Raw genomic sequence first — 72,089 nt, 5'->3', positions numbered from 1 at the left:
GACTTTCGGTGGGGTGGCGGGCAAGGATCCCCGTTCCCATCTGGACTCTTGCATAATGAAGATTGAAGGGCTGGAGCACTTGGTTTCCCCGTGTTATAATTTTCTCCCGATGGAACTAGATTTATCATCTGGTTGTTTCCTTTTTTTACTGCTCCCAGAACATCTTTGAGTATTGCAGGGAGTGTGGCCAGTTTCTCGATAATACGCCCACAGTCGCAACTGGACAATGGGCTTGTAAGGCCTTTGTCAGTTAGAGCCTGTTTTGCCAGGGCAGTATCCGGGGATTGTTTGCTTGTCAAGAGAGTTATGATTGTGTCCGTTTTAGAACTGATTTGGGCAATGTGGTCTGCAATGACGTTTATCAAGTCTATTTGGACCTCCATCTTATCGAATTGGTAGTTGAGAGCCTTTATAGCTTGGTCCAAAGTGCTAATCAGAGTGTTCCCCCAGGACCCGGAAGGCACTTCACTTAATCTGCTCCTCCCGTTGGGAGGTCGAACTTGTCGAAGAAATTGATATAGGAGACTGTATTGATTTTTTTTGGTAGATGCTGCGAGTTCCCGAGGTGTCGTCGATTAAGATTCTATGAGTCATGCTAGAGGCAACCACATTTTGGGGCATAGACGCCACTGGATTTAGATTTCGTTCCTCGGCCAGTTGGTCGTAGACCAAATTTAGATCTAGATTCAGCTTTTGCGACTGATGGCTTGGGGCCGAGACCAGTGTCGCATTGACCAAATTAGGAAGATTAAATCCAGTTGAGTGGTCAATCTGGTCATCTTGCCTTGTAGGCCTCTGGATTGGTTGTGTTTTTAAACGTCCATCCCCGTGATTGGTTTTGGCCTTGTTGTGATCAAGAGCATGATTGTTATCGCCCATTATCGATTTATTATTGAAATCATTGAATAAGATTTCTAAAGAGTCCTGACCAGGAGAAATGGGCGAGGGCAGAACAGGTTTTTTACCCAGGCTTGTTTGATTTGCTTTTGGAGAGCTACAATTATGAATCATTGCCTGTACGAGAATTTTGGGTTCCTGGGTGGCTGGAGTTTGTCTTCTTGGCCGGTTGGATGGGACTTGGTAGGTTCCTGAATTCCCTCGTTGTTGCCAACATTGCCGATACAGAGTCTTTTAAATAGAAAAATTTGTTGATCTTTTTCTGGTTTCCTCGTAACCGGCTGGGGCTGACCGGGGGCGAGGGCGGACGTACTGTCTCGCTTGTCCCCTCTCCGTCGCACATCCCCTCCTGAAGAACGACTAGGGGCGAAGTTGCTTGAGCTTGTTTTGATGCGTCTGACTTCTTGATCTTTTTGCTGCGTGATGCTTTGTTTGTTGTAGCCTGTCGTTTGGTACCTGAATGCATGTTTGTCCTCCACAGTAATATGTTGGAATTGGAGCTGTAGAAAAAGCTGAAAGGCCTGCTGGTTAAGGCAAGGATGGGCCGAGGTGGGGCACTGAGGGGGGCAGTTGGTTCGGACAAGCGGTGCACTCCGGGGGTGCCTTGAGCCAAAACCGACCTAGTCAGCTTGGCCTGGGCTGCCCCCCCGGGCTCTTACTTAGCGGCTGCCTCTAACGGCAACCGCGCTCGTGCTTTGACCCTACCCTGCCCTTCACTTCCACTCGCTTGCCTCTCAGCCTCTCGAAGGCAGGCCAAGAAAGGTTCGAGAAAAGGTCCAAGAGGGGGAGGGTTTCCCGGATGGGGACAGCGGGGCGTTGCTAATGCTGGCCCTGGCCCTAGAACACAGCAAAGCAGCCAACTGTAGCGAACAACGAGCTGCCAGGTGAAGCGCAATAGCCAACTTACTGGGCTGCCTCCTGCGAACCACCGGACACCAAACACCAAACGGTGGGCTCCTCGCCCCTTGAACTCACCGACCACACCTCTCCTTCCTCCTCGGTGGCTCTGAGGTTATGCAGGGGCAAGGTCCAAGGTCTTGGCTTCTCGGCCTCCCGTCTGCGCGGCTCAAGAAGAGCTGAAAATCAAAGTGCGGGGGGGGGGGCTTGTGCCTGGGGCTGAGGCTGAATACCCCCCAGAAAACCCAAAAGAAGCCTCTCACTGCAGCTCCCACCGAGGCTCCTGCTCGCTCGGCGTCTGTGTCTGTCTGCTCTGCTCTGCTTCGATAGAGCCGCGCACACGCTCGCCACCTGGCGGCCTCTACTGGAATGGCCGGGCAATCTTGGGGAAGTCTCCTCTGTTGTGCTTTGTGCATGTGCGTGTACCTGCGCCGTGCTCTTCTCTATTTTGTACCTTGAAGAAGCAACTAGAATACGCAATTCCTTATACCAGCAAATTTTGGAGATCAGCACATTTAATTTGCAGATTTACTGCCTCGTGCACGCCCTTCAGGCTTTGGACGTCTCTCCCTGCCTCTCCGCTCACTGCTTACAGCTGGTACAATAAGTCACTGGCCCGGGGGTGGGGCCGGAGGTCACGGTGCTGGGTACGGGACACTGCATCCGTTTTTCCCCAGTTTGCTCACAGCAGCTTCCAGGAGCCAGCTAACGCGGCCGGGGGGGTGTCCTCAGGCCGAGTTGCAGAACTTTTATTCCAATTTCCGTGTCTTTAATTTTACTCAGGCAACCCGATTTCACGAGCCGGCAGGAGTTAAGAAACGAGTCAGGCTCTCAGGATGCGTTCGCGTTCACGTCTCTCTGAAACCTATACATTAATTGTGCAAAGGGAAAGCTTCTGGTTAAAGGCCTTTGGATATCAAAGTCTCATGTTTTTATTTTCAGCACCAAATGTCTGTGTGTCATGTATAAAAATGCATTTTTGTGTTTGAATCCCAAGACAGATTTGTCATCAGTAGTGCAAAATGTTATAGTAAATGTTCACTTTCTCACACAAGCAGGTGGAAGGCCACTGGGTAACTTAATTGCCAACAAGTGAGGCGGGCAGGCTCTGAAGTACACTGGCCAACTGATAGGCAGCATACTACTTAAACCTCCTGTACACAGGACTGTGATTTACCAGTGCATTGCAGGTAAATACCTAACAGTGCATGCTTATAAATACAGATGTACTGAGAGCAATCACCTTGTTAGTAGGTGCAAAAATGTATATGCATGGCTGCCCAACAGTCACAATGCAAAAGGAAGCCACAGGCGAGGGTTTGCCATGACATTTATGTCCCGTCCTTAGAAAAAAGGACAAGGCAAACTGCAGATGCAGTTACTTTTATTATCAGGACTGCCATCTGCAGGAGAGCACAAGGATTCCAGATGCCCAGAAATAACAACTGGTGGTGGCCACCTGCAAACACTAGCACACATTCCCCACTGCGTAACCAGGATGTTTTACACAGAGGATTTTTGAGAAGCATCAAATAAAATTTGACAGTGTAGCTTGAGTTCCAAAGCTACTAAGAAGCCCCAGATGATCAGCATCCCCTTTATTCACTGTTAACCATAAACAATTTTGTGGTACATGAGCTCCTACCCACTGTCCTCTTCCCTTGCTCAAAGGGTAGATGAACTCTGGTTGAGCTACACACAACATGGTCCACCTTCCTCAGCCACTCAGTTATTTAAATATTAAAAAAGATACCTGATGTCTTCCACGAGCTGCAACTTCCCTCTTGACCTTCCCCATTATAAACAAGCATATGCAATGCAATAGGTCTTGCATATGTTTGAGCAATTGGCATTGTAAATTACAATGTCTTTTATTTGTTTGTTTTGAAACCTTGCAAGTGGTGCGTATACACGCACTTTCTACTTATCATACTTGCTTGCGAGAAGTAAGACTTCAGTAAAAATAAGTAGAAAGTGTGTGTTTACAACCGCTTGCAGGGGGTTTCAAAACACATCGATAAAAGACATTGTCATTTACAATGCCAATAGAGCTCAAACTCTCGCAAATGCGAGATCTATTGTGCTGCAAATTATAGTTTGATTTACTGTCACCCTACACTTAAGAGGTTTTTATGTTTTAGTAATGAACTAATATGTTTCCACATTGTTAACAACACTTAGCGAGTAATCATCCTATGGACGAAGTTCGCAGAAGAATTATTACCTTCTCAGAATTGAGCTCCCGAGAAGGACTCCCTCCACCAGACCTTTCCTCATCCCTGAAGGGCCGGAGGCCTCCGGTTCCTTCAAGCAGCTGCCGAGGAGAAAAAGATAAAAGGAGTGCCTGACAATGGTGGTTAGATAAAAAGGAGTACCAGGCGTGCCTGATAATTATAGTTACGTTACACGTCGTATTGTTGTGTTTTACTTAGACACTCTGATGTCAGCACTTACTCTCTACTTCTTTAACTTTCAGTGACCTTGAGAGGGCTGTCCTACTCCTTGGGGCTCCTGCCCTTACATTAGCCTAGTGCCACCCACCGCCGTTGGCAGAGGATGCGATGCCATCCTCCGGGGCGGCCCGGGTACTCCCGGGAGGACCCGGACACCGGAGTATGAGTGCACCCTCACGAATGAGGGGGTCGGTCTCTTCTCAGCGGGGACTGGGTCAGACCTACAAGACCCTCACACCCCCTGGCCCTGGCAGTGAATGGCGAAGGGGGTAATCGGCTCTTCCAGGGATACCATTCGTCCCTCTTCCACCCACAAATGTTGCCCAAAATTTTTTATTTTGCTTTAACGATACCGCTTTTAGAGATGCAAGTGTGGGACACAGATAAATGTGTCCTCCGTGGATTGATGTCATCGGAAATGAGGCCGTTCTGTGGAATCAGATTATATCGAAGCAGCGTGAAGCGCTGAAGAAGACATGCACGCTACATATAAAAACTCAACACAGCCAGCCCCTGGGCGCCTTTACACGGAAATGAAATGCACAGGCCCCCGGCTTTGGAGCTCGCGGTGCAAACCAGGCTCTTAAATGGTGAAAATGAATGCAGAATGAACAAGAACCCAGGAGAGTGTGCGGCGCCTACCCCTTAGCAGAAAGTGAGGGCTTTTGATGTCAGTAGAGCATGTTACATCTCCTTTGCCATGGGATCCTCAAGTGCAGCAGTCCTACAAGAAAGCAGCATTTCTGCTACCCAGTGTATAGATATTTCATGTATAACAAGGCCTTCACGTGTTAAGCGAATAATTGAGCTTTGTGATAACCGGGATGGATGCTGAAAGATTAAACGTGTTTATCTGCTAGCGTGACACCGAGCAAATGTTTAACAGATCGCCAAATATAAAAGGAAAATGTTCACTTTGAAGCTGCAGTGCTAGGCATGCAGTTGGCTTCACACTGCTGATGAGATCCACTAGAGGGTGGCAACTTTGTGTGGGAAACCCCTTCAGCCCCATTCTGTGTATTTGTAAAGTGATCAACACGGGCGGAGCTTCGAATGGACGCCGTCCTCTCTGAGAAGGGGAGAAGGGCGCATGCCGGCATGTCTAGCTCCCAGTGTGTCAGTCACGTCATCACTCACACTCAGTTAGGTATGCGTATCTCAGTTCGATTTTCTGAGGAGGGGTGTGCCCCATTCATTATACGATTAGACCAAAAACACACACAAAAAAAACAAGCGCACGTGCCTCGCGCTAAAAGTGGGAGGGTTGAGGGGAGTGTGGCCAGGAGCACACAAAGCATTTCCCTTGCGGGAGCGAGCCAGGGGCATCATGTGTTTGCAAGTTAATTACAAGCATATGGTGTTAAAGCTCGCTCCCGCAAGGGAATCGCCAAACGTACACACTTTGCCATTGAAAGCAATGCATTGAAAGCAATGCAACGTGTGCACGTTTTTGGGACAGAAAGTGAATCAATGGCTAAAGGTCTTTTTCCTATGCAGGGCATGCACCCTGCGTAGGCGAGACCTAAAAAGGACCTGTGTCCTGTCAGTCATCAAGCACCTTCAAGATTAGCCCTTCCTCCTACTACCAAATGTTTAAACACCTGGTAAATAACCACTCAGCTTCACCACATTCAGTGCTGCCCTTCCCTGCCCCACCCAAATGCAACAACAAAAAAATACCTGATGGTGTGCCACCAAGCCCCATCTCCCTCAACATTAAATGCCTACCCAAACAAAAAATATAAACAAAATAACGGGTATCTTGCCCATCACCCCTAATACCCTCCCTGCATTTTCTCTGACTTCTGCCTCAAAAAACACGCTGCCATCCTTAGACTGCCTCTGCAAGTGACAGTCATGAGTGCATCCTGTAATTTCCTGATATTGTGGGTTTGCGCAAACCTGTGCTGATAAAGTAGTTTTTGGTGGTGTAAGACCAATGGAGTTGCCAGTGCAGTTTGTGATGGGCCCTAGTGCAAAGAAGTAAATGGGCCCCCTACCTGCTATTTGCTTTGTAAAATACAGAAGTAATCAGGGTTGAGTGGGCCTCTCAGGACTCTGGTCCCCGATGTCACTGCAACAGGTGCACAAACAGATGAAATGCCATGTGGAAGATTACCAGCAACATTCGCCTGTCTTCCGATGAATTATTAAAACCTATAGGAAGCAGCAGATTACTGTACATTAACTCACAGGCCTAAGGCTTGTTGTTCCACTGAACTCATGTCAAACCAGGGGGAAAAAAATGAATCTCATTTGTATCACTTATGTGTCATTAGAGCATTAGAACATTGGGTTTCTAAACCTGCTTTCTTGCTAATGGCGTCCTTAGGAAACCACACATAACAGAACACTTAATAACAGATAAAACTAAGCCAGTGGCAGGATTAGTCATTAAACTTGTACAGCATTCAGATGTGAGAGATAGCCAGAGTAAGGGTGAGAGAGTTAACACTAAGATTGTGATTTGAAGACGTAGGTTTTCAAAACTTAATCATGCAGAATCCAGTCTTCCCTAATGTTTCTGGGAAACAAATTCCAAAATCTAGCAGTAGAGCAGGAAAGGGTGTCAAGTTTCTATACATAAATAAACTCTCTGTCTCAAAGTTCCTTATAGAATGCTAACATCCAACCACAGTCTGGTGAGAGTTTAACTTTAGCATAATTGTGTGAAGTTCCGAATGAAAAGGCATTAAAGGGCTGTTTAGAGTATTTCAAATTATGTATTCAAATAACAAAGAAACACAATGCTAATTCCCATTCTTTATTTTACTATTTAACTGAACAAACTGGTGACCATTCAGAACAGCCATTTAATTTTGATCAGAGCCAAGAAATTGACTTTGGCGGATGAGTATTACATCACAAGTGATGGATATCTCATCCGTTTTATTACATAAGGGCTAAAGTACACCCTGCTGTACATTATACGGATATTGCAAGTCACTGAAGAGTTCCTTTATAAGATTATGTAACCACAAGGTGACTTGCAATATCCTTATCCTGTACGGAGGAGGTTCTTTATCACGTATAATACATGGTCACACCATCACCTTTCCCACAAACCACTTAAACCCTTGGTTCGTAGTTCTCTCATATGAAAATAAAAGAGAATCTAGTGCAAAATTAAACACATCAAAAACCTGTTAGCTATTTATAGCAAAAAGATAATAGAAATAGTTCAACTTAATTTTATTTGTTTTAAAAGGCTGAAGTATCTCGGAATGTGTTGAAACATGCAGAAAATGCAAACTTTTTTAATTATAATCTAAAGAGAGCAAACAATAAACATGTTCTTTCTGCTTTTTCAGTGCAAGCTGTAACAATAGAGCAGACACATGAAAATCAATGTTTCATTGTTGTTGCTTTAAACAGCTGCTCCTTGACTTGAGCTGCCTTTCACCTGGCTGCTGGCAGTAAGAATTGTGACATCAGAACTTGACTGTAATAACCTAATATAGTTGACTTCCTACATCTTTTCTTTATAATCAGCAATTGGGTGTGTCACAAGTTGCAGATTATAGGGAAATTGGAGATGGACTTTTATAAAGGGATTGTAGATATCCGGTATGTATTATATGTGCATTTGTCCTAGTTCACTTGTAATGCTGCAGAGGGGATACCTGTCACATTTGTGATGGAAGTATCCTTCCACCAAACTCTAATTCAGGCATTTAGTCTTATCCTAATAAATAATTATGACCCATCTCATCCTTTGAGAATATTGAGTTAATCAAAAATAGATGTTTTATTTTGATTCAAGTAACCCTTTGGAGGATGATGTCCAGGGAAGAGCTCCCAGTTTCTGCTCCGCTGCTTGGCGCTTCTGACATGTACAGCACAGATTCTCATTTTAATTGTAGAAAATTATCAGAATTTATTTAGTTTACTAGGAACTCAATATATTGTTCCATTAAAAATCTCTTTGAAAAGAAAAAGCAGATTTATTTATACTCATCACTTTGGCTTGTTCTGAACTCAAAAAGGAACATTTTATGCAAATTTGAATGACAGTTGTATGGGGCGTTTGAACTTAGGTGTTCCATAGCATATCTCAAAATGTATTCCGCATTGTTTGGAAAAGAATACCAAGGTCAATCAAATGACCACACTTTGATTCGAAGTGGAAAGATTATGGGCATCATTAGGATGCCATCCTCACTGCAAATGGGACCGCCCGCTATAAGGGCGGGGGTACCGTGGGGGCAATTAGGATGCACCCGCCACAGTGGCGGGCGCATCCAGTATTTTTAACATTGCGGCGGGCGGTGCTGAAAATGCATGTACCAAAGGTACCCCCCAGAGTCCATGGGGGCCCGCAAAGGGCCCCCCAAGCAGACTCCGCATGCCTTTACTAATATGGCTGGGTATTGAACCCTTTTCCGCCCGGTCGACATGTCCGCCGTGGACCCCCCAGCCTTATAATATGGCGGGGGGGCTTTTCTACAGGGATGGCAGGGGCAATCCGCCGGCCATCCTAATGGGGCCCTTAGTTTTCTAAATGCTTATATTTTTTCTTCTAATCTTAAAAATAAGTTTCTACTCTGTTTTTCTCATAGACATTTAACACTGATAAGTGAAGTGATCGTGGCCTTAAAAATCCAATGGTACTTAACACTCTACACGTTGGTCCCCATTTAAACAATTAACCCCACTTGGGTCACATTCCTTGTTAGTTGTCATTTCGTATAATTGTGCATGGTTTATATGTTTTATGGCTACACGTGCAAATCATAATTGTGGTGAATATTTTTTTGACTATTCCTTCAGCATCTCTGTCTCCGTAAAAAAAACGTAACCCCGTTTTGAACCTTTAAAATATTGTTTATGTTTATGTAAATGTACGCACACCTTAAATAAATCATAAACTATTACACCAACATTGATTGTAGGGCTCAAAGGAAATCCTCCTGCAGTGCTTTAAAATTCAGGGAACGCCTGGACTGACAGATCAGGCTGGACTTTTCCCATTGGAGCAGGGTCAAAACTGATTTGCATATGGCTAAGTCCAAACTGAGGTGGCATGGGGATCGAAAAACAATGGATTGGGGTGTTACCCGAGCATTTACCAGTGGTCGAGATGAATTACATACATGCCAATTGACCCCATTCAGGCAGGATACTACTGATTTTTCAAGCCAAAAATGGCTTTATTTTAGCTGTCTCCCGCCTGAAATTGCATTCTCTACAATAGAAGTCAATGGGGAATGTTCATTCTCCTGATTTTTTATTTCAAATCTCCCACCCCCCTGTCCTAAAATGTTGGCATGTATGTAATTCAAGCATTCCATCCATCACTTTATTTTTTGATCCACTTAACATTGTTGTCATCTAACATCCCTTCGTAGTATGAAAATTTCAAATTTAGGATTAGCAATAACAATGTCAAAGTAATTTGCAAGTTATTTTAGGGAATAACCACTTCTGTTTCCATATTTTTTTCCAATACTTTTTTTGGAGAATTTTTTAGGTTTAAGTTTAATTCATTTAGACTATAGGTAATGAAAAAAAAATCTCTGAGTCATGCTCCATCAATGTGTATTACAATATAGTCAGTGTAGTGCACATATTGAACCATTTATACCTAATCGAAAACAAGTATTCGAGAACCTAATGTTATTGACTGTGGTGTAACAATAACCCCAGCAATCCTCATGGTGTAGGGTCTCCTCCGGCACTGTGCGTGTGCCGCGGCTGAGTGCTCCTGAGTGGGTCCAGAGTGATGAGCAACCTCTTCCAAGTGCCAAACATCACAGGTTAGCCCAACACATTTGAAGGCATCACTGTATTAAAAAAATTCACGTATATTGAGCACTTCGCAATGTGTCAAGGTGCTTTGAAGTCAATGAAGCAACTGCTCAGCCAGCGCACGTCTATTTACCGATTTTAATGTGCCCTAGGCAGTACAGGCCAGGCCCAGAAAAGAGGGGACTATGGTTGCAATCACTGGCATAACGAAAATTGAGGGGGCCTACATGCACAGTACGAAGAGGGGCCCCTCCAGGCTCAATCAGGAGCTCTCTGGCCAGAGTGCAGTACCGAGGGGGCACCCTGGAGCTTGGGGCACCCCCGAAACCGCAGGCACTGCGCGGGCCTGTGTTACGCCCCTGGTTGCAATGGAAAACGCCTTTGGGCCCGAATTTCTACCAGGTTATTTCTAGCACTCGTTTGGCTACATCTCGTCCGGCCACCCGGGCCCAGTGCAGCTGTGATTGAATTTACGCCCACTTTACAATATGTAATGGGTGGTACCTTGAGAGCCCAGAAATGCAACTGCAGGGTCATTTCCACATCCAGCAGTGGCATAACACAGGCCCTCACAGCCCCAGCGGTGCACGGGGGCCCTGAGCTGCAGGGGGACCCCTCAGCACAGTACTCTGTGGAGAAGTGTGGCTCGATGGTTAGAGCGGCAGACCCTGATGCAGAGGTCTAGCCCGGTACCAGGGTTCAATTCCCCGCCTCGGCGGGTCTTGGGCTCAAAATTCCACGGACCTGATAATTCTCGCCTCGTGCCTATTGCAATCATGGAGTCCCACTCTGCAACTCTGGGCAATAGCTTGCTTAATCTCCACAATGGCCCCCACAACGCTAAGGATTCCTGGCCCCCAGGAGTGGACAACTAACATGGAAAGCCAGGATGGGTTCCACAGCGGTGTTCGTACAAGCGCCTTGAGACCCTTGTGGGTGATTAGTGTGCTATACAAGTATCAATTTACAATTTACATTTACTCTGGCCTGAAAGCTCCAGATTAAATCCAGAATGGGGGCCCGTCCATGTACCTTGCAGGGGGGCCCTTTCAAGTCTCGTTATGCACCCCAAGTAACCATGTGTACAAGATTCATGGACGGCCCTCTCATCAGCATGTTGAGAGCCAGCTTTTATGACAGAAGGTAAGCGTGCACCTGGGGTCAGCCCCCAGAGCTCTGCTCAGCCCTTTTGTCCATGGTCAGGTGCTCTTTGAGAGCGGGGCGCACAGTAGCAGCCTGGCCTGCACACTCATACAGTAGACAAAAACTAGTCAGCCCAGCACGCAGCCCCCAGAACATGTACAGAGTCGAGCTCTCCTGAAATTCGGCAGCAGAACAGACACTATAAAATGTCAAGTAAGTCAATGCCTGAAACTAAATTGTCTTGTGCGCAGACAGAATTAATGGATGTCAGACTTCACTGATATCTCGATCAGGCACATCAGAGCAGGTGTAGGGCATTTTTTTATTAAATGAGAAAGGTCTCGCATAGATGTGGATTATTGGCCTAGGTGCCATTCTAGCGGGTTATTGGTTTCATTCACCTCTAGTGGCGTTCTTTTACCCACAAACTGGAAACATTTCTTTGAAAGTGGTAGTTTGATGTGAAAATGAAGGTGCATTGCATGTGGTTGAATTATACCGATCTAATTTCTCATTAAGCAGCCTAGCTGTTGTCTGATTCCAACTTGAAAACCTACATGCAAATAAAATTGGTACTAATAGAAAGAACAATAGTTTTCGCAGTAATTTTTGAGAAATTTGCAAAAGAAACACTTCTGAGCTTCTCACCCCCATCCAAAACAGCAGCCCCCAACAATATTACACAACATTTTTAATTGAACATGTTTTATTTTCACATGTGAAACGTTCCAGAAAAGGCAATTGGCAAATATTCATGGGATGGCCCAAAAAATGTGTTCAGTGAAACGTTAAAGGTCCTTTAATATCTGCACACAAAAGAGACTATCACCCTATAAAAAACTGGAAAAGGCTGTCAGATGAAGCAGATCAGCCAGCCATCGCAGAACAACTGTCAGTGTTTTTGGGCAAACAGATTCTGCAAAATGTATCTATAAACTCCAAAGACTGGGGAGGGCCGAGAGTGTCGATGAGGGACTGTGCTTGCACTCTGTAGATATTTTTGATCAAATGCAAAGGACACAGGCCCGAATGTCGGCGGGGTTGTCAGCCAATCGTCCTTATCAGGGACTGATCTATAACCATGACGTATGTTAGATACATCCCACAAAGTACTGATGGCAGAGAGGTACACCACAAAATACACTCATTTAATAACCCATGTCACAAACACACAACAAACGATTTAGGGCTATCTAGTTTTGAGGGAAACTCCTAGTTGTTTCCTGAAACTTTTATTTTATTTATTGCATATGAGTGTGAGTCATAGAGAGCACCTGTGAAAAGGACAGGAATTCAGCGATATCTGGGCTGGAAGGTGAAGCATTCCAGTTGTAAATCACTGAAGACACAGGAAGGCTGATCAAATGCAGTTTAATCCAGGAGAAAGATCCCATACACCACAAGCCAGTTAGGAAGTTCAACTCACACTAAACATTCTTAAGACATGGAACCATCTGAGTATAGAACTATGTTACATAGATAATATTCCAACACATTAACATTACTAAATGAAAGCATTATTTCATTATTCATGAAATACTTCACATCCCCCTTCTTTACCAAATTACAATGTAAGGAAAGAAAGAAAAACAAATAACTAATTAGATCAAATCTGCATAGCGTGAAGGCGGTTTGATACTCCTAGATGAGCGATGTACATTCAAGAAGAAATTATCATCTTTATTAGTTGGTAAGCGAGTACCAGCTAAGACTTTTTCATCCTCGTTTTTGACTATTACAACTCTATTCAAATTCCAAATCCGATGATCTTGTGTCTAAATAGCATTGTTAAACACTTTGATGACTTTTATTGGTTTCATGAATTTGGATAAGGAACCACCCAACACTCCAGGACGCTTTATCATTACCCAATCACCAATCTTAACATTTGTCTTCTTGGCCCCCTTTTTAAAATCAAAATACTTTTTCCTTTGCTTGGCTTTTTCCTCATCATTCTTTTGAGCAACACTTCCATCACATGAACGTTCTTTCCCTTTGCACAACTCATACCCATTGACCCAAGAAGGTTCAACCATATTATTGGGTACTCTGCCCCTAAACAGAAGGAAAGGTGTTTTACCAGTGGTGGAATGTGGAGACAGCCTATATTCCTCCACTTTTTTCTGAACTTCTTTTCTCCAGTCCAAAGATTGAGATTTAGCCAACATTATAGATTCCTTAACCACACTATTAAATCTCTCAATCATGCCGTTGTCTTCGGGATGATATAAGGATGAAGTTTTATGGACAATCCCTTTAGAAGTCAAAAAATCCTCCATTTCTTTTGAAATTAATTGAACTCCATTATCACTCAACAAAGTTTCAGGAAAACCTTTTTCAGCAAATACCTTTTCCAAACATGTGATTATGCAACTGGTATCAATCCCAGATAAAAAAAAATCATTGCCCACCTTGAATACATATCAATAATTGTTAAAGCATAAGTACCTGGCCCCTTACCATGAATTGGTCCTATTATGTCTAGTGCAATGTCTTGCCAGGGCCTACAAGGACGCTTCCTTAACACCATGGGTTGTTCATGAGTGCATTTGGATTTGTCACTAAGCAAACATGGAACACAATCTCTAATAACCCTCTCAACCATCTTGTCCATGCCTGGCCACCAATAGGACATGTACAATCGTTCTTTGCACTTTGAAATGCCTGTATGAGAAGTGTGAACCAAATCAATAAGTTCCTTTCTAAGACTGAACGGAGGAGCTAATTTTGTTCCACGGAACAATAAACCCTTATCTATAGATAGTTCATTCCTCAAAATCCAAAAAGGTTTGGTATCTAAAGAACCACATTTGTTACTAGTCCATCCTTTTCGAATTAACAACATTACTTCACTTAAAGTGGAATCACGGCTAACTTCTTCACACCATTTTTCCTCCGAGATGATATCATGATCCACTAAACAAACCCATTCATCATCATCATCTACGTTTTCTTCACAAGATGAATCAGAAGAAACAAGGCGTTACAACACATCTGCAACTCCATTATTAATACCAGGTAAATACTTCAACTCCTAGCTATACTCCTGTAAGCTTATGATCCATTTAGATATCCTACTTGAAATAGAATCTAAACCCTTTTTATTAAAAATTTCAACCAGCGGTTTATGATCAGAATGGACCTCAAATTCAACTCCCCATAGAATTATTTTTAGTTTCAAAAGTGTTTTTATTGAAATTCGTAACAGGCATATAATAAGACAGTTCTTGTGAGAGAAGTAAACTCAGAGCGTACAGTGCGGGCGGGACAGACAAGCATGTCTTCCCTTGTGTATCAGATGGAGCAAGGAAGGTACGCCCAAGTAGCGATGCAATGTCACGCATGGAAGAACAAAAGATCGACATAAGGAAGAAAACACGAACCAAACCCCCCCCCCCCCCTCCCCCACAAAAACCCCCCTCCCCCCGCCCCGACCAGTGTGCCCACGAAGGTCAGTGACACCTGCATGGAGTCGCGGGAGCAAGACGAGGCCATAATTAGTAGAGTCACCGGGAGTCACCGGTGGTGTCAGTGAGACGTAAAATCCTAAGATACCTGGGGCAGGTGATTTCATTGAACTCCTTGGATAAGAGGGTCAGCAAGGGGAGCCATGTCTTGCGAAAGGCGTCTGTGGAGCTGGTGAGAGTGGCATGGATACGCTCCATCCCAAGGGTGAACCACAGTTTGTGGAGCCATCCCGTGTGCGTAGGTTTGGTTGTAGTGCCCCATAGTGACAAGATGTGCTGTGTGGCTGCCTGCATAGCAACGCCCATCTGCCGGCCGCGTAGTGATTTGAGGGGAAACATTAAAGCATTGGGCAGACCCAACACGGTGTATGCTGGGAATCTCGGGACTTCAGTCTCGAAAGTGGAGTCTATGTCATCTAGGACCTGTTTCCAAAAATCTCCCAGCTCGGGGCACCCCCAGAGGATGTGAGTCAAGGTACCACGTTCCCCGCACCCTCTCCAGCAAAGGTCGCTGCGCCCCGGGTTTCCCTGGTGTAATCGGACCGGGGTAAGGTGCCAATATATGGCGAGTTTGACTGCAGTTTCCCTTGCTTTGGTGTTTCGTGTAGTGTGTGAGGCTCTATGGTAGATGTATCCCCATTCTTTGGATGACAAGGTCCTCCCAAGTTCAGCCTCCCAGCGCCTTTGACCAGGTGATTTAGCCTGAGAGGGTGAAGGGGCAAGCATTTTATAGAGTTCGGAGACGAGGCGCTTATCTGTGGACTTAGTAAGCAGCCACCTCTCGAAGTCCGTCATGGGGCGTCCCACCAGGGCAATGACGTTCGGGTCTGTGAGCCAGTGTCGGAGCTGGAGGTATTGGAAGAAGTGGGGGTGTTCTATCCCGTATCCTTGTTTAATGTCGTCGAAAGAAAGGAATCCGTTCATGTCAAAAAGATGTCCCGCAGCTCGGCACGCCGAGCCCCGCCATTGAGAAAATGCACCTGGGCCCTCACCTGGGGGGAAGTCAGGGTTGTCCAGAAGGGGAGTGAAAGGGGAAGGGAAAGTAGTCAGTCCGCATTTGAGCGCTACCCGGTTCCACACCTGCAGGGTCGTGCGAGTGATCGGGGACCGTGACATATAACTGGGCCTGTGGCGTTTGGCCAGGAATGGAATCCGCCACAGCGGCGTCTGAGCCATAGCTCTATCTTGGAAAAGCCATCTCTTTTCTGATTCAGGCCTGTACCACTCCACCAGGTATCGGAGTTGGGATGCCTGGAAGTACCGCGTCAAGTCCGGGATTCCGAGACCGCCCTCATCCATGCTCTTGTATGCGAGCGATTTGTGAAGTCGGGCTCTCCTCCCCTCCCAAATAAAGCCAGACAGTAATTCTTGTAAGGTTTTCAACGTGCCCGCAGGAGGCACAATGGGAATCGTTTGAAATAAATATAAAATCCGCGGCAGGACTGACATTTTTATAGCCGCCACTCTCCCCAGCAGAGAAAGAGGTTGTTTGGACCATCTAGCCAGGTCTGAGCGGATCCGGGTGACAAGAGCTGCGTAATTAGTGGAGACCGTGAGGTCAGTTGAGGGAGTCAGGGTGATGCCTAGGTATGGTACCCGGTCGACCACCAGTAGGCCGCTGAGGTGACCCAATGTCGGGGCCTGTGGGCGCGCATGTTTACCTAGAGGCAAGATGAGGGATTTTGCGATATTAATGCGGAAGCCTGAAACAGCCCCAAACGAGTCAAGTTCCTCCATGAAGGCAGGCACCGAAGTAGCAGGGCTATGTACAGTGGCTATGACATCGTCCGCGTATAAACTGATAGGATGGGGTTCGCGCCCGAAGTCGATGCCCTCCACCCTCGGATTGTCGCGGACTCTCTGTGCTAGAGGCTCGATATACATCGCGAATAGGAGGGGGGAGAGGGGGCACCCCTGCCTGGTACCCCGTTGGATCTCGAACGGGGGCGAGCGCAGGCTCCCCAGGCGAACCGTGGCCTGTGGATGATGATAGCAGCCCGCTATGCGCGAGCAAAAACGGTCACTGAGACCGAACCGTCGGAGTACAAGTTGCATATAATCCCAGTTCACGCGATCGAACGCTTTCTCCGCGTCGATGGCCAGAAGCGCAGAGTCCGAAGCTCGAGAATGCGTTTTGTCAATAAGGTGGAGCACCCGTTTGGTATTGTCTGCACACTGGCGGCCTGGAACAAAGCCAGATTGGTCCGGTTCCAAAAGACCAGGAAGGCACGGACCAAGGCGGGCAGCGAGGATGCCCGTAAAAAGTTTCAGGTCCAGGTTCAGTAACGAGATTGGGCGGAACGCAGAGCAGTGCGTGGGTTCCTTCCCGGGTTTAGGAAGCACTACCACTTCAGCGGCTAGCATGTCCGGAGGTATGGAAGCCGCCCCTTCGAAAGAGTTGAAGAGGCGAGCGAGCACCGGGGCCAAACGTCGATTGAAGAGCTTATAGAAGCCCGCCGAGAAGCCGTCCGGGCCCGGGGATTTAAGGGGGCGCAGTCGAGAGATGGCAGCTAAGATTTCTTCCTGGCTTATGGGGGCATCAAGAGCTTCCGCGGTGGACTCAGGGATCTTTGTGATAGCCACAGTATTGAGGTACGCTTCAATATCCCCGGGCGAGACATCCTCCCCCCCGTACAGGGAAGCGTAGTAGGAACGAAATGCCTCAGCCACTTGGGCATCGTCTGTGAGCACTTCACCATTGGTGCCAACCAAAGAGGTGAGTTTAGCCCGTTGGGTCTTAGCCCGTAGAGCACTGGCCAGTAGTCGCCCAGTTTTGTTCCCTCCAACATAATAAGTATGCCGTAGGCGAAGAGCCGCAAACTCCGCCCTGTCCGTGTCCAGACTGGCAAGTTGGGCCCGAGCAGCTTTCAGCTGTTTCCACACCCGAGGGGCACATGTGCGGCTATGCACCCGTTCCAGCTCCGCCACCCGCGCCGTAAGTTCCTCCCTCTTGCTTTTGCGGTCTTTAGCCTCCGCAGCCGAGATAGCTATGAGCTCGCCCCGCACGACCGATTTCAGAGCCCCCCAAAGAGCTGTCGCTGAGATGCCCGGTGTGTCGTTGGTAGATAGGTAAGTGTCTATGCATTCCCCAATACGTTTGGTGACATCAGGGCGCTGTAGCAAGGGTTCGCGGAGGCGCCATGGGCCTCGAGGGCGTCGAGGTGCTCGGAGAGCGAGGGAAAGTTCCACCGCGTCATGGTCACTGAGGGCTGCGGGTGTGATGGCAATGTCCTCAATGGTCGTAAGGAGATCTGAAGAACCCAGGAAATGATCGAGTCTGGCGTAGGTGTGGTGCACATGCGAGTAGAACGTGAATCGTGAGGCCGTCGGATGACGTGTCCTCCAGAGGTCTACCAAGCCCCTTTCGGATAGCCAAGCATGCCCGGCAGGTGACAGGGCCCCAACATCCCCATAGCGGTGGCCAGATCGATCGGCATGTGTATCCATAACAATGTTAAAGTCCCCACCCAGGAGTAGGGGTGTGTGTGGTGTCTGGAGGGCTTCGGAAATGGCGCCTTTTAAGAAGGCCTCTTGACCTGTGTTTGGAGCGTAAAGGGTGCCGATCGTGAGCGTTGTGTCACCCACGGTGAGAGTGTATGCAAGGAGGCGGCCTTTGATTTCCCCCACCTTATTACCCACCCTCCCCCTAAATGAGCTAGAGATTAGGATCGCAACCCCAGCATTCTTTGTTGGGAGGGAGGAAAAGAATTGTTGCGGGAAGGCTCGCGAGCGCATTCTGTGCCAGTCCTTTTGGAGGAGACGCGTCTCTTGTAGCAGGCAAATAGTGGCTTCAGAGTTTTCCAAGTAAGAGAGAACAGCTCTCCTCTTGATCGGGTTGTTGAGCCCCTTCACATTAAGCGTTATAATCTTAAGGGAGTTGTCTGTCATCGCGCAGTGGGTGTGTGATGCAGCGCTGAGGGGGCCATAGGCACGTCAAGGGAGCACATGGCAGTTCTCGGTGAGTAGTGTATGGTATGGTCCCTGTTTGTGGCTAGGTATAAGCCGAACGTGTGGGCGAAGACTCCAAGTCGGCACATGCACCCTGGTGAGGGGCCTCTACGCGCGAAAGCTGAAGTAACGAGGCACACTGGTCCCCACCCCGGATCCCTCCCTAACCCAACATCCCTCCCAGAAACAGCCGGCAGCCACCAAAGTATGCAACTCAGCACAGGCAAATAAGGACAGTAGTAGGCCGCGGCATAATAACAAAACCCCAAACCCAGTTCCCCCAAACCCAACAAAAGGAAAAATTGTAGTCCCAATCCTGTCAAGGCACACAGGATCGTGGTTAAGAACAATGAAGGGGTCATCTCCGATGGCAGCTTCACCGGGCTCCCCGCCCGAACCGCCAGCCGTCAGGGCTGAGCAGGTGCGATACACAGTCTCCAAAGCAAGAGGTAGTATCACTCTGGGGGAGAAGTCTCTCTGATCACCTCCGCCACCGCAGTCTCACGCTCCCGGGAGATGGCAGAGGCATCGGGCCTGAAGCGCCGAGGAGGGGATCGTCTGTGGCTTACAGTCTGCCAGCCCCCTCTGGAGGAGCCCTGCGAGCTCTTGAAAACCGGTTCATCATCCACGTGGTCAAGACCCAGGAGACCACAAGCATCCTTAAGAGATCGGAGCTGCTGTAGCCGTCCGTTCCATTTGAATATGATTCGAAAGGGGTGCCCCCAAGAATATGAGATTTCTTTACCCCGCAGGAAGTCCGTGACCGGCTTGAAGTCCTTCCTTTTCTGTAGAGTCGTGGCGGAAAGATCTTGGTACAGGGCAATGGGATGGCCGCGAAACTGGACGGGCTGAGCTCTCCGGGCTTCCCGGAGGATCCTCTCTTTGAGCGGGAAGTCTGGAAGGAAGGCCAATATGTCCGGCGGTGGGGCTGGGGCTCTGCGTGGCAGTCCTACGCGATGCGCCCTGTCAATGCGGATGTGGAAATCTTCTGCCTCCCCCAGAATGCTCCTGAAGAGGGCTTGCAGGTACGCAGTGACATCAGCCCCCTCGTCTTTCTGAGGGACCCCCCGGACCCGTACGTTGTTGCGACGGGAGCGGTTTTCCAAGTCCTCGGCGTGGGCCTGGAGATCCAGTTGCTGGTCAGTGAGCCGCAGGACCTCTTGCTGGAGGTGTTCAATTTCGGCACTTCTAGCTTGGTCCGCCTCTTCAACTGCGACCACCCGTTCGCCTAGGTCTTCTACGTCGCGTCGGAGCTCCTTAACTTCTCCTGCAACCTCCTGTTTCAGGGACTTAAAGTCTTCGCGGAGGGAGTTGAATAATGTCTCCAGAAAAGATTTGGTGATAGGCACCTGGTCATCCACAGCCGCAAGTGGCGCCTTCCCCGTCACTGGGGATGGAGGGTCTTTGCTAGGTCTGGGTTGCGATTTAGCTAACAGTTCCGGGAGAGTTTGCGACCCCTTCCTACTGCGGTGCCCTGCCATGGCGCGGGGGCGCGAGGGCCCGATGGGCAATCGTGTAGGTAGGGACAATGCAGTGATGAATGGGGAGGCAAATGTGAGAGCGCTTTGGCAGTCCCCCGGCTGGCGTGTGGGCAAAGGCTGGTGCTAGGGCTCAGTCCCCCTTCGACTAGGGGGGCAAAGGGAAGGCGCCCGTCTAGGTCTGCAGGCACCCAGTTCTGTGTGGAGCCCAGGCGCAAGGAGTTCTGCTGCACCCCGATGCTAGGGAGGCTCTCCCCGAGTTGGTCCAGAACAGGCAGTAGGAGCACACACAGTTATCCCCACACCGGAGGCTCGATCGTGCCCCCCGAGTTCTCCCCGCTCCCCCTCTCGCTCTTCTCACCTGTAGAGCCGGGCGCGCATGAGAGTCACCGTGTACCAGGCCGGTCCGGCGTCAGGAAGGCTGCCCAGTGATGCAGGAGGGCCACAGGATCAAGTCCGGGCTGTCGGGGACCACCAGCAGACGTGGGGGGTCGGTGCTGGAGCACGCCGCATGCAGGACCTTTCCGGCGGGTCGGGCCGGCCCCTCCGAAGTGAGCTCGGGCCGGACGAGTGATAGGCCCAAGCCGGGGCCTCGATTTCTTCTCCGCCGGTCCAGGTCCCCCGGCAGCTACCGAGGCTTTGGGCGGCGACTGCTACTCTCCCCAGAGGGTATGGCGGCAAGGGGGGGGCTCGCAGCATGCCCCGCAGTGCGGGAGGGGACCCGACTTGCCACCGAGTGCGCCGGATGGCTGCTGGAGAGGGCGCCGATGGTCCAGGTCTAGGCCCGAAGCCGGGGCCTCGCGTGGCAGCGCAGCCGGTCCGGAGTGTCCCGGTTCCGGGCAGAGCGCCGGAGATGCTGGCGGTGTCCGGGAGCCCTCGTGGGGGTGTCGGCAGCTGCGGGAGGCAACCGGGCGTTCGCCGGTGTGTTGAGACACCCCCCCGGGGGTGGGCCACAGTCCGCCCGGAGGCGCCAAGGGGACCCTCACTTGCCGGCGCGGCCGCTGTTGCTGGGCGCCAAACGGAGTCCTCGGCGATTCCGCCCCCGCCGCCCCTAGGAATCGCAAAGCCGTGGCGGGGGCACTAAAGCAGGCAATTTCTCCTCGCCCCCAAGTGCAGATATGGGGGAGACTGCAGCAATAAACGGCGGAATGGCGGGATCGGGCAGGGAGCTCCGGAGACCTGCGTCCGATCACGCCGCCATCTTAGACACGCCTATCCATAGAATTATTTTTAATTTTTTATCGCCCAAGTTACAGCTAGGGATTCTCTTTCCACGGGGGTTAAGGTATTCAAGATTAGGGGGTGAATGTTCAATTGATATTCCCAATTAGCACAAATATCACACCCAACCAGGCCACAGGCCAGTGCAATTAGGTTCTGCAAAAGGGACTGGGAGTAGTTGTAATCATGAAGCAGCAGCAGGTGCTGTGTGGCCCTGGGGCAAAAGCCTGTGATGGGAGCACTGTACCCCAATTATTGCTAGATTTTCATCCCATTTTGTTGAATGTTTGTTGGAATATAGCGTGTCACAACGCATGCTATTACATTGTATACTTTCACAACGGGGTCGTTACAACGACTGCATTGTTAGTACGTGATACCTTTACATCGCAAGTCATTAGAACGACTTGCTGTAGGGGGGGCGCTGGACTTAGGAATAGTATTATTTACTTTTCTTCCTCCAGTTTGCTCAGCAGTATGGAAAGTGGTGGAATTAATTTCCAATACCTTAGCGCCCCCTACAGAAAGTCGTTCTATGACTTACGATGTAAAGGTATCACGTACTAACAACGCGGTCGTTGTAACAACCGCGTTGTAATAGCACTGTGATGTAATGACAGTGTTGTAAACGTTGTTTCCAGTTTGTGGTCATTAAGGCATCAAGAAATTAAAGAGAACGGACCAGGCATAGAAATCACCCATAAGATAGAATCTGTAGTCCCCCATGGAGTGCTTCTGATTTTTTCTGTCTCTCTGTCTCCCCCAATCAACTTTGTAGAGGCAAGAGGTGATAGTTTATTACTTTGTTCATGTGACAAAAGCACTGACTCTCTTGTGAGTTGAATGAAGACCAGCAGCAAATCAGCAGCAAACCAGGTAAGATGAAGAAAGGCTTTATTGGTAAACACTCCCTCGGCCAGCCAATCTCCAACTGACAATTTTGGAACACCATTACTCCCAGTGGAATGTGGAACACAAGGGTGGACAGTGTTCAACATCCCTCTCAAAGAGTGTAATAGCAAAGTGCAGATAGAACAGACTCGCACAACAAAGCACAGGGTCTCAACGGCAGACACACTGGGCTCGAGGATACAGACTTGCTGGAGGAGATAGGGATGGAAGCGATAAGGAGCCCTGATATGAATGACGGTGGATGACTTCCACTATATGGTGGGAATGCAGTTATAGCGATACCCTTATATATTTGACTGCATTGCCACTAAAAAGTCTTCATTATAAACACAACCGGTTTGATTGTAAATAAAAACGTTAGTAGGTGGATACAAAAAAGGAAGCAATGGCTTAAAAGCCAAAGTTTCTGGTCGTATCATCGCTTAGCTGTTACAATCTCAGCCTTGCAGTGTTTTCTCTACTGCAGCTACATATGGCTGAACTTAGCATATGGTGACACCAGTGTTTGTTACAGACAGCACTGCCATGGCAAAATCACAGTGTAGTTAGCCTGCTATTTGGGTTATTTTTTTATATTTTTATAAGTTACCCTGGGACACGTAAAGCACTCACCATGCTATGTCCCTTTTTCAGGAAATGAGCACATGCCTACCTACACTCAGTTTCACTCCACTCTTTCGAGGTTGCTCAGGACATTCAAAAATTAACATTATTACACAAGCACAGCTACTTTGACTTGCGATAAAATATCTCTCAACTTGTCACACATAAGACCATGATATGTCACACATAAGCACACTCGAGCCATTGAAATGTCAAACATAAGCACACTGGAAACTTGGCAGCTGTGTATGGGAAGCCCCCTCTATGTACTTTCTAGGAGGGCCCCCTCAAGTTTCGTTACACCACTGGTTATAGAAATGAATGCCCTAAGCTTGAAAAAAACTGTTAGTCAGGCAAAAACACCAACAGTTTTACGTGAATTGACTGAGACACCATGTTTACAAAAGGGCTTGGGTGGGTGAAAATAATGTGCACATTGTGCACTAATGAATGGATGGCAGTGGGTACGTCTCTACATACATCTGAATTTACTTGCTCAGAGAAAAGGGCCCATGTATGTGAAGGTGCTTAAGGTAGGAAAATAGTGTGCACAGCCTGCCCAGCTAAATTTGTTGAAGTTTGTATAATATCAGCTGGACCAACGCTAGGCATGGGCAGCATAGACTGCTGCCCAGGGGTCGTAGTCAGCCCATTCACATGGGCTTCACAAGTGTTCCATCCCTCCTAGGTCTCGCACCTATGGTGAAGCACTGCAAGGCCCAGGGAAGGGACACCTCCCTCCTGGGCCTTGCAGCCATGTATAGCGCTGTGAGGAATAGGATAAGAGGCTTTCCTCCCTTGTGCTTCATAGCACTGGACTATGGCTGCTAAATACCATGAAGGGGCCCATTCTCCCTTAGGCCTTGCAGCTCTACATGTAGCTGTGAGTCCCATCTGCATTTGCCAGGTTTGTCCAGTAATTGAGTATGCTTTCCACTGCCCACTCAAATGCCCATTACCCCAATTTTTGGTGCCTGGCAGTTTTAACCATCTGAACAGAAAAGCAACTCTCACTCTTTCAGACACTGATGAACTGTGAACAAGATGCTTGTCAGTGGCAGGCAGTAGCACAGGAGGGGCCATGCACTACGCAGAGTCAGGAGCACCTTCCGTTATTCAGATGCAAATATCTTTAAATGAGTAAATGAAACCCATTTTTATGCAGTTTTATATAGCACAACTAGACCCAAATTAAGCAGGTGCAGTGGCACCAGGCTCTGGGGTATTAGGAGCCCAATGTTCCTATATGATGACTTTACTGTTCTGTGCAGTCAGTGGGCGAAGGTGATGGACTGCTTTTACTTTGCACCATAGCACCATTGCTGTGCTACTTCCTGCCCTTTCATGGGCCTCACAACCATGTTGCAGAGCTGTGAGAACTGCGAGAGGCCCTGCCTCCCCTGGGCCTCACATCCATTGTTGGAAACTCAGGGGGGAGGCACCCACCTATTATCTTAGCAGCACTGTGACATAGATAGTTAGGCCCATGAGTTCTCTCTCCGTGTGTCGTTAACAATAGTGCAGCAGGTGCAGTGGCACCCGGGCCCAAGGATGTAAGGGACCCAATGCCCCCAAATTAGGGCTGTGTTGTACTGCCTGGTATCATTTTCTTTCATGAGGGCCCATGGCAACATTACTATGCTTCCGGTATCTTCTCCCATGCACCAAACAGCCATGATCCAGAGCTGCGAAGCTCACACAAGGCCCACTTTTCCCTAGGCCTCACAACCATGGTCTAGTGCTGAGAGGCCCAAGGGAGGTATTCTGCTGCCCTGGGCTTTGCAGCAGAGATTCGCAGATTCCATGCCCAGGGCAAGAGGTGCCCTTTGAAGGACATATCTATCAATAGTGTATGAAGGGAAATAGTACCATGGTCTTGTGAGGTTATGTGTCCAATGCACACAAATTATGGCAGTATTTTGCTGTCCAGTCAGTGATCAGAGTGTACTGTGGAGGAGAAATGTACCTTGCTTGCACCAGGGCCCATGGCAGCATTGCTACACAACTGATCCTGCTCTCCAGGATCCACTTAATTCATTCATTAAACTTTATTCGGTGTGTAGAAACAACCATAAAAGTATACATAAAATACAGTACATCGTAAGTAGTTCATGACATGAAAACTCATAAAATGTCATTAAAAAGATAGTACAATTACATCAAATCATCAAGAATTCAGCGCTCCATGGGAACAATTATGCTTTTACGTATATTAAGTGCATTTATAATAAAAAAGAGCCACTTTAAAACGGAGCCTATCATCGCTGAGCTCGGACAAAAATTTACTGCAGCAAAATGTGATCCACTGCCATATGCAAGCAAAAGTGGTTTACGGTAGTACATTCTAAAACCAGTATAAAATCTGCAAAACAACATAAAGTGCACAGTGCTCTGTTTACTTCGTCCATCTCATGGGCACGGAAACGTGTCTGAGGGACAGGATGTTGATGTAATCAATAAGAAGATGGATTCTTCAAGATAGATTATTTAAGTTACTTTATTTAGATAAGTTGTTATAAGATTAAATGATAACCCCATCAGGAGCAGCTGTCCTGCTGCTCTGCCCTCACCCAACTGACATTCACAAAGCACTAGCATTCCAACCATCCAACATTCGACAACACAGACATTCTAGCTGAGCAGCAGGAAGACTCAAGATACAACATATCTCCCTTCGCTATGGGAACAATTGCATTGTGAAATATACCAGATGAATCAATTAAGATAATGACCACATGTAAAGTACACATAGTCACAAACTTAAAACAATGCACATATAATGAATATGCAATATATGCAACACCATTCTACTCACCTCGCATGACACACTATACCACAACTCACCAACTTACAAAGAAGATGCATACTGAATCGCTATACCACGATTCACCCAACTAACAAAAGAATACAACCCGGGACGCTATATTTCATCTCACCTCGCACACCACAGTCTGAGCAGAACGTCACATAGGTCCCTGAAATAAAGCACTATCCTTCATCTTACACCATCAAACCCAAATGCCACAAATCATACCAGTTGGCCAGACCAGAACAACAAGCAGCACCCACAGGAACAAACCATAACACTAAAAATATCAGGAATCAACGTGTACGCTACAGACAAATGAACAAGCCCTTACATAACTCATTCATACACCAGATCGAGCACTTACATAACTCAATCATACACCAGAACGAGCACTTTTCATAACTCATTCGTACACCAGATCGAGCACTCACATAACTCAATCGTACACCAGAACGAGCACTTACATAACTCATTCATACACCAGAACGAGCCCTTACATAACTCATTCATACACAAGAACGAGCACTTACATAACTCATCCATGCACCGGTAAACAACGTGCATACCTCAGACCAAGAACAAGCACTCACATAACTCATTCATGCGCCGGGTAACAAACACTACACAATACCTAATAAAGACTGACCATATACAGCATAGTCATCTCATATACAGGGTGACCACATACAAAATAGCCCCCTCACACAGAAACTAATGAGTTGCCTAACAACTTGACATAACTCACACACAACACTTGTTGTGGAACAGCTCTGGGTGACCTAAACACCTACAACCAAACAACACTAACAAGGGGTGACCACATACACATAGCCCCCTCAAACACAAGCTAATGAGTTGCCTAACACCTTGACACAACTCACACACAACATTTGTTGTGGAACAGCTCTTGGTGACTTATTCACCTATAACCAAACATCACAAACAATGAGTGACCACATACAACACAGTGAACTCACACACGAGCCAATGAGTTGCCTAACAACTTGGCACTAACTCATTCACAACACTTGTTGTGCGACAGCTCTTGGCGACTTAATGAACTAAATTTCATAACCAATGGGTGACTGCATTGTGGGACAACACAACCTAACCAAACATCAATCACCTCATACCTAACACAAGCAAAAGTGACCTGACTCCACTCATAAATAAAACATAGGTTTGCCACCAAAGTTCTGGGTTGTATGTACACAAAATTGTCTCTTTGACCCCGCATTTTGACTTTCCGTCGCTTTCCAAGTTCTAACTGGTCACACAAACCCATTTTCATTACTGTGACCTTCGACCTGTTACGATTTCTGCTGTGCTGAAGATCTTCATCTTTGCTCACAAACCAGGATCCATTACTTGAACACATGACCCATTGTTAATGACATCCTTTGGCAATATTGTCATCCCGTTTTCCAGTTATTTTTTGTTTTCCTTCCTTTTAATAATTCGTCAAAACACTCCACTCCACTCCTTTTGGCTTCGCACGCTTTAAATTAGTTAAAACCAGTACCTTGTACACATCACAAAGTGGCGACATTCTCCTAAAACCTCTTCTTGATACCACCCTCTCGACAATCCTTAGGTTTACCATTACCAAAATGGATGCACGCAAATCTACGTCGTGCCGGATGGTTCACGGCACGAACAAGCACCAAAAACGTCGTACAATAGTCTCTCAGACTTTCATGGATGGAATGGCGGGTCGTCACAGAGGAAGACGTAGAAGACGCCAAAGGTGAGCCAGAGCAAGTTTCGGCAATCTCGTGCAAACAATTTTCAAAAATAAACCGTCACCTCACCATGAATCCAAAAATAAATTTTCGTATAACATGTCTTTCCCTTTTTTTTAATATCACAAGTACTCTGCTCTTCCACACGCTTAATCTTTTAAATTCTATTTTTCCTTCTTTTCTTAATGTCTTTCTGTCAATTCATCACAATAAATAAGCAGCAGCCCGATCTCCGCCTTTGAGCGATCCGTAGTGTACTTTCACAGGGAATAACGTCCCTTCCAACATACACCGGATAACTGTTATCACATTAGCACACCACACCGAGGCTCGATTTTTGCCCCCGAACACAACAAACTACGCCGCTGCTGGTAATATTACACTTCACTCTCCCAGGCTCGATTTTACATCGGCACAACACGGCAGCTGTTGATCATCCTTCACTCTACAGCGAGGTTCGACAACAAACACATTTCCATTTGGCTGATCTTAAGCCTATAATTAACGCTGATGATCAGGCACATTTGGGTTTCAAGGCGACCGATGGTATGGTCACTGATGGGGTTTAAATGCCAGTCAGCGTTCATTACCAAAAACTCTTGTAAATCTTTAAATGTCATTTACCTCCATACTTATTTTCTTCTCTTTTTTTTATACTTGTCTGCTTCCAGTCTCACCGCTTGGACTTCTCTACTCAGTATCAGTCCGCTTAACGTTGGCTAATCTGCTTCTTTAAGGTTTCACGCATGGATTCTTCTTCAAAACATCGCCAAATGATGTAATCAGTAAGACGATGGATTCTTCAAGATAGATTATTTAAGTTACTTTATTTAGATAAGTTGTTATAAGATGAAATGATAACCCCATCAGGAGCAGCTGTCCTGCTGCTCAGCCCTCACCCAACTGACATTCACAAAACACTAGCATTCCACCCATCCAACATTCTACAACACAGACATTCTAGCTGAGCAGCAGGAAGACGCAAGATACAACAGATTTCATTATGGGAAAAGCAACTAAATGATGGACAATACCCAATCTTAGTCTAACTAGGACAAAACGATGCATGGTATTGTGTTTATAAATCAGATAATCCTGGCAGCCCTCTACTTGGTTAAGAGTTAGATAAAATATAACTGATGGTTGCTTATTCTCACTAACTAGCCGGGTTTCCCTCTTATTATTCATATAAGGTTCTCTGATGAACAATTTACTAAGTGATAAAACTTGTGGGGGGTTAGTCTGGATTGACATATTAAACATTTTGCTATACACAGAATTAATATAGCTAAGCCAAGGGATCATCATGGCGTTGTCCTATTTAAGACATTCTTGGATAATTGCTTTGGTAAAGCTGGTTTCATCTTTGGACCATATAAAATGCCAAAGCAATAGGGGGCGCGTTGCGACCACATCTGTGAGGTACTGTAGTCTGACTTCTCTGTGAAAAATGTCAGATGAAGCCGAGGTGGGCAGACAAAGTAAGCGTTTAAGGAAACCATTTTCCTTAGTCTGCAAGACTGTACTATTAAAATAACCCCATACACCAGCCCCATATGTTGCAATAGATAAAACCCTTGCCTTATAAATTTCAGTAATCTCCTTAACTGGTCAGGAGCACAGCTTGGCAGAAAATCTAAAAATGCCACTTGTACTTCTGTCCATTTTACTCTTAACATTAATGATTTCAGTAGTCCAAGAGCCATTACCGGAAAAGGTAATGCCCAAATAACAAAATGAATCAACAGAAGCCACTGGTAATTTATCCAAAAGGAATGATCTACAATGTTTAACCCTAGACCCACATACCATTGTATAAGTTTTACCTTTGTTAATGACCAGTTTCCGTGCAACAATAAAATCCCCAAAAGCATCCATAAGACATTGCAACCCCAGAGGGGTCCAGGCCAGCAGGACCGCATCATCTGCGTACAGTAGTACCGGAATGCGGCGCCCATTCACTCGTGGGACATCAGCATGGACAGTTTGCAAAGTCTTATCCACCCCATTAATAAATAAAGAAAATGAAAAAGGGGCTAAAACACAACCTTGTCGAATGTCACGTTTAACTGCAAAATTATTAGTGCATTCTCCAAGAGAACCATATTTTACATTGCTTTCCAAGTTCTCATACAGTCTGGCCAGGAAGCTCACAATTGGTCTAGGGGCACCCATACTGAGCAAGGTAGTCCAAAGAGTGGGTTGATCCACTAGATCAAAAGCGCTGCTCAAGTCAGCGAAACAAAGATATAATCTTCCACCTTTGGCACGAGTATACTTGCCTATAAGCAGGTCAAGATTCACGCATTGTTCGATAGTCCCTAGGCCTTTCCGGAAACCAAACTGCGCAGGTGAGAGAATTGAACAGTCCCAAGCCCATTCTTCTCATCTTTTGAGTAATACCTTGCTCATCACTTTAACAGATGAGTCTAAAAATGAAATTGGTCTGTAATATTTTAGGTCTGATTTATTGCTCTTCTTATGAACTGGAACTATGATAGATGCACCCCAAGTAAGAGGAGGTGTTGATTCTACAGCCATGTTAAAAACTCTAGTTCAAATTGGCGCCCATAAACTAACATTTTGCTTAGAAACATTCACTGGTACCCCATCCGGGCCCGGTGCTTTTCCCCCTTTTCTTTCATTCAGTGCCCAAACCACTTCCTTTTAGGTAATTTCCAGAGGTAAAGCTGGATCTATCAACTGGCCCCTTGTTAGAGTGGGCATCGGTCTTGCTACAGGGGTATTAAAGATACCAGTGAAGTGCGCCACCCATGCCTCACATTTGACATGTGATAGCAAGTCAGGAAGGGAATTATCCTTTAAAAAAGACAAGTTAACAGTATCCCAAAATAACTTACCATCCCTTGTCTCCACCGCTTGAGTCAGTTATTACCAGGCTATTTCCTGCAATTCTTTTTTCCTTGCTAGAAGTAACTCTCTTTGTTTAAATCTAAGAGATTTAACCTGTAGACTATCTCTAGGTCATTAACTAAGGGCCTGCTTCAAATCTTTGGTAATGATGGTGCATGCATGGTCAAACCAGCCTTTGCATTCAGTAGACCCTGTTTTTATTGGGCGGGTTAGGAGGGTATCCATTAATGTAGTAATACCAATATTATTGTCAAGAATCTGATTTGGAGTAGCCATCTCATCTAGGCAGGTTGTAATCAAATTAAAACCTTTAGTGCAAATATCATGCAAGACTTTTGTCTGGTACACTTCATTCCACCTAATACCCTTCCCAGTAGGCCTGGTTGGTACAATATCAGTAACACAACTAGAAGTTATCATACTACGCCTGCCCCAAAAAAGACAGACAGTATTAGGCAGTTATTGTGACTGAGACCCGGGATTGGGGAATCTACCCGTGGTGAGGTGCACCACCTGCATGCATTAGCAGACTTTAAAATTTGGTCAATAACTGTCGCTGAGTTCCTCCCTATAAACGTTGGAATTTGGGGCCAGATGTAGGTATCCAAATACCAGTCGGTAACGGCCGAAAATACCGATTTTCGGCCGTTACCGACTGGTATTTGGATACTGAGATGTAGGGGGGTAAATTTACCGAATCGGTAAAATTACCGAATCTGTATTTTGACAAGTAGGTAGCACTTTAAACAGTGCTACAGGGCTTTAAGGATTCATTATTTACCACCAACTATTAGTTGGTGGTAAATAACGAATTCCTATGTAAATGCAAATATGTGCATTTACACCTGTGCCATGTGGCACACATACATGCCCTTAGGGCATGTATATGTGCCACATGGCACACAAGCACTAATCAAGGGTGCAACAGGGTGTCAAAGTGACACCCTGCCACCCTTGCATTTTTCGGTAATTACCGAATCGGTATTTACCGATTCGGTAATTGACATTCATTCCTATGGGCCTCAAGGCCCATAGGAATGAATGGCAATTACTGAATCAGTAAATACCGATTCGGTAATTACCGAATCTTACCGATTCAGTAAAAAATACCGAAAATGTACCTACATCAGATTTACCGATTCTAAAATACCGAATCGGTAAAATTCGGTATTTTAGAATCGGTAAAAATGATTTACCTACATCTAGCTCTAAATTTCCCTTACTGTTGTGGGCACCTTCTAATAATTTTAAATCAAACTTGACTATCATAGAATTCAATTGTTTCCCATAATCATTGTGGGGGAAATGTATATAGTCGTTCCCTATCTCATCAGACACCCCACATACCAGAGTAGTGGAAAGTGGGCATGTATGAATATTAATATCTACGACCCATATCAATATAAAACTACTAGCGCTGGGTATAAGTAAGGTCTCCAGTCCCCCGCCTAGAGCTAATGCCACCTTGCCCCGAGTATTGTTGAAGACAATATTATAAAAATTAACCAAAATAATATCCCGGCCATTAACCAAAGAATTAAAGGGATCACTGACACAACATCGACAGACAAAATATCGAGAGGACAAAATATAGAAGTAAAAATATCGACTGCAAAAATATCGACTTCCTATCTTCAAACAGGTAAGTACAAAAATATTGACTCCAAAATATCGAGTGTAAAAAATATAGACTGTCAAAATATCTATTTTTTCAAATGTCTTAAAAGTAAATTAAAAGTAATATAATAATAAATTACATTAATTTAAACATATTTAAAATACTTAAATAAACGTAAAATTGAGAAATAATTAATGTAACTAAAAATATATATATTTTAAATACATATATATATATATATACATATTATTTACAAAACATATACAATATTTTTACCGGTCGGATAGCTTAGGGGTAAAAATTACTATTCCCACTCCAAAGAGTGCAACAGTAGGGAAAGCGTTGGATAGGGTAGGGGTAAAAATTACTATTCCAACTCCAGCGAGTGCAACAGTAGGGAGAGCGTTGGATAGCTAGGGGTAAAAATTACTATTCCCACTCCAGCGAGTGCAACAGTAGGGAAAGCGTTGGATAGCGTAGGGGTAGAAATTACTATTCCAACTCCAGCGAGTGCAACAGTAAGGAAAGCGTTGGATAGCGTAGGGGTTTAAATTACTATTCCAACTCCAGTGAGTGTAACAGTAGGGTAAGCGTTGGATAGCGTACGGATAAAAATTACTATTCCAACTCCAGAGAGTGCAACAGTAGGGAAAACATTGGATAGCGCAGGGGTAAAAATTACTATTACCACTCCAGAGAGTGCAACAGTAGGGAAAGCGTTGGATAGCGTAGGGGTAAAAATTACCATTCCCACTCCAGTTAGTGCAACAGTAGGGAAAGCGTTGGGTAGCGTAGGGGTAAAAATTACTATTCCCACTCCAGAGAGTGCAACAGTAGGGAAAGCGTTGGATAGCTTAGGGGTAAAAATTACTATTCCTACTCCAGTGAATGCAACAGTAGGGAAAGCGTTGGATAGCGTAGGGGTAAAAATTACTATTCCCACTCCAGCGAGTGCAACAGTAGGGAAAGCGTTGGATAGCGTAGGGGTAAAAATTGCTATTCCCAATCCAAAGAGTGCAACAGTAGGGAAAGCGTTGGATAGCGTAGTGGTAAAAATTACTATTCCCACTCCAGCCAGTGCAACAGTAGTGAAAGCATTGGATCCCGTGGGGGTAAAAATTACTATTCCAACTCCAGCAAGTGCAACAGTAGGGAAAGTGTTGGATAGCGTAGGGGTAAAAATTACTATTCCCACTCCAAAGAGTGCAACAGTAGGGAAAGCGTTGGATAGCGTAGGGGTAAAAATTACTATTCCAACTCCAGCAAGTGCAACAGTAGGGAAAGCGTTGGATAGCGCAGGGGTAAAAATTACTATTCCCACTCCAGCGAGTGCAACAGTAGGGAAAGCGTTGGATAGCGTAGGGGTAAAAATTACTATTCCCACTCCTGAGAGTGCAACAGTAGGGAAAGCGTTGGATAGCGTAGGGGTAAAAATTACTATTCCCACTCCAGAGAGTGCAACAGTAGGGAAAGCGTTGGATAGCGTAGGGGTAAAATTTACTATTCCCACTCCAGCGAATGCAACAGTAGGGAAAGCGTTGGATAGCGTAAGTGTAAAAATTACTATTCCCACTCCAGTGAGTGCAACAGTAGGGAAAGCGTTGGATAGCGTAGGGGTAAAAATTACTATTCCCACTCCAGAGAGTGCAAGAGTAGGGAAAGCGTTGGATAGCATAGGGGTAAATTTTAATATCCCCACTCTATTGAAAATAAATTAATATAAATCACATAATTATAGATTAAACAATTAATAAATTTTAATTACCACTTAATAATTACTTAATTACCAATTAAAAATTAAATAACAATTTATTCAAAATAAATACCAATTAATTAATTATCATGTTTAATTAATTATCTTAAATTACTTCCCACCCTATTCCCCTATAAACCCACAACCCGCTACTAAAAATAAAATAATATTATTCACATAATTATCAATTAATCAAATCTTAAAATGTAATTATCAATTAACAATTCATTAATTACCAATTAAAAATTAATTGACAATTTATTCAAACTAAATACAAATCAATTAATTAATTACCATATTTAATTAATTATAATTAAATTACTTCCCACCCTATTCCCCTATAAACCGAAAACCTGCTAAAGAAAATAAAATATTATTCACATAATTGTGAATTAAACAATTAATTAAAATTAATTATCAATTAACAATTAATTAATTATCAATTAAAAATTAATTACCAATTAATTCGAAATAAATACCAATTAATTAATTAACATATTTAATTACTTATAATTAAATTACTTCCCACCCTACTCCCCTAAAAACCCACAACCCGCTACAGAAAATACATTTCTAAAATTAAAATATTTAACAATTAATCAATTAAAATTAATTACCAATTACATTTTAATTATTTACCAATTAATAATTAATTAACAATTAATTCTAAATAAATAACAATAAATAAAATAACATATTTAATTAATTATAATTAAATTACTTCCCACCCTATTCCCCTAAAACCCACAACCCGCTACAGATTTATATTACACAAAAAAAATGTATATTAACTTACCCAAAATTCGATATTTTTGTTATCTATATTATGTCTAGTCAATATTATGTCCATTCTATATTTTTGATTCGATATTATGTCCATTCTATTCGATATTAAAATTTTCTAGTCGATATTTTGGTAGTCTATATTATGTCTAGTCGATATTATGTCCATTCTATATTTTTTACTCGATATTATGTCTAGTCGAAATTAAAAACTCGATATTTTGACTCTACACCAATTAAAGAATGGGAATCAATAGTTATCTGCCTCTTGAGCCTTTCTGGGAGTTTATTTGATATGAGTCCCCTTTTTGCTCTTCCCACTGACGATGGCACAGCCTTCAGCCAATATGACATAAAGCCCTCGAAATAGATAGGCTCAGTACTCCATGTTTCTTGGAAACATAATATATCCACGCCATTGACAGACTCCGTCCGTACTGGATTACCCTGCTTTTTCGCCAACCCCCCTACATTCCAGGTCGCAATTCTGTAGCCTCCATCTTCGCCAAAGTCACTACAATAAAAAAGTGATTGATTGCGCATAGCAGATTTAATATGAATAGGGGTTGAATTATTTCCATGTAGCAATGCAGGGGTTGCAGGGATATTAATACTACCCCTGCCATTACTCTGTCCAGTCCTACTAGATTGTAATGAATTAGATCTAGTGGCTATCACATACATAGGAGCCACGGTATTACAAGAGATGGGAGAAATAGCGGTTGTCACTTATGTGGAATCCACCATATTATTACAAGGAATGGGAGAGGTAGCTAATTCATAAGATTGATTCCCTGCAGCAAGTCAGTCGATATCCTGGATGTCACCCAGTACCTCGAATCTATTAGATACCGATTGGGTTTGGGATGAAGGATGTACTAATGTAAGGTTAATGCCTATTGGATTACTTCTACTCATCTCAGGGGCGGGGGACCTTAGATGCCAGTAGAAATAGGCCAAAAGCTGCAACAACATGTTGCATTCAGGGTTGACGTTATGCTACACCCTTAGAGCTTCTGGGATCCAGTTCAGCGAGGGCCAAGAGAGGGGAAACATCCTTTACAACGCAACTTTTACCACGCAGTGCCTTTACGATGCAACTTTTACAATGCAAACCATTACACGCATTGCGCTGGGGGGCGCTCTAGGATAGGGAATAGATTTAATTTACTATCCAACACCTTCCCTACTATCCACGGGGACTGGAGTTGGAATAGTAAATTAAACTATTCACTATCCAGCACCCCAAAGCGCTATGCATTGTAAAGGCATGCGCTGTCAAAACCGTGTTGTAAAAGCATGCGTGGTAAAAGCCTGCGTTGTAATGTCATACATCCCCAAGAGAGTCCCCCTCTCCACTGGACCTCACAACCATGGTCCAGTGTACTAAGGCCTACCAAAGTAGAGAGTCACAGTGCAGGATTTACCTTCATTTTAGAGATTTGTCCTGCATCCTGCATCCAGCTCCTGTTGGTGCCAAATGTCTAACTTAATTTGCTTGCCAAGGTACATGTAGGCAGGCAGGCAGGCTAATCGATAGAGGATGCAAAACAAATAGTTTAGCTGGCAATCCAGGAGCAACCCATCCCAGTAGGATGTCACAACACTTCAACACAATTCTTGGAACAATCACTTCGCTGGGGTGGCCAGCATTTGCTAACATTACAACTGGGAGGCACTTATACCACAGAGCTAATATAAGATATTTCCATGTAGTATAACTTTAAAATGTATTTATTTATATTATTAGTTTTATTATTTGTATTTTTATTGGTTTACGGATTCCGCACCAAGAAAATTACTTCTTGCAAAGCAGCTCAACAATAGTCAATTGATGGCTCTTGGTGTGTTGTCATTACCTGTGATTTCAAGCTTTATGCAAACGAAAGGGGCCCCACACATTCCCTTTCTGCCCAGGGCCCCAGAAGTCTTAGTACCAGCATTGAATAGCTGTGCATACATGTGAGGCCTTAGTGCATGCAGAAATGCACATTTGACATACCGTTCACCCTTGACACCTTCTAGGTTGGTGCTTGAGGATGACCCTATTGAAATCAATAGGGACGGACACATTTTTGGAGTTTGATGCAATCAATCGAGGCATGTGATCCTTGTGGGAAATGTATTCTTTAAATGTATTATGAACACGAGTCCACTAATGATGACACCCTTCAAATGAGGTTGCATTGAAAGCTTGCATCTGTCGTAATATGTTTTAATAGAGGAAAATAAATTTTCTTTCGAAAAAATATCATAAACTATAAATAAGCATCTGTAATTTATGTTGTAGTATACCGATTGGCTTCTACGATCCAGTGATAGAAATGTATTTTCCTCCTAAGTTTTGAACATGTTGATGACAAAATGAAAGAAAAATATTGTAGGCCTCATCTACAAGAAAATGATGCCGCACTGCGCCGCAAGACAATTAGCTGCACTGTGCTGTGTCATTTACAAACCACAGGGATACGTTGTATTAACAACAATATGACACATCCTTGTGCTTTCTCCTGCACTGGCGCACAATTGGCTGCCATGCACCAATGCAGGCACCCTTGTATCATTTTGCAAAGATGCCTGTGCTGCGGGGATGATTGTTTTTGTGCTTGAAGGGACACTTCCCAGCACAAAAACAATAATTGATGGCATTTTCCTTTTTCTATGTATGCTGCAGAATTCAGCATGCACAGAAAGAGGACAAACAAGGAGAAATAAAAGTATTTCTACTCTTTGTACCATTCCTACGCCTCCCTTGGGGAGACGTAGGATTTGCGACAATCCCAGTTTTACAAAATGTTGTAAATCTGGCAATGCATCAAGTTCCATTGATGTTGCGTGTGAACACCCACAGCAAAACCCATGGAATACCTCTTTTATGCAGAGTAATGGGTGAAAAGGGCCCATATTTACAAGGCCATGAAAAGTCACGGTCTTGTAAATATGGGCAAGCCCATTGTGCTGCTTGTGTGTTAACAAAAGACACACCGGCGGCGCATTGGGCTTGTAAATAAGACTCTTGGAATGCAAGCTGGAAGTATTGATGGACAGCATTCTACTAAATTAGCCCCAGCTTGTTAGGTTACATTCATGCCGGCTACCAACTGTGGCAAATAATTCATTATGAAGAAAAATAGCTGCTCGGGTGAATGCAGTATTAACATTACAAAGGAGGTCTAAAAAATGCTTTGATTAAAAAATAATAGAAACCAAGGAACACAACAAAGGCAAATGCATAGGACATACTCTTGATATGGACTTCACTGTCATCCATAATATGTGGTAGCTTTAAAGGACATGTGCACCATAGAAGAAAGGGGAAGATGAAGTTGACACCACTGGCGAAAGAACAGTTATGTGCAGCATATGCAAAGCTTCAGAATCAGTTCATGAGTGAGATTCTAAAGCTTGCATATTTTGTTACTTTTTCCATCTTGTCTATTTCTTCTCCTTTTGGATGCAGATGAACCAGAGTCAGTAGGGAAATCTGCGAAGGCATCACTGATGCCACAGCTGCAGTAATCGCCTTGGACAAAAAAGACTACTGTCCAAAAGTCACCTAAGGATGAAGCTGTGATGAGGCCGTTGAAGAAAAAAAAAAATCAACAAAGCAAATCACCTGAAATTGTTTGAAGTGACATTGGAGTGCCTAAATGGGCCAACAAATGATATTTCCCAGAACACAGTTTCAGAGAGAGAAATGTCCCATCTTCATTACCCCGATTAGGGTCCTCCTTGAACCAGTCATTACAATATGAGTCATTATAGTATGAGACATTCCCGCCTTCTGACAGGCACTGTAACACATTAGTATTTTTTTTATTTCCATAGAAAAAGGCCCCTCCCACCAACCTCCATGACTGCTAGTAACAAGACAAGACACAATAAAAGAGGGGGAGGGGGGAACATGACTGGGATGAGGAGGACCCTAATGGGGTTTATGAAGAATACTCGTAAGTATTGGGACATGACCTCCTCCTGGTACCAGTAATTACAATATGAAACTAAAAAGAGGGCAGGGAACCCCGCTGCAAGAACAAGCTCATGAAAGGGCTACTGACCCAAACCCCACAGCAAAAGCAGCTATGAAAGCATGGAACACCTCTAGTCTAAAATGCCAAACAAAACAATGAAACGACAGCCAAGAGGCTGCCTGACCTATTCCCCAGGAGAGAAAACTCCTGCAGCACAGAGCAGGAAGGGGAGACAGAACAGAGATAGCGCCACCGAGCCTGGACAGGGGGAGCCAGATCAAAAGATCCAGAAGAGTGACAAAAAGACAATCACACCACTCACCCAGAGGAGGAGGGGCAACCAAGGCCCATGGAGAAAAACAGGATAAAAATGAAGTGCGCAGCAAAACAAAAGAGTCTGCAGCACAACCAAAGATGAGTGGACCTGACCAACACCCGCACCAGGAAAAACAGGAAGAAACTTCTGTCGGAAAAGACTGCCAAACAACAGGAAGAACCAAGGTCGGACCCAAAAATAGAACCAACCTACCAGGCAAAAGCTGTTAAGTCGTAAAGAGTAAAAAGAACTCCCCAAGCCGAAGGAACAGCAAACATAAAGCCAGAAAGCAGACACCTGTAGCAAGCCAAACTGAAGGGAAAACCAGACATCCTGAAGAAAAAGAGGCAAGTCCCAGGGCAAAACCATGACTAGAGAAATGAGCGAGGAAGCAAATATCCCAGAACAATTGCCCCACCAATAAATGCATTTTTGCTTTGCTCTGCATTCCGTCCATCATCTGTGTGTCTTTTGCTTTCTTGCCCTCGGTGCACCAGGTATGCCCAGACGTTGGCACCGGGCTCACTCTGCCACTGTTTTCAAGCTAGCCTGGCAGATAAGGGTGATGCCCAAAAACCGGTCCCAGGATGCTTGCTTCCAGTGCAGGGAGGACCTGGCTTGGCAATTTGGGCTGGACTGTTCCCATGAAGCACAGGATCAAGAGTGATTTGAATATGGTTAGGTCAAAACTGGGGTGGCATAGTGAGCAAAAAAACAATGGGTTTTACTCATATCTCTTGACTCGGGTGAATGTTTGATTTGCTCTACATCCCGTCCATCACCTCTGTGACTTTTGCTTTCTCCACCAAAGGGACAAACAGACAGAGGAGTGCCAGAGCTCCTATAAGCAGAAAAAAGCAGCACACAGAGGAGCCAAGAGGAAAAAGCTGATGCAACAAGAACAGCCTTCAAAAACGCAAGAGGAATAACCAGAACCCCTGCAACCAGAGCTACCACATGACCCACACACCACTGCACAAAAGGAACCCCAGTGGTAGCAGAAGATGCAAAATTAGAATCCAAATGGAACCACTGAACACCGGGTGCCAACAGAGAAAAGCTCCCAAGACATCAATGCAACAATTCTAATAGCCAAGCCAGTAAATGCAATGGCTGAGAATGGGGAAAGACAGAACAGAAGCAAAGCGGGGATGAGATCCAGGGAACCCAACAGTGGTCTCAACGGACCTCAGCAGTATCAGAGGAAGCAAAAATGAAGAGGCCAAAAAGGGGCCAACAAAAAGATAGACACCAGAGCTGCCCAACCAACAGCTGCACTCTGGCAAAGGGGAAAGGAGGGTAACAAAGACAGAGGACTAACTATCTCCAAAGAAAAAACCTAGAAACAGGGCAAAAGGGGGAAAGGCAAATAGACCCAGCCACATAACCCCCAAAAAAGAGATACAAAGACCTGAAGAGGGCTGAGTCAGAGTGGCCAGGACATAGAAGGGAAGATAGCCCTCCAAACAGCCGGCATGAGAACACAATTAAACCCAAAGGGAAACAGCCCCCATGCTAGAAGAGGCAGCAACCACAAGGAACAAAATAGGGATGGCATAGGACGATGAGGGGCGCACCGCATACCCCCTGTACATGCAATGTGCTTTACCAGAAGGCTCGGACAGAACAGCGGAGTCGCCACTGCACTGGAGCATGAAACACCAAGACAGCCTCCTAAAGACCAGGCAACTCCCACCAAGGAGAAGAACAACCCTGATCACAGGGACCAGAGGCTCACCACCACCAACCCCCGAGGGGCCCCAAACCCCACAGACTGGCAACAGTGGAAACCAAAAATGGAGGAGGGAGGAGGAACCAACCCCTCCACACCAAGGTGAGACAGAACAGCCCCAACCCAAATCAGAGCATAAGAAGGGTGTTGGGGAGTTGAAACACCCAGGGCGGGATCCCAATGGAACAATAGAAAAAGGAAGAAAGAGGGCAGATGGAAAGGAGACCAAGGAACCAGCATAGAAGTGGATGTCAACAATCCCTGGAACCCCAACCAACCCAGAGGAGGAGCCAACGGTGAGGACAAGAAAACCCCCCAAAGACCCTGCATGGAGGGCAGAAGGGCAGAACACCCCCCCCCTAAAAATTGAACAACCCGCCAAGGGATTGGAGCAAGGAGCAGTCCGAAACACAACTGCCCAAGCAAAACAGCACCTCCACCACAAGCAGAGATAGTCAGAGAGAGTGGAAGCGCAAGCCAAACATTTGGCCAGGACCTGCAACAGGGAAAAAGACATGGCAAACAAAAATAATCACCAAACCAAAAGCGACCAAAATTACCCCCAAAAGCAGAGCAATGACAGACTGCAAAAATGGTCAACCAAAGATGCACCAAGTACAGCAAACCGGAAAGATCCTGGAAGCATGAAAGGGCCCGGATGGAATGCAGAAAGAGAAGAGAACGGAGGAGCACCCCAGATCCTCAATGTAGGCAGCACTTCGGCGCTAGCCAGGGAGGGGGGCAGCACGGCCACTACTGAGAACAAACCCACCTGGCAGTGGATGCCCAAGGAAAGTGGATGCCCCAAACATACCCAGAGGCAGAACAATGGGAGCCAACATGACAACCCCGTCTGAGCAACGACACCACAGGACAGAATCAACAGGACCACCGATGAAACACAGAGTTTGGCCAACACGGGACAGTCACATCTGGAAGACGCCCAGGACCTGTAGAAGCGGAAGCCAGAATATAATGGCAGATGCAGGACCCCGACCAGGAGTCTAGCCATGAAAGGGAAGCAAACAGGACATGTCTAGATATCCAGAATCTGAATAGACAGAAAAAGACTATGAGCCTCGTGTCCACATCCTAAAGCTCAAAAGCACAAAGAACCAAGTAGCCCAAAAGGCAACCAATGGGCAAATTAAAACAGCACCCCGACCAGCCACCTTGGGGAAACCCACAGGAACTTGAACCACGCCCCAGCAGGCCCATCCAAGGAGAAAACCCCCCAGGCACCGTCTGAGGCAGCACCACCAAACAAGTCAGGCACAGCCCCCAGGGTGGGAAAACAGGCAACAGCAGGCCAAATTCCTAAAGGAAGTCCTGTGAGGCAGAAGATAAAATTGGACTGGCCCAGAGGAAAAGTAGAGGCAGCAACAACCAGCCAAAGATCAGCCTCCTACGTGAGGTACAACAGGTACCTACATGCAGGTAAAGCACATGTCCACCGAAGGCTATCTTGGCGCTGAAGAACAGAGGTGAATTGTTATCCAACTCAATGGTACTCATTTTATTGACCTTTGCCAACAAAGCATTGCGTCCGGATTGTGTTCAAGCTGATCTCTACTTGGCTAATCCTGATCTTTGGGCCCCAGTCTTTAGTAACATCTTGAGCTGTATAGCCCTCGTTGGCCCACCTAAATCTTAGGCCAATGTGACAATAGTACTGAATTCAAGAAATGGGACTGGGCGGATCCCAAGTGCCATAGATCAATCTAGCTGATTGATTGCACTTGCAAGATAAGGGTAGAGTCTTATTGGACTGACTTGAAACCTGGTTAATTGAGAGAGAGAAGCCATCTGACATCCAATATGGCTTCTGGAAAGGCCTGGGAATGGTTGAGCTGTGTCTTAATCTGCACTTGCTCATAAGGAAATATATGCCAGCAAAGAAAGGATTGTTTTACTGGGATTCATGGACTTAACATCAGCTTTTGATTGGGTAGACAGAGGGAACCTCTGGCAAAATATGCTAGTCATGGGTTTAGATCCACCACTGGTTTATTTTTTAGCACAAATGCACCATGATGTACCTGGCAGAGTGAGATATGGAGCAGATGAACTGTGGAATCCTACAAGGGTGCGTGTTAGCCCCGTTTTTATTCTGCCTATATATTAATGACCTTGAGAATCATCTCGGTTGAGGGGAGGCTGATGTTCTGAGGGTGGGCTCTGGAAATTTGCCAGTATTACTTTATGAGGATGATTGGGTCTTGATGTCCAGGACTCTGGTAGGTTTGCAATTCCTTTTAGGCATATTCAATTATTTTATGCCCAATCGCGGATTAAAGACCAATATGGCCAAGTCTTATGTCATGGTTGTTGGATGTACTCCTCGTCCACTAAAACCCTGTTTAATTACTACTGATAAATTACTGTATGTGCCAACCTTTTTGTATCCAGGTATACCTTTTGATCAGAAATGAACATGGAATCACCTTGCGAATGTTAGGAAAAGCTCCTTTGATCGTAACGTGGAGGCACTGTTTCGGTTTGCAAGGAAGTTGGGTCACAAGCGGTTAGACACCATATATAAAGTCTGCAACTGTGCAATCATTTTGTATGGGGCGGGAGTGTGGGGCTTTGGTAACTTAATGTGTCTCCAGACAGCAGAAAATCATTTTCTCAGACGTCCTAAGGCGGCTGCTAGCAGCCTGCCATCTATCTTATGTTACTGGGAGCTAGGTTTAAACCCACTAACGCATTGTGCAAAGATAGCCCCATAATTTTGTGGCACTCGGTGTGGGTTACAGAAGAGCCCACGCTTAATCGCGGAAATAATATTAGATTGTCATAGCCCAGAACGTACACAGGAGATTCCCTGGTTTCAGCACATCAAGATAATGCTAGAACAAGTGGGCAGAGAGGAATGTTTTAGCACTCCGGAAACAATGGTAAATATTTCTAAACAGCAGTTGAAAAAATGGTTTGTTATCCATGTTAAAACTAGATGATGACCACATAGAGTTGGGTAAGAAGAAAGTCCAGGAGTATTTGCCATATGTCTGATTAGACCAAATAGAACCTTTTTTTATTGTTGCCCCTAAGTCACATGGCAAGATTTCATTCAGTTAGATCTATGTTCTGTATAGTCCACCTTTTGATTTCCGATCCCCGCAAGAAGTATTGTGATGCTGAACCCCAATTATGCCCGGGCGATTCGGAGTCAAAACAAAATATGGAGCATTTTTTATTCTTCTGTTAGCTTTATTCAGGGCCATGAAGACATTTTATCATCTCACTTTTAAAAACGTTTAATACAAGAAAATGTAGACCGGCTCTGTATTACTTACAGCTCCTACAAACAGAAGAGAGTTGTCAGATGATTCATAATTGTATTTCCTTAGCGGTACGTTAGCGTGATTTAGTGGGAAAATAATCATAATGTTGCTTTTCGCACAGTTGATGAAAGACATCTTTTTATGTATAATGCATTTCCCTACTTTAGTTTTTTAACTGTGTAATAATGAGTCCATATGGTGTCTATTGATTTTTGCTGACTATTTGATACATTGAACAAGACTGATACAAGTTGAAGATTACCTATTTTGCATGGAATAAGCTTTTGCTAAATTGATTTGTATGCACTTTGGCACTCGAGCACTTCGCCCACTGATTCCTTTTTTATAAAATTATTATGAATTGTCTTTTTTACTTGTTTTAAACACACATGGTGATAATTGATGCTCTTAACTGTATTTTAATTGCATGTTTAATGTACTCTTTTATGGTTACAGCAATAACCGAATGAAGAATATTTTGACTTGGCTTTGACTTGATCTCAGAAGGATAAAAGACTGAGAGGGTCAGCCATGATTCTAACCTGTGACCATCAGGTCGAACACAGGACCTTACAGTGGAAGCATTAGTCCACCGAGTCACCACACCCAGTTTTGGGAAAGACCAACAGTGGTAGTGCAAACAAAAAACAGAAAATGCAATGGGCAGGCAGCCAGGATGACCTGGAGAAGCCACTCAAAGGTCAAACAACATCCAGACAAGTAGAACTTCATGCACAAGACAACCAGAAAATGTGACATAAACGGGCCCACACTGGAGCAGAGGCCAACCGGAACCTTAAAAAAAGAAATTCCAGAAAGCAGATAAAAACAGGAGACCATCAGACACCCTGCCGCCAGTGGAGGGACACATACCCTTGCAATGGAGGGGCCTGTGACACCAAAGCCACAGGACCCTGCCCCTGAGCAAAAGCTCCCGGCTGAACAGTCCACCAATACCTGTAATGCTGTCATGGCTTGACTCCACACCACTTGGAGTCAAGCTAGCCGGGCTGAAGAGAGGTGTTACCTCGAAACCGGTCCGGTCCTCGGATGCTTGATTCCGTTCTGGGAAGGACATGGCGTTTGTAGTTCGGACTGGACTGTTCCCACGGGGCAACAGGGTCAGAGCTGATTTGCATATCGCCATTGTCTAACCCAGGGTGGTGTGGAGTGCAAAAAAACGATGGATTTGGGCCCAGATCTTTTGACTGGGGGAGTGTGTGACATTGATCCACATTCAGTCCATCACTTGTTGTTTTTGCAATTGCCGCCCTAAGTGCGCTGGGGATGCCCAGACGTGGGTCCCAGGCACTCCACACCACTTGGAGTCAAGCTAGCCGGGCTGAAGAGAGGTGTTACCTCGAAACCGGTCCGGTCCTCGGATGCTTGATTCCGTTCTGGGAAGGACATGGCGTTTGTAGTTCGGACTGGACTGTTCCCATGGGGCAACAGGGTCAGAGCTGATTTGCATATCGCCATTGTCTAACCCAGGGTGGTGTGGAGTGCAAAAAAACGATGGATTTGGGCCCAGATCTTTTGACTGGGGGAGTGTGTGACATTGATCCACATTCAGTCCATCACTTGTTGTTTTTGCAATTGCCGCCCTAAGTGCGCTGGGGATGCCCAGACGTGGGTCCCAGGCACTCCACACCACTTGGAGTCAAGCTAGCCGGGCTGAAGAGAGGTGTTACCTCGAAACCGGTCCGGTCCTCGGATGCTTGATTCCGTTCTGGGAAGGACATGGCGTTTGTAGTTCGGACTGGACTGTTCCCATGGGGCAACAGGGTCAGAGCTGATTTGCATATCGCCATTGTCTAACCCAGGGTGGTGTGGAGTGCAAAAAAACGATGGATTTGGGCCCAGATCTTTTGACTGGGGGAGTGTGTGACATTGATCCACATTCAGTCCATCACTTGTTGTTTTTGCAATTGCCGCCCTAAGTGCGCTGGGGATGCCCAGACGTGGGTCCCAGGCACTCCACACCACTTGGAGTCAAGCTAGCCGGGCTGAAGAGAGGTGTTACCTCGAAACCGGTCCGGTCCTCGGATGCTTGATTCCGTTCTGGGAAGGACATGGCGTTTGTAGTTCGGACTGGACTGTTCCCATGGGGCAACAGGGTCAGAGCTGATTTGCATATCGCCATTGTCTAACCCAGGGTGGTGTGGAGTGCAAAAAAACGATGGATTTGGGCCCAGATCTTTTGACTGGGGGAGTGTGTGACATTGATCCACATTCAGTCCATCACTTGTTGTTTTTGCAATTGCCGCCCTAAGTGCGCTGGGGATGCCCAGACGTGGGTCCCAGGCACTCCACACCACTTGGAGTCAAGCTAGCCGGGCTGAAGAGAGGTGTTACCTCGAAACCGGTCCGGTCCTCGGATGCTTGATTCCGTTCTGGGAAGGACATGGCGTTTGTAGTTCGGACTGGACTGTTCCCATGGGGCAACAGGGTCAGAGCTGATTTGCATATCGCCATTGTCTAACCCAGGGTGGTGTGGAGTGCAAAAAAACGATGGATTTGGGCCCAGATCTTTTGACTGGGGGAGTGTGTGACATTGATCCACATTCAGTCCATCACTTGTTGTTTTTGCAATTGCCGCCCTAAGTGCGCTGGGGATGCCCAGACGTGGGTCCCAGGCACTCCACACCACTTGGAGTCAAGCTAGCCGGGCTGAAGAGAGGTGTTACCTCGAAACCGGTCCGGTCCTCGGATGCTTGATTCCGTTCTGGGAAGGACATGGCGTTTGTAGTTCGGACTGGACTGTTCCCATGGGGCAACAGGGTCAGAGCTGATTTGCATATCGCCATTGTCTAACCCAGGGTGGTGTGGAGTGCAAAAAAACGATGGATTTGGGCCCAGATCTTTTGACTGGGGGAGTGTGTGACATTGATCCACATTCAGTCCATCACTTGTTGTTTTTGCAGTCATGGACGACGCAGCCCAATCAAGCGTAAACGCAGAATCACCCAGTGCCTCAAGCTGCCAGTCCAAAATGGAGCCAAGCTAAAAGCACAACTTCAAAAGGACCAACCGCCATGAAACAGGACACTGAAAGCCCCAAAACGGGCTGCTGCCTTCCTCGCAACCACGTAAACAAAAGTCACAGCCCTCGGGGACCAAGTGCTGCTGCCACTAATCAGCACTTGACCGACGACCCCCCCCCCCCCCCCCCAACCTCAGGAAGCGTAATGTGGCAGAGAAAAGAAACAAACCACGATAAAAGACATGCAGAACAGAACAGCAAACTAGTGCATTCTCCTACATGTCTCTGAATAGGAAAACAAGCAGGCATGGAGGCGGTGGGAAGGGTCTTTATTCTATGGAAATTAAAAAAATACTAGCATGTTAGAGTGCCTGTCGGGATGTGGACTGCCTCGTATTGTAATGACTCACATTGTAAGGACTGGGACGAGGACGACCTATGAGGGGGTAATATAGATGTTACCAATCACTCAGAGAAAGTTTGACCGATTGAATCTTTAAGGGGCAGATTTACAATAACTGGCGCATCCCCAGGGATGCACCAGTTATTGTGTGCCGCAGCTCCGCCACCCATGGTGCGCCGCATTTACAATGCGGCGCACCATGGGGCAAAAACGGCACAGTTGCGTGGCGCATCTGTGCCGTAAAGGCGGCGCATTGCTGGAGCTGCGCCGCAAGCGCGACGCAGCTCCAGCAATGCTCTGGGGGGCCCTATCTGTCCAATGCTGCGTGAAGCCTTACGCCTGCTTCAAGCAGGCGCAGGGTTTTGACGCAGCATTGGCCTAAAAGTGCCTGCGTGAAATCTTGTCGATTTCACGCAGGCACTTTTGCGAGGCGCACCTGCCCCGGAACGCCAACCCTGCGCCGGAACGCCCACATGTGGCGCAGGACTTTACAATGTGACGCATCTGCCTAGATGCGTCACGTTATAAATGGGTCACAGGGATGCGCCACGTTTATGCCGCCGTTGCGTGACGCAACGGCGGCGTAAACGTGGCGCAAGTCCCACATAAATCTGTCCCCAAATCTTTAACCTTGCGAGACATCGACATGCCTCGTAAATGGAGAGAACTTTTAAGTTGAGAAGTAAGGGATGCAACTAATGTTGCTGGGGCCATGACACAGACAGTCGAAAAAGACTCCCACTCCCAGTCAATGCAGACTCTGCAAACGTCGATAATTGAGGCCTGCAGCAGTAGTGCACAGCCCATCAGGGGCATCATTGAGGTAATTGGTTCAGAACAACACAGTGGCAGAGAAGAGGGTTATCAATCAGAGACATCTCCCTCTAGATGTCTTTGCTTCAGTGAGCATACACCTCTAATTGTGAAGTGGTCATTGCTATCAATAATCACAGAAAAAAGCTGACTGCTGCTTTATCAAAAGAAAAAAATAAGTTTGTCACTTCAAGTGAGAACAGTTTTTTCTTTTTCTCCTGTGATACTGATTTAATCACTCTTTATTTTTTGAATAAGCTCATAGTACAATCCCTAATCAACATTCTTTCAATTAAATGCAGACCAGATGAAGAGACATAAATCGTTTTTAACAATTTTATTAAAAATGAGTAAACATTTTGAACAATTTAGTGATTGTTATACTCATTTATTGATGGTACTGGTTTCGAACCCAGGCATATTTATTTTTAGGAGTATTATGTATTTATGAATAATTGGAAGTTTAACCTTTTCAGACCCGAGGTGTTTGTGCACCTCGGTCCAGGAGTTATTGTCAAAAAATCTGAATTAAGTTGTTTAAACATGTATTATACGTTTTTTCAGCACAATAAGAGCTTTCCATGGCACATACCCTTAAACAGAACTGCAGTGTAAAGATATAATGAAAAAGGTGGCGTGGCCACGCGAGCGACTATGATGGCTGCTTGTTGCTGAAGTTCCTAAGGATGCCACAGCTTTTTTGACATTACCCCCGATGTACGATACGGCAACCATCCCATAATGGCCAGCACTATGGGGATTTGGGGGGGCAGCCAACCAGCGGGAGGCTTGTCCCACCCAGGGAAATTTGGGGCAGCAGGGGGGTGGGGGTGATAGGAGCACTGTGGGCTCCCGTAGTTGGGCTGGTTGGGCCCCTTTTGGGCTCCTTTTGGGCTCCTTTTGGGCTGTCGGGTTTAAAACCGGACATTTTGGGTAACTGACAACCATTTGTGGTGCAGTGACACGGCAGCCGGGGTGGCCATTTGAGATTTTGTGTAAATCGGCCTTTGGCGTGCGCGGTTTTGGGCGTGGACAGCGGTTGTCAGGCGGCGTGGTCGGCGCTCGTTTCCGTGGTGCAGGGCGGTTTCGTTCCGGTGTTCGGTGAGGCAGTGTCGGGCGATATGGCGGCTCTGCAGGATCCCAGGGTGATCGAGGCGTTGAGGCTCTTAGGCGAGGCGGGCCGCATGGACATCGTCCGGCCCGAAGTGCAGGTAAGGCCGCCGCGGCGCGCTGCCAACGGCGCCGCGGCAGCTGTGTGGGCGTGTGAGCCGCCGCGGTCGCGAACGCAGCCGGCTCCGAGAGGCGGGAGGGGGGGCGGAGGGGCGGAGGGCAACACGTGGAGGCGGCGCCGCGGAAGACAGCGCGGAGAGGTGCGGCGAGGGCAGGTAGGCGAGGGAAAAAGAAGGTGCTGGCGTTCGTGGCGTGGAGGGAAGGGGGAGTGCGGTGGCCGGGGGGGCGGGGGGTGAGTGGGCGGCCCCAGCCCATGATGTGGTGGTGGGAGGGCGGGGGGAAGGGGGGCGGGCCCTGAGGAGCAGGCGCTGTCGGTGGATGTGGAGGCAGGGAGTGGGGCAGGAGAGCGGGGAGCGGAGGGTGGCCCTGGGGTGCCCGGGGGGGCGAGTCCCAGGGGGGGGGCAGTGGGGGTGACGCGCGTGGACCAGGGGGGGCCCAGGCAGGGAGGGGTGAGGTCGAGGGGGGGGTGGCCTCCGCTTTGTTGATTGAGGAGTCAGAGGTGGAGGAGATGGGGGGGAGGGGCGGACACGGAGCTGGATTGGGGCTCTTCGGGGTCGGAGGAGGGTGGGGGCATGGTGGGCCCGAGCAGGCCTTCTTCACCGGGGCAGGTGTTGCAGGGGAGGGGGGGCATGGGGGCCATGCTGAGGGGGGGGTGGCGCTGCGGGCGGGAGTGGGGGAGGAGGGGAGGGACGCAGAGGTGCTGTGGGGGGGTCGGGTGGGCCGGGGTGGTGTGGGGGTGACGGGTGGGCGGGGGGAGTGGCGAGACAGGGGGTGGCGTGGGGAGGGGCGGAGGCGGTTTTGCGGCGGGGGGCCTGGGAGGGGAGGCACGGGGGTTGCGGGGCCCAGTTGGGGGCCTGGAGGGTGGGGTGGCCCGGGGGGCTGGGACTGGGAAGGTGGGTGGGGCGTGGGGGGCGGAGGGGTCCCCGCGCGGCGGACACTCGGCGGGGTGGGGGCGGGGGGCGACGTTGGGTTGGGGGAGTGGGGGGGTAGAGGGTGGGGGGCGCGTGGGGGGGACGGCAGGTTTTTTCACCCCAGTATGCTGGACTCCACCTTTTTTCCCTGGCAGTAACTGTTTGCGAGGCGCTCGGGTGAGCAGCATGCGGCTCCACACCGCCAAGAGGATGGGCCGGCTCTGTCTGGTGTGGACGGCCGAGCTCCAGCGAGGGACTTGGCTAATGAGAGCGGCAAATGGAGGCGGGAGTCGTCTCCGCAGGCCCCTCCCCGAAGGGTTGTTACGGCCGCCGGGGGCAGGGGAGTGAGGATGGACGCGCATAATTCTGACTTTGATGCGTGTGTTGTGGACAGGCGTGGGAGTGTGGATTTGGGTGCCTTGATGAGGGTGTGTCGGGAGAGAGCGGGTTTGAGCCGGCTGGACTCCCCAGGGGGGGTCCGGGAGTGTGTGGAGGCGGATGGAGAGTCCGCGGAGAAAGTGGAGCTTTGGGAGGAAGCGAGTAATGTTGTTGGCAGTATATTACAGGTTCTGGTGCGGCGTGAAGTGCCTAGAGTGACGGCCCCCTCAGCTCCACTGGTTAGGCGGCGGGATCCGGCAAGGACGCCGACCTTGACGCCAGGTAAGACGGGAGATGAAGCGGGGAGTGGCAAGCAGCGCTGTGTGCAGATCTCAGTAGGGACGGGGGTGAAGGTGAGGAAGGCTGGCGGCTGGTGCGTGGACGGTACGTGCAGGACGCAGGAGTGGGCACGGACGGCGCGGCGGACGGTGAGGCAGGCGTGCGGGGCGAGTCGGCGACGATCGGCGGAAAGGACACGACCGGTGGGGGGAAGGAGAGTTGTGTGGTGCCGGTGCATAAGTTGCCGTACATGGGGCTGACGAAGCCGCTTGGGGCGCACCTGTCATTGGCGACGAAAGAAAAGATATGGAAGGGGGAGTACATTGACATATTGAAGCTTCTCCACAGGGAGTTGACGTCTAAGGAAGGGTCGAAGGAGGAAGAGCAGGAATTAGCTAGGCGCCCGATGGTGCCGCTGACGCTGGACAACTGGTCGGCGGCTTTCCTCATATACGCGAGTGTGTATTGCAAGAAGTTTCCGGACTGGTCCGTGGCGCTTTTCAAATACATGGATGTGGTGCGGAGAGCGCAGGTGACATACGGCGGGTTTGCGTGGTCGCACTATGATGAGGAGTTGTGGGCGCGCATGGCGGCTGACCCGGAGGCGCTTTGGGGGGAGCTGGATGCGGACTTGTACCAGCAGACGATGGGCGGGGCCAAGTTCGGCCGCACCATTTACATGGCCAGCGGTTTGCCGCTCGGGCCGCCCCCCTTTGCCGCTCGCCCCACACGCGGGGGAGTGGGGCAGGGGGAGTCCTCCGGCCAGGCCACGATCGGGGCCTATTGGGACTTCAATAGAGGAGCGTGCAGGCGGGCGGCATGCCGTTTTAGGCATGAGTGCTCAAAATGCGGACGCCGTCACCCAGCGATGCGTTGCCGGGGACTCGGGGGCCCACCGGGCCAGCAGCCCGCGCAAGGAGGTCCCTCCATCGGTGGTGGGCAGGGTGGCGGGAGGGGAGGGGGCAGAGGGGGGGAGCCGGAGCTTTGGGAAAAGGCTCGTACGCCGGTTAGGGTTGAGCTGATGGAACCCTGGTTGGCGGCATATCCGCGGGCGGAGGATGCTGAGGTGCTGCGTCGAGGTTTTCGGGAGGGGTTTCGGCTGGGCTATGAGGGCCCGCGGATTGCTCGCTGGGCGGACAATCTGAAGTCGGTGAACGCGCACAAGGGTATTGTGCGGGAGAAATTGTTCAAGGAGGTCAAAGAAGGGAGGATGGTGGGCCCGTTCACGGAGCCTCCGATGCCTGGCTTGATCATCTCCCCCATTGGGGTGGTGCCCAAGAAGGAGGAAGGGCAGTTCCGGCTGATATAACATCTGTCGTGGCCGGAGGGGGAGTCGGTTTGAGGTACTGGGTTTTTCAGAACCGGTACCGAACCGGTAACCCAGTGGTGTCAGGGTACCCACCCAAAGACCTCGAGTACTTTCCTGATTGAGACCACAGAAACTCAGAGTCTTCTAGGTGAAGTCAAGGATCGATTTTATTGGCTGCAACCAAGTAACAGGTCCTAGAAGTACAACAACACGGGATGTATATTCTCAGGAGACTGCTCAATCTTACAAAGCCAGGCTTCTCTTTTTATACAAAATATTCAGCTCCAGGCAAACATTCTTACATTTACAGTAGACTATTCACATATTTTCACTACAAAGAAAAAGCAGAGTCATGATGACAAGCCCACATTCCAATTTGTTCAGCCCACAATAAATTACCCGGCAAGGCCCAACAGTTTCATCAGATATCGGTGGACCCCCAATAAAAACGGGCACCTCCTTCTCGTAAAGCAAGTCAGAGAGAAAGGAACAGGGACAGGTGGGAGCAAGATTAGGCAGGGTGTGTGTGTGCGATGAAAAGGGTTTATGACATGTTGTGCCTTGATGCTATCTCGTTCGGCCACTGGGAGAGGAACTGACCAAACAGGTTCGGCCTGAGGCAATGGTTTCAGCTTGCCCAGGTCGGAGAAAAGTCAATCAAGGTGTACGTGTCCTTTGATATCGAATTTAGCTGTATTATAAGCCTATGTGAGGGCAACCCACAAAATGGCTGCCGTACACAAAATGGAAGCCAAGGGTTTAAGACGAAAATGACGATTTCGAGGTGAAATCGTCACTCCAATATCACGAAACTGCTTGTACATAGTATACTAGCCATTTTCGGTCTTTTGATATAAAAATTGTCATGCTACGACGAAGTTTTATTCACGAGTCCAGAATTTTCAGAACTACAAACCCTCCTTTTGCCCTTACATAGGCAATTTAACCTAATCTCATGCTAATCTGAGTCCAGGTCTATATTCCTAAAGTCATTGAGATGTTGCTGTAATTTCATTCTAGTACTTAGCTCGTCTCTTGATACAGGTTTCCTTACACATGATGTAGCACAGAGGCCACATATTGCAGGAGCACACTGCACGCACAGACAGAAAAGGAAAAGAATGGCTAAAACCATCCCAATGACCATCAGAATTTTCCATCCCCAGCCGGATATCAGTTCCCAGAACCATCCCATTAATGACCAATCTCCTTTATCCACATGAATAGATTCGGAAATCTTATGCAGTTTATAGATGGCCTGGTACACTGTTGGAGCGTTATCTGGAATGAAAACACAGCAACTCGATTGGATCAATTTACATACCCCACCTCGGTCTGCAAGTATGACATCTAATGCGACCCTGTTCTGAAGGGTCATAAGACGATCCGACTGGAGCTCAGCAGTCAAGTTACTAAGGGCACCAGCAGTTTCAACCACGGTGGATTCAACCACCCTTGTCAATTGCCTTAGGTTCCTGCTGTTAGCCATCGGTCCCCAGAACGGCAGAAAACCCTTTACGAAGTCCCCAAATTCTTGTCCTGCAGTGTCTTCTTTACTCAAGGCACCTCTAACTATCCTTGTCTTGTGGTAATCTGCCGCTGCTGTGTAGGTGGGAGGCAACAGGAATGAAACAAAACATGTGCTCGAAAAGTCAGGGGGCAACCATGTATAGGCTCTATCATGGCAGATGAAATAGGTACCCTTAGCTGCTAAGAACGGAGGGGAAGTCTGAGATGCAAAAACATATGTTTCAGTGCAGATGCTTTTCCCTAGCTGAGCTCTGGGATTCTTGCCAGTACCTTGCAGACACAGGTGACCCTGATGGGGTACAATCCAAATCGGGGAAGATCTCTTAGCTTGCTGTTTCTCACTCAGAGTAGCTCCATATCCGGTTACGTTCCATCCTATGTATACTAGTGTCTCATCTCTAGGGATAGTCTCGTAGGAAATATCTTCCTTAATCATGTCTACTATACCCTTGACTAGAGCACTATTCTTAGGATTGTCTTCCACAGAACGTAGGTGGTAGACTTCATGTGCATAGATGAACATTGTTCTGTATGCCCACACAGAACCATTGTGGCTGAAAGGCAAGACCAGATAAGGGATACCTTTATCCGTTGTGTGAGGCATAAGACCACACACCCAACAGTTAGTTGTGTTCATTACTAGTTGGTGTTGGTGCAAAAGCTGAACAAAGGAGTTATTAATAAACTCTAATCTCCTAGCGGATTCGTGTTCAGGAAGGGGTTGAAAAGAGTGTGGGGAAACAGTAGAAGGAGGAGGTATAGGCGATGTAGTGGGTGCAAATGTTACTCGAAAAGAGAATAAAACATAACTAATTAAAAATATCATCACACTGAATAACATGAAAATGCACAATATCAAAAAGCTTTTCTTTGTCATTATTCTACGTATCCTGGCTTTAAAGTTCATTGTTTTGGCAGGTCTCTCCATCTCGAAAAACTCCATCCTCTCTAAAGTGCTGCCCGCGATGGGAGGTTGTTTCTGCTAAGGAATGCTTCTGTCAGTCTAGGGCTACTCCCTTGGACCAACCAGAACTGTCGACCTAACGTCGTCAGCTGCACCCCAAAGACTTTATGCAATCGCGGCCCTAGCAGTGGAACCCGGATGGCGGTTCGAAAAACAAAAATAAGCAAGTTTCTCAGATGGGAGAGCTGCGCTTTCAAAAATAGTACTTGGAGGAGAAAAAAAGAATTGTATTTGTCCATAGGTCTCGGCCTCAAATTGTATCTTTGCTTTCCAGGTATGGTATGATATCGGAAAAGGAGTTCAGGCTCTGTAGTGTCCAATGGATTTGACGGTGATACAGCTGGTTGCAAAATGTTGTCGCTCTCTTTTTCAGTAAGTGTTCCTTTTATACGTGCATCACTGAAAGGCAGAAAACGTGGCACGGTTTCTGTCTCTGAGTCGGCGACACCCTTCTGGACCCACTGGTCGTACGGCAGGGGTAAAGGTACCCTCTTGCAGTGGACTCCGTGGATCCAGTGCTTCTTCCCTTCCACTCGAACAGCTGATCTCGTGGAAAGAAGGACGAGGTGCGGTCCGGTCCACCTGGGCTGGTCGTTCTTGGTTCGCTGGAAATTCTTCACGAGAACCCAGGATCCAGGGTCGATGGGATGACCTGGAGTTTCAGAGACCGGAGGCAGGGTGTCATGGACCTGTTGGTGTAAAACACGCAATTTAGCCGTCAATTCGTACAAATAATCAAGCAAAACAGGGTGTTCGATTTCACTGAACTTTGTGGGCCTTGGCACTCCCCATATGTTGACCGGGCGGCCAAAAACTATCTCATATGGACTAAGTCCCACTCGCGAATGCACAGTCATTCTGGTGGATAGGAGTGCTAAGGGTAGAGCATCAGGCCATTTAAGACCAGTGCTCGCTTGAATTTTGGCTAGTTTTAACTTAAGCGTGCCATTATAACATTCTACTAGTCCAGCTGATTGGGGGTGATTTGCAGCGTGAAATTTCTGATGAATGCCTAGCCCTTCGCATACTTTCTTCATCACTCGACCCACAAATTCACTTCCATTGTCACTCCAGACCATTCTAGGCATTCCGAACCTGGGGAAGAACTCTTTCACAAGGGCTTTAGCTGTGGATAAGGCAGTGTTGTCTTTTAGGGGATAGGCTTCCACCCATCTTGAAAAGGCACAAACAACAACGAGTACGTATTTTAAATTGTTGCACCTCTCCTTGTGGATGAAATCTAGCTGCAAAACCTCAAACGGATACGTAGGAGGTGCAAAATGACCATCTGGAGTTGGGGTTCCCCTACCAGGATTGTGTTTCAGACACACCATGCAATTCTTGACGACATTCTCTGCACACTTGGGAATTCCTGAATTTTGCCATACTGGAGCCAACAATCCCTTTCACGCTGATATGAGCCATTCCATGAGCCATTGTAACCACTGCAGGCACATATGCATCGGGTAACAACCATCTCTGATGCTCTGACAATTCAATCCAGCAACCATTGGCATCCGATTTACCTGTACTTTCTCTCCACACACTCAACTCTTTCTCTGTAGCTTCAGCTTGAATAGATTTCACACTCTCTATCGTGTCTTCACACATTCCAACATCACCAACCCATCTTGCAGGGCCTGCAACATACATTCGGCTCATCACATTCCTTTTAGTTTATTTCGCGATTTCGTCAGCAAATGCATTTCCACGACCAACATCATCAGTCACCTTCTTGTGAGCACTACATTTCACAATCGCCACTTGCAGAGGCAAGGTCAGTGATTCAAGAAGCTCATTCACCAACTGACCATGCTGAATCTTAGCTCCATGCGAAGTCAGGAACCCACGTTCTTTCCACAATCGTCCAAAACTGTGAGCCACTCCAAACGCATACTGGCTATCGGTAAAGATAGTCACTTTCATTCCTTTAGACAACACACATGCTCTCGTGAGTGCAATCAATTCTGCTGCTTGAGATGAATTATGTGGAATACGTGCAGCTTCAACAATTGTATGCAAAGTCGTGACAGCATATGCTGCAGTCGTATCACCATTCGGAAGCTTGAAGCATGAACCATCCACCCATAAGGTACCATCACACTTTGCGAGAGGAGTGTCCTGGAGGTCTATTCTCCCTTTCGTTTCTTCTTCTGTTCTAAGAAAACAATCATGCTGTTCTGAATCATCTAACTCTGTTACAATTGGCAACAACGTAGCTGGGTTAAGTGTGTTGCATCTTTTTATGTGCAAATGACTTGCTAACAAGGTTAATTCGTAACCTGACAATCGAGCACTAGTTAAGTGCTGTGTCTTGGTTCTGTTTAACAACGTGTCCACTGCATGTGGGACCATCACAATTAGCGTATTATTCATTACTAAACCAGCAGACTGTCGAATAGAAATAGCTGCTGCCGCTGTTGCTCTTAAACAACTCGGCAATGCTTTAGCTACCGGATCCAAAGTCGACGAAAAATATGCGCATGGACGCTGCTTGTCTCCAAACAACTGAGTCAACACTGATAATGCACAACCCTCTTTCTCATGGACATACAATGTAAAGGGCTTACTGTAGTTGGGTGTACCTAACACAGGAGCCGAAAATAATGCTGTGCGCAATTCAAAAAAAACTTTTCTGACACTCTTCAGACCAAGGAACGGGATTGGGTGTATCTTTACACGTTAATGCCACCGAAGGTTTGGCTAATAACGAAAAATTTGGTATCCATTGCCTGCAATATGATGTAATGCCCAAGAAAGCACGCACTTCTCTCTGTGCTCTTGGCACACTCAATTTCGCTATTGCCTGAATTCTTTCTGGGGTCAGTTTCCTTCCCTCCTTCGATAAGAGATGACCTAAGTAGGTCACTTCTTGTCGACAATATTGCAATTTTGAGAGAGACACTTTGTGGTGCAAATCACACAAATGACGCAACAATGACAACGTGGCTTCTTTACAGATTTCCTCAGTATCTGCAGCAACAAGCAAATCATCTACATACTGAATGAGGGTAGCGCCATCAGGTAAAACAATCGTATCAAGCTGTGTTTTTAAAGCTTGACTATATATTGATGGACTTTCACAGTAGCCCTGTGGAGCGCGTTTAAAGCGGAAGCTTCGCCCTCCTAAACTGAAGCCAAAAATATCCCTGCTCTCCTCAGCAATCAGGATGCTGAAGAAAGCATTCTTCAAGTCAATCACCGAAAACCAGGTGGCAGAAGCTGGAATCATAGTCAATAGGGCAGTAATGTCAGGAACAACTGGAAATTGTGGCACACCTATTTTATTCACCTCTCTAAGATCAATCATAAATCGGTACACAGGTGGCTGAGAAGGGTCAGTTCGTTTCAAAACAGGCAGAACAGGACTATTGCAAACGTTGCCTCTTGTCTCTTCAATCACATCTTTTTCAATCAAATCGTAAATGATCGCTAGTAAAGCTTTTTCACCTTCACTAGAGATTTTGTATTGGGGAATTCGTGGCATTTTAACATTGGCTTTCAATGTTACAACATATGGTGGTATTTCTAAAAGACCCACATCATTAGGACCAGTAGCCCAAAGAATATCAGGAAGAAACGACAATTCTGTTGGAAGTTTATCCCTTGACAAATACATTGGAGAAACCACTTTCTTACCTAAAGTAAGTTGTACTCCTGAAGGAGAACAGTACAAAGTCGCATACAATCTTTTTAACAGATCTAATCCTAACAAGTTTTCACCACAACCTGTTGTCAGAATAAGGGGTGCTTCGAATTCACAAGGTCCAACAGAAAGGGACAAAGGGTCAGAAATCGGGTTTCTAACTGGGGCGTCAGAAAAACCTACTGATACATTCATTTCGCCAGACAAAGGTGCGCCAGGGAGTTTGGAGTGCATAATAGAACTCTTTGTAGCACCAGTATCCAACAGAAAAGGCTCTGACACACCTGATGTAATCACCTCAACATAAGGCCCACTCTGATCTACTGGAACTGAAACAACTCCCTCTCTTTGTCTATGGCTGTCCTAGCAATCATTACCTTCCATATGCTCATCTTCTGCATAGTAATCATCAGCGTAGTACTGAGCCGTCCTACCAGATGCGTTATTCTGCTGATCGAACCTATTCATCGAAATTTGAGGTGGAAAGGAACCAGCGTTCTGGGGGAAATTTCCACGTCCTCTACCTCTAGGCGCTTGCTGAACACCTCTACCTCTTGTGTTTGACACACCATTCGCGCGCTGTAACAGGACAGGGCAACTATACTTAAAATGACCCTCTTCCTTGCAATATGAACACTGATTGGGACCTACAGGGACACGTGGCTGAGTATACTCGACTCTTTGCGAGTTGCTCTGATACTGTGGAGGCTGCTGATAATTATTCTGATAGTTACTCTGAGCACCACTATTTTGACCACCACGTGGCGGATATGCTTTGCTGTAACAAAACCTTCGTTTTTAACTCTTTAGTTTTCTTCTTTGCCCTATCTTTCTCATCTTTGTCTCGATTTTCGTAATATTGTGCAGTAGCCAATATCTGTGCTGAAGAGGAAACTGCCCAAGAACTCTCTGAATCTTTTAACTTTTTACACAACTCGGGAAGCAGATTGTGCACAAATTTATCGATGAACAATCACTGACCACCTTCTGTACTCATATCTTGGCCACTGTGGTCGACAAATGTTTCTTCAAACCTGGTGAAGAAATCTGACACAGTTTCATCTTTCTTCTGCTTACACGCAGACAACTTATCCCAATTTACACGCATCGCAGGCATTATAGTTTTCATGTAATCAATGATTTTACCAGGAAGTTCAGCTACTAAAGGCTCAGGTTTAGCACCACCAACTTGTCGGGCATCTGCAGCAGTAATATTAGCCCATGAATCACCTAACTCTTGATCATGATCTGCATGACAAATCTTTCCCCATAAAGGCTGTGGAACAACGTTCCCAAACAACATGTCTATATCCGCTAAATTCATGATGCATGAACCTGCAGTCTTCGACAATTCCTTGTAATACCCTGCAGGATTTTTACGGGGATCAGGCAATGTCTGTTTAAGGGCCGAAACTTCAGCTCGCTTCCATGGAACATGTACCCAAACACGCTGAAAATGTGCTGGTACAGCATCAATATGAAGAGTGGCATGAGCCTGAATTGCTTCCTTCCATACCGGAGGAACTTCTCTCATGGGATATTGTCTTCCCTTCTTTTTACCAGAAGAATCAGATTCAAACAACGACTTAGAAACACCTTCAGTCCTAAGTGACAACAATGTCGCAACTGCTTTCTTAACATCTGAACCCACAATTGCGCCTTTTGAAAACTCGAACCGTACATGGCTCCACTCGGGCGGATTAGAGTCCAAATCATTTTCCTCTAAATCTTCACACAGGAAAACACACATTTTCTCAAAAACGTATCTCTGCTTCGATGTTTCCCACTGGGCGAAGACATCCATAACACATTCTAAATCATATTTTTCCGGGTCAGCGACCCATTTATGTGCCAAACAATTCAACGTTTCCTTGTCCCTAGAATCAGGCAGTTGACTACGCAATTGCTTGCGCTCTGTGTCAGGAGTCACACTCGTTGCACCAAAGAGAGGATGCAAAAAACTAGCGACAGTACTAGCCACTCTCTGACGAACAGAAGGAGAAGTCGATGAAAAGACAAGAGGGAAAGCAGGGTGAGACGAGGCAGATGCAGAGGCAGAGTCAGGAGAAGTACCAGGAGTGGTAGTCGTTATAGTAGTTAAAGTTGTAGGAAGTATAGGAGGAGCAGATGTAAAAGACGGTGGCCCTTGAGGAGGCTGCACCGGAGGAGCAGGAGCCAGCTGAAGAGTCGCTGGTGGGTGCTGTGGAGGAGCAGGAGGCAATGCAATCACAGGTTGCGCAACTAAAGGTTGCGGAGGTGCCATAGCATTTTGCGCATAGGGGGGTGGTGAACTTAACAAATGCGACATTAAGGGATCTTTTTCAAGCTCTTTTGCTGCATCTTGCTGAAGAGGCGGCAAAACTGGATAGCATTTATCTATTACCATTTTACGTTGCCTGTGCAACTGCTCACTCATCTGTTTTTCTTCATTGTCTTTAAACTGCATAGCCGCTTGCATTATCGAAATACCCCTTTCTCTCTTATTTTTCTTTGCTAATTTAATTTCCTTCTGTTTGACTTCCTTACGCCATAGGCGGAAAGAGTCAAACATCGCCGGCCGGGCTTTCTTCTTAAAAAGTTTAACTTCGAGGTTATCTAGGATTTCCGTGTCAAAGCTACCATATTGGGGCCATTTTAAAACACCATCTTTTCTGGTGTATTTGATCCACACTTCATTGTATGTGATGGGGCCTACTCCATGTTTCAAATGTGATTCATAAGTTGGAGTTCCAATCGGAGGAACCGGACACAAGTCCTCCAGTCGGGAATCCCTATTACTACAACCAAGACAAAACAAATTTCCAAGTCTGCTAAGACCAGGCATCTTCGCTCTCTAGTCTAGCTTCAAACTTCAAAGGATTATCGATTACGATATTCTCGTGAATACACAAGTCCTTTGGCTTTGGTACTTGCAAGTTCCAAACAAAGTGATCCCAAGAGGATACCCAAACTAAGACCAACTAAGGACTGGGAGACGCTCCACTTATACTTAACTGAGATATCGATGACGTCACCAGAAGACTCGTCTATCGTTTCGCTCTACCAAACTTCAAGGGTCCAAATCAGGGCGATAGCCAGGGCAGCAGTCCTTCATAGCCGTCGGGAAGCGGGGAACCTCGCAGCAAAGACTTTCGGACCACGTCGACATGCAGGGGTCGATGAAGTGGTTGGCCTTCCTCCAGAATTTTCACACGAAGCTCCTCACGAACCTCTGGCTTGGACCGGTACCGTTGGTATCGCCCTGCGTTGGGCGCCAACTGAGGTACTGGGTTTTTCAGAACCGGTACTGAACCGGTAACCCAGTGGTGTCAGGGTACACACCCAAAGACCTCGAGTACTTTCCTGATTTAGACCACAGAAACTCAGAGTCTTCTAGGTGAAGTCAAGGATCGATTTTATTGGCTGCAACCAAGTAACAGGTCCTAGAAGTACAACAACACGGGATGTATATTCTCAGGAGACTGCTCAATCTTACAAAGCCAGGCTTCTCTTTTTATACAAAATATTCAGCTCCAGGCAAACGTTCTTACATTTACAGTAGACTATTCACATATTTTCACTGTAAGAAAAGCAGAGTCATGATGACAAGCCCACATTCCAATTTGTTCAGCCCACAATAAATTACCCGGCAAGGCCCAACAGTTTCATCAGATATCGGTGGACCCCCAATAAAAACGGGCACCTCCTCCTCGTAAAGCAAGTCAGAGAGAAAGGAACAGGGACAGGTGGGAGCAAGATTAGGCAGGGTGTGTGTGCGATGAAAAGGGTTTATGACATGTTGTGCCTTGATGCTATCTCGTTCGGCCACTGGGAGAGGAACTGACCAAACAGGTTTGGCCTGAGGCAATGGTTTCAGCTTGCCCAGGTCAGAGAAAAGTCAATCAAGGTGTACGTGTCCTTTGATATCGAATTTAGCTGTATTATAAGCCTATGTGAGGGCAACCCACAAAATGGCTGCCGTACACAAAATGGAAGCCAAGGGTTCAAGACGAAAATGACGATTTCGAGGTGAAATCGTCACTCGAATATGACGAAAATGCTTGTACATAGCGTACTAGCCATTTTCGGTCTTTTGATATAAAAATTGTCATGCTACGACGAAGTTTTATTCACGAGTCCAGAATTTTCAGAACTACAGGTTAATGCCTACATCTCGGCGGATTTGGCGTCGGTGACCTACTTGTCAGTGGACGTGGCGCGGAGGCTCGTTACGGTGGCGGGGAGGGGCGCACTGATGGCAAAATGCGATGTCAAGTCGGCTTTCTGGCTCCTTCCGGTCCACCCGGCAGATCACCAGTTGCTAGGGATTCAGTTTGAGGGACTCATATTCATGGACAAGGCACTGCCGATGGGGTGTTCCATTTCGTGCTCGCTATTTGAGTGTTTCAGTTCCTTCCTGCAGTGGGTTTTTTCCGGGCGCACAGGCTCGGAGTCAGTGACGCACTACCTGGATGACTTTTTCCTGGTGGGGCGGCCCGGTGCAGTGGACTGCCAGCGGCAGCTGGACGGTTTGGCCGGGTTGCTGGGGGAATTTGATGTTCCCCTGGCGCCAGAGAAGACGTATGGTCCCAGTACAGTGTTGTCCTTTCTCGGTATTGAGCTCGACTCGGTCGCCATGGAAGCACGCCTACCGGACGACAAGAAGTCGGCGATGTTGGTGTTGGTGGACGGAATGCTGGCAAAACTGAAGGTGGCGGTGCGGGAGGTGCAGGTGCTGTTGGGGCATTTGAACTTTGCTTGTCGCGTGGTGCGGGCGGGGCGAACGTTCTGCCGGCGTTTGGGGTTGGCGTTGTCCGGTTTGTCCTTGCCTCCTCACCATGTGCGCTTGTCGGTGGGGATGAAGGAGGATCTGTGCATGTGGCGGGCTTTCTTGGAACGGTTCAACGGAGTGCCTATGGCGCCGGCGGAGGATTGGGAGTGGGACGTCACCATGTACTCGGATGCGGCGGGCGTTGGCGGTTTCGGTCTGTACTGGGATGGGAAATGGTGCGCGGAGCAGTGGCCGGCACAATGGCAGGCAGGGGGGCGTAGCATTGCGTTTTTGGAATTGTTCCCGTTGGTGGTGGCGGTCACAGTTTGGTCTGGGGAGCTGGCGCACAAGCGCGTGTTGTTTCGGGTGGACAACATGGCGGTCGTGCAGGTGGTGAATAGACAGTCGGCAAGGGACCCGCAGGTGCTTTTTGTGTTGCGCTGCTTAGAAAATGACATACTGTTTCAGGCGCGCCACGTCCCAGGAGTGGACAATGACATTGCGGATGCTTTGTCTCGTTCACAGTGGGAGAGGTTCCATGGTCTAGCCACGGCGGCGGAGGAGGTCAGGACGCCGGTTCCGAGGGAGATGTGGTCGGTGGGCGAGGCCGGGTCCTTCAGCTGGTGAGGACGTCTGTCGCGGTGTCTACGTGGAAGTCTTACGAGCAATCCTGGGAGGAATTCCTGCGGTCTGGCGCGCTAAGGCATGGGGACCGGTGGCAGCGCGAGGAGCAGGTGGTCTGGTTTATGTTGGCGCTCATGGACAGGGGGTTGTCGCGGGTGACGATTGCGGGCAAGTTGTCAGCGGTGGCGTTCATGGGGAAGTTGTGGTGGGGTTACTCCCCGTCGGTGGGGGAACTTGGGTCCCGGCTGCTGGAAGGGTGGGCGAGAGAGAGGGGTGCACAGGTGCGTTTGAGGCGTCCTATCACGGGGGCGTTGTTGGAAAGGGTTCATTGGTGCGCTGCCAACGGTGTGCGGGGATGGGGGCGAGGTGGTGCGGTTCTCTACTCTGATGTCTTGGCTGTTTTTTGGAGCGTTTCGAGTGTCGGAGCTGTTGGGCACGAAGGGGGTGCCGGGGGTGGTGTGGGAGGATGTGGAGTTGCGAGCGGGGGAGGTGGCGGTGCGGCTGCATCGCTCAAAAACGGACCAGAAGGGGGTAGGAACTTGGGTGGTGTTGGGGCCCGGGGAACGGGAGGGTGTGTGTCCTCTGGCGTGGGGACGTAGGATGATGGCGAGCTGGCGCGAGATGGAGGGGGAGGTGTTTGGTCGGGGTGGGGGTGACAGAGTGACGGCGGCGCAGGCGTTGTGGGTTCTTCGGCGGTCCTGCGGTACTTGGGTGAGGACCCCCGGGCGTTCGGGACGCATTCCTTCCGGATCGGGGCGGCGACGGAGGCGGCGCGTAGAGGGTGGGGGAAGGAGGAGATACAGAAGCTGGGTAGGTGGAAGTCGGATTGTTACCGAACGTATGTCAGACTGCGGGAGGTGGATGGGGTGTAAGGCTTTGATTTCCGACTTTTAATATGTGTCTCTTTCCAGGTGCTGTGGCAGGGCCGGAGGTGGCAGTTTTGAATGTGTATATTGTGGGACACTCATTTGTCAAGAGGGCAGAACAGGCGGAGTGGGAACGTCATCGTGCACTCAATTTGGGATTGGATTCTGGACTGTATCGTTGTCATTGGAGGGGCAAAGGTGGTAGGCGTTGGCATGAGTTGTTCCCTTTGCTGAATATGGTAGTGAAGGGGGGTGTGTGCCCGTATGTAGTGGTGATTCATCTTGGTGAAAACGACTTGGTGCAGTGCAAGGGGCTGGCATTGGTAAAACAAATGAAGAGGGACCTGAGGGAAATCAAACGGCAATGGGCGGGCTGTCATGTCATCTGGTCCGAGTTTATCCCCAGGCGGGTGTGGAGGGAAGCTGAGCGCCCAGGAGCTATAGACAGGCCCCGGAGGAAGATTAACCGGGAGATGAGGGATTTCTGTGCCAAAGAAGGGGTGGGGAGAATGGAGCATCCGGAGTTGTGCTATGGAGCGGTGTATTTTTTCAGGGACGATGGGGTCCACATCTCAAGGTATGGAATGGAACTGTACATAGTGCAGTTGAAGGAGGCGCTGGATGGGGCTTTAGGGGTGCTCAGGTATCCCAAGAGGCAGGAGTCCTAAAGGGGGGTCGAAAGTCGTAAACGACTTCCGAGTGGCGTTTTCCTAAGAAGAAAGGGGGTATTCGCAGGAGGCCTGGGGGTTGTATTGGCAACTGGGGGGCTGAGGTCAGTAAGGTCCCTGAGGTCATTGCAGTCGGGGGGTAGGGGGGTAGGTTACTGAGCGGATGTGGATATTTTGTTGCAATGTTGGGGATACGTTTAGGGGTGGGGGTGGGGGGGCTGTCAGGCAGTTGTTATTTAGCGAGCATTTGTTTTGTTCAGCACAGGCCAGGTGGGTGTTGTTTAGGTGCACCTGATTCCAATAAAGCGGCCTTTATCACACTAATTTGGTGTCTGTGTCAGTGCTTCCCCCCCCACCTACTGGTGTGCCCCAATAGCGCTAAGAACACCATGAACGCGGCGGGCTGACTGCAGCAGAGAGGCGCTTCCATCACCGAGATACGGCATATGGCGGAGGGAGAGGCGGAGCGGCTGCTTGCGCCCACTTGGGCCTTTTCCTGCAAGCACAGGCTGGAGGACGAAGATGTGGAAGATCGGAGTTTGAGGTGAGCAGGGGCCCGTTGCTGAGATGTGCGGGCTGGGCACAAGGCGGCAACGGTGAAACACACCCCCCCGGAATCGACAAACAGCTTGATTTGGGTGCGGTTGCCTCTGGCTGCACCCGATCCTTGTTGTAAGCGCCTGCCATTTCCCTGAGGCCATAGCGGGGAAAGGGCCCGCGGTGAGCTAGGGAAGCACCCATCAGGACGTGAGCAGGCACGGAAAGCGGGGGGGGGGCCAGGCCGATGTTGGCCCACCATGCGATGCGGCCGGCCGCCCCGTGACGCAGCTCCGTCTCACTCCCGCCCACCCATCATCAAGACGGCCAACCTCCTGCTTCCCACTATCTTAGATAGCCGACGCTCACCTGCGCTATTTTCTACTCCTACGCAGCGAGTGCCCTTACTCCAGCCTGCCTTTAGATTCCGGCCTTCACATCTACGCCGGACCTGCCTGCTGCTTCTGACCTACTGCCTGTCTCCTTTTTCTGCGGCGTGGGGACCTGGGCCAGGTCCCTGCCATCCACATGGGCACACGGCCCACACATTGGCCTGGTGGGGGCAGGGGCTTAAGCCCCGGGCCCTATTGATAGCCGGCTACCCTCAGACCTGAGACAGAGACGAGGCGGCCTTGGGGGAGTACTGGGACTTGCCTGCTACATCGCTCTGGACACCTGAACTTTCATCGTCTATTGCCTGGTGCCCTCAGCATGTCGGTCCTCGCTTCCTAGGGGCAGCCACAGGTCACGCCTCTTGCACCCCGAACCCTTGAATTACGTCCCATACTGCAAGATTGTCACAATGGACTGATTGGACACTTCCATGTCCTTGGCCATGCCTTGTCTCTCCTCAGCTGCACTTGTGCAGCAGCTACATGGCATGGGCCGTGAAGACACCAAACAGAAGACCCTACCCTTTGAAAAGCTCACAGACAGGGCTCCTGAGGAAGGCTCCAACATGGCAGAGAGCGCACAGGGTGCAGACCATGTGAACGACCTCCCCGCTCTGTCCACGTCAATGCTGCAGTAGATGAGGGCTGGTGTTACATCCCTGGATGGCGGTTTGACATGTTGGACAAGAGTTTGTCAGATCTGGGGGCTAAAACATCTGCACAGTCTAAGGCTTCATGTGCTGGGTGCCAGATGGCTAGGACACTGTGCTGAACAAGATGTTTTTAAGCATTTTTTGTTTTTAAACATATTTCCCTCCGGTCTCTCGCACACAAGAACTTTTCCTGTCAAGGCTGGATCTCCAATTTTGTTACTCTGGTTGTCCTGATCATGAGAGCACCACACTTCATTGGTTTTCTATGCTTGTTCGATGCCAATGGGATATAAAATAGTTATAGCATATTGTTGAAATTTGGAAAGACTGCAAATGATTGCCGTTTTAGGCTACTTTTCTTTTGGTCTCCTGTATCACCCCTGGGGTGTATGGAAACATACCACAACTATATATTTGTAATATCTACACATATTAAGGTTTCATTCAGTGATTACCAGTCTTACCTTTCCCTAATTGGCTGCTCAGGAGATCACACTGAATATTACATTTGCCTAAATATTATCATCCACTTCAGATCACTTGTGCAGGAACATATTCCTGCCAAAGGTTGATCCCCAATCAAACCGGAATCAAACGTGTATGGATTTTCTATGGAGTCAGGGTGGCCACAGTGCAATAAAATATGTGTAGTGCATTGTGGAAATTCAGAATGAAACTGCAAGCAGAATGTCAGTTTAGGCTGCCTATTTTTAGTTGCAGGTGTAACTTCTTGGCTGCATGGAAATCCCACAATCATATATTTTAACATATACACATCCTAAGACTTATTTTGCTTGGGACCAATCATATATCTTAACATCTACACATATTAAGACTTCTTTTGCTGGGGTCCAGACCTCTCACACCTTGGTTGGTGGCTAGTAGATTGCTCTGAACATGGTGTTTGTCATGTTTTTTGTATATCGTTCCAAAAACACTGTAATTGCCTCCAGTATCCCATTAGCAGGATCATATCCCTGACCAAGCTTGCCTCCCAACGTTGCTTCTCTGAGTCTCTTGAGATTTGGAGTACCAGGCATTTGTGGGTTTTCTAAAGGTGCTCTGGTTTTATGGGTCAGTTATGTGGCACACAATCGTAGGCCTGTGCCCCTGAAAGGAGCCAAACTCTGTGGATTTTTTATTTGGAAAATAAAAATATCCAGACAATGTTCTGGTGGGGCATAAACAAATAGCTCCTTCATTCCACAACTCTTCTTCTGGACAGAAATGCATTGTGGAATGAAGGAGCTGAGTGAAACTAAATGTAGAAGTGGAGATTGTAAGTGAAGGGACTGAAATAATATTTGTCCAACCTTCGAATTCCCATCTCCTTGTTAATTAGCTCAGATGGTGTGGTGAAAGAGATAGTGGGAGGTAGGGTGGGAGAAACTGGCATGGTCCTCCTCCTCTTCCTCTCATCTAACTACCTTCCACAAACAGAAGAAAGTGGGTTTTGGCTTAGAGGAGCTGGGGGCAGTGTTACTTGCCTTTAGCTCCTGAAATAGCTCCACCCACTGGATCGTTCCTTGGATTTACCTGTGAGGTTCTAGAAATCCTTCTCAGGTTCATTCCATATGAGTGCAATGTCATTAATGATGTCACTTTCATATAAATGACACAGCCTGGACATGAGCACTGGAACATCTCATTCAGGTGTTTGCAAGTGCCCAGAAGAAACCTGGCACCAACAAACGTCCACCACTCTAAAAAAAAAAAAGAGTAGCTTGTTCCAATTTGGGGGAATTGAGGAAAACAAATAAAGTGCCAATGTCTGCCAGGGCCCTTGGCTGTAATTACGTACATGTGCTGAAGACAACGGTTCATGATATTTTGGTCCTAAGGCTTAGGGCTAGTGTTCTGATTGGTTAGGTTTCCCATTTGCTGAAGATGTCACCTGATCACTAACTTACTAATAAAGCTTGGGACTCAGGGCGTCTCAGCCCGGTGTTGAGGCTATGGGCTGAGAGGACAAGGACAGTTGTCTGTTTAGGCCTGTTCTGAACTTGTTGGGCCTAGGGCCAGTAATGCTACCCTTTTTTCCTTTCACCAGCACACACCTTAACCCATCCACAAACATCTTAACATACTCACAGCAAATGCACTCTACTTATTTACTACAAACAAACCCTAACCACATTTCATTGAATATATCTCTTTACATTGCAGATATTACTCTGTGATGTAAACACAGCGCGGTTGTTACAACGACCGTGTTGTCGCAATGCACTACCTTTACAACTCAAGTCGTTACAACGACTTGAGCTAGATGGGGCGCTGGACTTAGGAAAAGTATGATTTACTATTCCAACTCCAGTGTTTGCAACACTAGGGAAAGTGTTGAAATAGTAAATCATACTATTCCTCATCCTATAGCGCCATCCAGTGCAAGTCGTAGTAACAAATTGCATTGGAAAGGAAGTGCGTTATAACAACCGCGTTGTGTTTGCATCACGAAGTAAAATCTGCGATGTAAACATTGTTTCCCCATATCTTTAGATCAACAATTACTACAAACCCCCACAAACCACACCTATACACCCTTCTACTCCAGCTACCACACAATGGCAACATCACTCTCACACAAAACATCACTGACCTATACCACTGACAAATCCACACGTTGCCAACACAAAACAGTGTCACTCTATACATAACTTTAATCCATCCAGACACACACTCCCTGTTCATACAAAGCACTAGGTCTTCCCTCTATCCCTTTCTGTCACCACCAAGCCTATACTCAGCCCTCCATCATTTAATGCACCAACACCCTCCTCCTCTTTTTACCAAAAAAACACAAACAAACCCTTACCCTCCACTTCACCACACATACTCCCTCTTAAAACTATCAAATCTAACACACTAATAACTCTTGTCTATCCCGTCACACACCACATACACTCATTTCTACAACTCATCTCATCCCCTTTACCATTCAACTTCCACTCACCAACAATACTTTACATAAAAATCCATCCCAAAAAACCACTACATCATCTCCTCTCACTACTTCACAAAAACAAAACATTACACACACCAGCACAACAAAATCTCACACAAATACTAATTCATGATACACTCCATCACAAACTAGAAACATACACCCACTCCCACCCTCCTGATGCACAAATAGTACCCAGCAACTCTTATTCAATGGCCTCTCATCCATTGGTCAATTTAGAGTCTTAGTTACAACATGACCAACATGTCGAACTACCACCCCTAATTCACACAGCTTCCACCCACCCATCCCGATACAAACAAAAGAAACAACATGCCACTCTTCACAGCTTCGCATCTCTATGTTTATTACACAACAAGGCTACTCTACAAAAACAACACAGCTCTCCAACTCACTCTCAACCACCATCTCCACCACCTACACACACAGACCCATCAAAATTCCTTCTAAGCCTGCTGGATGAGAAATATGATCTAGAAAGGCAAAACTATTGCCATCCTCATGTAGCTAATACCACCACTAATTACATACCTGCTACAGTTTCAAAATATACTGATCTTCTACAAAACAAAGTCACACCATCACCAAAACACAATCTCCAAACTGCCAACTAATAAATTATTGATCACTCTCTAAAAACATCTCAGATCTACTCTCTGACACCCTACCTGACTTACTCTTCATAACTGAATTGTGGTTGGGAAATGTCATGGCTCTAATGTTGCATGAATCTGTTCCTCTAGGCTATCAAAAAATGACACATAATTGTCTAGGCAAAAGAGGAGGTGGTCTAGCTGTTATATTCAAGCAAACAATCCATCTCTCTAAAGCTTACAGCATCTCTACAACATCTCTACACAAGGTTGTGAGGCTCTCTTCACAGAATGCAACCCTAAGAATCTTCCCCCTGTAACTTCCTTCTCCTTTACATGCCTCCACCTAGCAATGCAATAATCCCAGAATAAATTCTAGACACAGTTTCAAACCTGATAACACTACACTCCAACCTATGCATTCTTGGTGACCTAAACATTTGGTTTGACAAACCCAATATACCCCACCCAAAAACCATCATCACTGGCCTAGACACATTGGGCCCTATTCACAGAGGTAAATTTAGACGTTTGGTCTCAACTTAGACCCAACGTGTAAGTTTACGAGTTAGGGCATTCACAAAGGGCATTTACGAGTAGTATCTTTATGTTTGCACTGAGGGCGAATCTCCGCCCTGAGTGCGGACATAAAGATACTAGTCATAAATGGCCTTTGTGAATTCCCAAAGTTGTAAACTTACATGTTTGATCAAGTTTAGACCAAATGTCTAAGTTTACATTTGTGAATCGAGCCCACTGATCCTACATCAGATTCTCCACAATACTACATACATGGCTGGACACATCCGAGATATCCTTTTTGCAAATCCAGAACTAGTTACCTTTCAAATGATTACTGCATTCACATGGTCAGCTTTCCAAAATAAAACACCACAAAGCAACACACCTAAATCCACCTTATGTGCATCCGCTTATGGACTGTGGAGCAAACTCAATTTTGAACACTTAGAAAAACAACTAACATCCAACACAAATCTAAACACAATAAATTCCATGTAAAAACTATCTGAGTGGCTTCCTGTAGCCTTTTGATATCAAAATACCACTCAGAACAGAAAACAAGACAAAAGAAAACAGGCACATCGGAGAAATATAGATTTAAAAGAGATAAAACAGCAAATTAGAAAGCTGCAATGCACCTGGCTAAAAACAAAGAGCAATAACACCAACTTCACCTATAGAAACTTAGTAGATTATACAAGTCAGTAATCAAAAAAGCTAAAAAAAAAAGTGTACTATTCAGACAGAATTCAGCATCCTAAATGTGCAAATAAATAATTTAAAAAAATTGTCACAGAATTTCGGAAATGTACATGCATAGAAGGAACTCATCCCATTACCCAAGAATTCATGGACAAACTAGCAAATCATTGCACAACTGAACCATATTCATTGGATTACTATTTAAAACAAAGGAAAACCACCAGCACCAACCCTTTTACAAAAGATCCCCCCAATAGTAGGCTAAACCACCTCTGCATTCCTTCAAACAAATATCACAAAGTGAATTTATCGAGCTGGTCAAAGCAAGCAGGCCTGCCGTCAGCCCTTCTGATCCTTGTCCACCACAAATCTTCAAGAACATTCTTGTAACCACCTCTTCTGCTAAACCAGTAAGAAGAATCATCAATGATTCCTTAACTATGGGAGTCTTTCCAGAAGACCTAAAAAAAGGCATATATATGCCCATTATTAAAGAAAACAAACCTGTACCCGCTTGACCCAACAACTAAAGACTGATTACTAATGGACCTTTCCTGGGAAAACTGATCGAAAGAGCAGAATTTTCCCATTCATTGAAGATAACTCCATACTTTCTGATTTCCAAACAGGATTCCATTCAGGAAGAGGCACAGAATCTGCCCTCATTGCCATCTGGGATAGCCTTAAGACCACAGTAGACTATTTTTCTTGGACCTCTCAGC

Source organism: Lissotriton helveticus, chromosome 11 (genome assembly GCF_964261635.1).
Source record: "Lissotriton helveticus chromosome 11, aLisHel1.1, whole genome shotgun sequence".
Taxonomy (NCBI): domain Eukaryota; kingdom Metazoa; phylum Chordata; class Amphibia; order Caudata; family Salamandridae; genus Lissotriton; species Lissotriton helveticus.
Note: the sequence above shows the minus strand (reverse complement) of the source record.